The sequence below is a fragment of the Populus nigra genome, chromosome 16 (genome assembly GCF_951802175.1).
Source record: "Populus nigra chromosome 16, ddPopNigr1.1, whole genome shotgun sequence".
NCBI classification, from domain to species: Eukaryota; Viridiplantae; Streptophyta; class Magnoliopsida; order Malpighiales; family Salicaceae; genus Populus; species Populus nigra.
The window spans coordinates 2293002-2365090 of record NC_084867.1 but is presented as its reverse complement, the minus strand read 5'-3'; the positions used below and the strand labels follow the sequence as shown (position 1 = coordinate 2365090).

At 32.7% G+C, this 72089-nt stretch overlaps 4 protein-coding genes across 5 annotated transcripts; 2 read left to right on the top strand and 2 right to left on the bottom strand.

Annotated features, from left to right (window-relative positions):
• The first annotated feature begins 19672 nt into the window (after nucleotides 1–19672).
• Nucleotides 19673–22539, top strand: LOC133675143 (sesquiterpene synthase 2-like). Its single transcript, XM_062096430.1, has 7 exons — nucleotides 19673–19807; nucleotides 19922–20183; nucleotides 20280–20646; nucleotides 20825–21043; nucleotides 21161–21299; nucleotides 21415–21663; nucleotides 21999–22539. Exons 1-7 carry the CDS (start codon nucleotides 19673–19675, stop codon nucleotides 22290–22292), a joined length of 1665 nt encoding a protein of 554 aa, XP_061952414.1. The 3' UTR covers nucleotides 22293–22539.
• A 12169-nt stretch (nucleotides 22540–34708) lies between these two features.
• LOC133675076 (uncharacterized) lies at nucleotides 34709–40293 on the bottom strand. Its single transcript, XM_062096355.1, has 7 exons — nucleotides 39455–40293; nucleotides 38008–38046; nucleotides 37843–37913; nucleotides 36015–36079; nucleotides 35833–35922; nucleotides 35543–35635; nucleotides 34709–35415 (listed from the first exon to the last, which is right to left on the bottom strand). Exons 1-7 carry the CDS (start codon nucleotides 39958–39960, stop codon nucleotides 35014–35016), a joined length of 1266 nt encoding a protein of 421 aa, XP_061952339.1. The 5' UTR covers nucleotides 39961–40293; the 3' UTR covers nucleotides 34709–35013.
• A 4712-nt stretch (nucleotides 40294–45005) lies between these two features.
• Nucleotides 45006–49502, top strand: LOC133675148 (annexin D5-like). Of its 2 annotated transcripts, none has more exons than XM_062096436.1 (6): nucleotides 45006–45353; nucleotides 47496–47617; nucleotides 47744–47962; nucleotides 48441–48656; nucleotides 48735–48824; nucleotides 49088–49502. In XM_062096436.1, exons 1-6 carry the CDS (start codon nucleotides 45278–45280, stop codon nucleotides 49289–49291), a joined length of 927 nt encoding a protein of 308 aa, XP_061952420.1. In that variant the 5' UTR covers nucleotides 45006–45277; the 3' UTR covers nucleotides 49292–49502. The 2 variants fall into 2 exon arrangements, with proteins under 2 accessions (XP_061952420.1, XP_061952419.1); XM_062096435.1 differs by having other exon boundaries at nucleotides 45008–45353; nucleotides 47472–47617.
• Nucleotides 49503–54966: 5464 nt separating this feature from the next.
• On the bottom strand, nucleotides 54967–61769 carry LOC133675595 (transcription repressor KAN1-like). Its single transcript, XM_062097021.1, has 6 exons — nucleotides 60269–61769; nucleotides 60015–60091; nucleotides 59414–59462; nucleotides 58862–59018; nucleotides 55711–55804; nucleotides 54967–55583 (listed from the first exon to the last, which is right to left on the bottom strand). The coding sequence occupies exons 1-6, from the start codon at nucleotides 61113–61115 to the stop codon at nucleotides 55476–55478; spliced, it is 1332 nt and encodes a 443-aa protein (XP_061953005.1). The 5' UTR covers nucleotides 61116–61769; the 3' UTR covers nucleotides 54967–55475.
• Nucleotides 61770–72089: the final 10320 nt, after the last annotated feature.

Sequence of the window (72089 nt, the reverse complement as noted above, 5' to 3'; positions counted from 1 at the left end):
TAACTCATTATAAATTATTAACATGATCATATTAATTATCGTATTTAAGTAACACCATACTTTTAAGGAATTCATGATGCTAACTTATGTTAACAACAAATCAAGTTCCTTTCATAGCACATGTGTAGGTTATACCATACGGTTGGCTATGAAAGTGTCAAGCATTTGTTGTATCAAGTGTTATACAACACAAATTTAGATTAACCATTTAACAAGCATGGTATTAAGAATTAATAAGATAAAAAAAAGATAAGACATGTTAATAGCAAGTTGTTCATGATATAAGCATTGAAGTCCATATTGAGTTTATATTATACTTATCCTAACACCATTAGTGAAACCTTTTCACCTTGACATAATAAACTTAGCTAAACATAATGAAGAAGAGAAACATAGATAAACAAGATAAGAACATAATTATATAAGTATAGTAAAGGAAATGAAAAGCATAAACAAGATATTAAGAAAAATATAACATGGAATAAAACTTGATCTGAAAACTAAGATGCCTAAATGCATGACAAATGTCTCTTTTTATAGGCCAAAATTTGGAACTATTGATTTGATGACTAATTGTTGAGTGGGTGATCACATCTTGATTTGGTAACAATCCTTATCTTCTTGTCTGAACAAAATGTCATTACTAGCGTCAAAATTTGAACAGATTTTTGTCATGAAAGTTTTAGGAAATTGTCTCAACTTTCCAACAAAAAATGAATTGGTGCATTTGGACTTCTTAAACTCGAGATATAAGCTGAACACTGAACAGTGTTTGGGCTGCAAGACAGATTCAGACTTTTTCGTTGTTGCTATAATTTGAAATTGAAAACGGCCTTTTTGAATTTGGACTCTGCATGAAAGTTTTAGGCCTATGTCTTAACTTTCCAACCATATAGAGCAGACTTAAATCCAAGTTCTACAGCTCCAGTTATGACCCAATGAAGCTTAAATCCAAGTTCTACAGCTCCAGTTATGACCCAATGACTGAGCAGTGTTCCAGTTTGGACTAAACCAGCATCTCTTTTCTAAGCTTAGCTCTCTCTTTGTCTTCTCAATTTTAGTAGTTAAACTTATCAATCAATCCTTTCATTTATGTGATAGGCCTTCATTTAAGATGAACATTTACCATAAATTAAATGTATCTTATAGTATTAGACATGATACTTCAAGTGCAAGATGATGATATAAAACCTTGATAAAAATGCACTTTTAAGTACTAATCACCCCCCCACCAGCTTATTACTAGTCTCTAGTAATCAAAGCGTTAAAATAGAAAAATAATTTGCAAGTTCTGTCGCACGTGTGCGGCGTCGTGGCGAATATTCAACTTCAATTTAAATGTATCTATATGGCAAATATGGGGAGACAAGAAAATCTTGTTTTTTATCAGTGGAAAATGAAATGGGAGCCGCCACCTAGTATTTTGGTCACTAGGAACCCCAATTAGTCTTAGAGATCAGGTACGGGGATTGGTTGCGTAAAGGGAAAGTATTAACACCCCAAATACACCTTACTTAAGGTAAATTGCATTGTTTGATTGTCTAATAAAAAGCTAAGGTGTTATTTAATTGTTGGTCCTTTTATGCTTCAAGAAAAGTCATACTCAATAAGAAGGTCCTTATCTTATTGAGTAAAATCTTAACCGTTCTAACGTCCATAAAAAAACTATATTTTTAATATCAAAAATACGTTTTACGTATAAATTCATAATCTCGGACACTAAAAGAAGACAAAAATATATTTTTAGAATTTTTAAAATATTGGCCAAGTTCTCATGGCTCTAACAAACTTGTTATTAAAGCCAAAGTGCATGCTATAATGTTTTTTGAATATTTTTGTTTTATGTGTAAAAAACAATATGATTTTTTTGTTGTATGAAAATACGATGTGATGATATTTCTTCTTATCTTTGAGAGACTTGACCTATGCATGAAAACAAAATATTTTTGTTGTTTTATAATTTTTTGCAATGTTTTGATGAAAACCAGGTATTTTAATACCGGATTTGTATCTTTACGGTATAAAAATACAAATCAATATTACACAAAATAGATAGAAAAATACACGAGAAAATCATAAATTTTTTTGGAAAAGATTTTTTGGAATTAATTTTTTTTAAATGAATAGTGGAGACCACCGAAGAAGAAGAAGAAGAAAAGGAAGGGGTAAGAGGCTGACCTGCGGTGGAAGCTTGGCTTTGACGAGGAGGTTCTGCTGGCGGCTCAGTAGGCTTTGGTGGAGGGAATGGTGGTCGGTGTCAGTTGTCGGTGAAAGTAGAAGAAAAATTACAGAGGAGAGAGGCTTGGCGGCATGCTCACTATATGAGGTGTTCGGGTGGTTGCATGTGAGGGAGATAGAGGTTTTCAAGTCGGTTGTGACGATGTTAGTGGCTGAACGCCGCGGTGGAGAGAGAGAGAGGGAGGTTCTGCTGGCAGCAGAAACTGGGTTAGGGAGGCTGGTTTTTTGGCTGTCTTTAGACCCAAATTTCTTCCTCCTTAAAGCATGAAGATCAAATCTATTTATAGGCGGTGGAAGAGGGACATTTTGTCTCTTCTGGTGCAAAATCTCAGCCCTTGGTTCGACCTGAAAGCATCCTAACCATTGGGTCAAAGTAGCAATGATGAACTGTCAGTTTTGTGCAGGAAATATAGGTGGTCGGGTTGGCCACTTTGAGGCGGTGCCACCACCTCTACAGCCTCGATCAGCCAAAACGGTTTAAATTATAGAGTGTAGTCAGGTGTCAGGGGATCGTTTTCATGCAAGTTTCATCTAATTTGGGTAAGAGACGAGGCGTCAAATGCCTTGAGAAGGAGACCCATTGGGCAGGCTCTCTGAAGAACAAGATAAACAGTAACTTTCTGCCAATTACGCTTTAGTCCTTCAATTTGTGATTTATCTCTAATTACACCCTTGATTGGCTTTAAACTTTCAATTTTGTTCAATTTCCCCCCTGAAGAACTTCAATTCAAGCCCCATAATTCAGCACCTTTTCCCTTTTAGTCCTTGGATTTGGATTTATTCAATTAAGTCCCTAATTGGTCATCAAACTTCAATAATTATGCAATTAAGCCCTAGATTTGACCAAATCAACTCTCAAAAATTTTAATTTAACCCCAGAACTTTAATTTCTTCCCATTAAAGTCCAAATTGACTTAAAAATCAATTTTTCTTGCAATCAAACCTTTCATAAATTCAATTAAACCTCCAATAAAATTTAATCGAGTCTATAAATATTTGTTTTTGGACCTTTCTTCTTCAAATTGAATTTTTTCTGTCAACAAAGCTTTTTATCTGTAAGAGATATACTATCAAATTTTAATATTTGAATTGTTTTGACCCTCCTTAACCAATTTCTAGCTATTTTCTAGGCATTATAACATCCTCTTCTTAGTTTTATTATTTTTTATATATTTCTTTTGTTTTTAGTTCGAATGTTTTTTCATTTTTTAGAAGAGAAAACGTGAATTTGGGGAATAACCCAAAAATGGGTTATGATAAGTTCCACAAAGCAAGGTATTCATCATTCAGCTTCTATTAATCTATGCAAACAAACAAACTCTCATTAAATTTATATATCTGTTTCATACTGTTGAAACAAGATATTAATAAACCTTGTTTTTATGTGATCAATGTATGAAAACATAGATGATGGGGCTTTTATTGGAAAAAAACAATATTTTGTTCTAATGTTTTTCTAAGGTTAAACTTCCCTGGGTTGAGATTTTCTTCTTCTTTTTTTTCTTTTTTTTAATATATATACATATAACTTAAAACACAATGCATCTTTAACCCATGTAACGAGCTTTCGGCTAATGACTCCAGACCAGTTAGTCTTAGGTCATTAGGTGTTGAGACACCCCTACATGCTTAGTAACTCGGGTTGCAGATACTGATATGTAGATAGTGCAATGTTTGATTCCCTTAAGCTTTTCTCCTTAACCCATGTAACAAGCACTGGGCCAATAGCTCCAAAGTCAGTTGAGGGTATTAGGTGTTAAAAAACCTCTTCGGGCTTAATTGCTTAGGTTAGAGAGGCTACAAAACCAAACTTATCTATGTTTTTATTATTATCAATTTTATTTTTTTGCAAATTATATACTATCCCTTTCCCTTAGTTGTTACCTTTAACAAAAGAACATAAATAATGTAATAATCCAATGACAACCCACAATCATATGTTAAAGTATTTGTGTGAAAATAAAGGTTTAAGAATACTTGTTAAATGAGTATATGAGCAGAATCAATTAATAATAATGCGAGAGTTTGTAAACTTGAATATTTCAAGAAGTATTCTAATAGACCTTGTTAAGAATGTTTACTGAGATGCGTCTCAAGAGTCACTTTAACAAAAGAACTTCTTTGCTCTATTATCCTAGTAAAAACAGTTTTGCAAATGGTTTATGAAATAGTAAACACAGTTAGTTAAATTTTTTTTAATATCAACTACTACCCTTTCCTCCCAACCAAAACGAGACATTGTCTTCAATGTCCTAAGGTAGAAAGATAGAGTATAGAAGACATCACTTGAAACAATGATTAGTACTTAAAAGTGCATTTTTATCAAGGTTTTATATCATCATTTTGCACTTAAAATATCAATAACTCCTTAACTAAAGCATGTTTTATAATAACATATCTAATTATATAAGATACCTTTAATTTATGGTAAATGTTCATCTTAAATGCAGGTCTATCACATAAATGAAAGAATTGATTGATGAGTTGAAGTACTGAAATTGAAAGGACAAAGAGATGGCCAAACTTAGAAAAGAGATGCCGGTACAGTCCAAACTGGAACACTATTCGGTAATTGGGTCATATCTGGAGCTGTAGATCTTGGATTTAGGTCCATTTTATATGGATGAAAAGATAAGACATAGGCCTACAACTTTAATGTGGAGCCTAAGATTTAACAAGGCCGTTTTCAAGTCCAAATTGTAGCAACAAAGAAGAAGTCCGAATCTGTCCTGCAATCCAGACACTGTTCAATGTTCAGCCCATATCTCAAGTTCTAGAAGTCCAAATGATCTCAAATTTTACCCTAGAAAGATGAGACAATTTCCTAGAACTTTCATGATTGAAGTCTATTCAAATTATGATGTTATCAATGACGTTTTTGGCAGACAAGAAAATAAAAATTATCACCAAGTCAAGATGTGGCCACCCATTCATCAATTAGTCAACAAATCAATAGTTCTGAATTTTGGCCTATAAAAGGAGGCATTTGCCATGTATTTAGGCATCTTGGTTTTCAGATCAAGATCATGCTCTTGCTCTCTTTTTATATTTTGTAATGCTTAAGTTTTGCTTTTATTAATCTCTTACTTATACTTTTCATTTCCTTTCCTTGTTTATTTATGTTTCTTTCTTTCATTATGTTTAGTTAAGTTAATTATGTCAAGGTGAAAAGGGTACACTAATGGTGTAAGAATAAGTATAATATAAACTTAACATGGACTTTAATGTTGGATACTAACATGCTTTATATTTGCTATCTTGTTCACTTTTAATACTTTGCTTGTTAAATGATTAATCTAGATTTACGTTGTATAACATTTGGTACAACAAATACTTGGCACTTTCATAGCCCATACTTTATGGTATAACCGACACCTGAGCTATGAAAGAAACTTGATTTGTTGTTAACATAAATTATATTAGCATTATTCGAATAAGATAACTAATGTAATCATGTTAACAATTTATAATCTGATTGGAACCTCCTTGTGTGTGGTTTCCAATTGAATAATAAGAATTTATACTATACTTGTTTGAAATACCGTTAGTGGATCCTCTAACCTTGACATTTGTTGTTATCATTGGTTAATCCATACGTTAATCTTTCATCTCAAAGTTCTCATCAACTTCTTCTTCTTCTTCTTCTTCTTCTTTATTATTATCATTATTAATAGTATTATTGGATTTATTATTATTATTACTACTACTATTACTATTACTATTACTATTATTAATATTACTATTATTATTGTTGTTGTTGTTATTGTTGTTGTTGTTGTTACTATTGTTGTTGTATTATTGTTGCTTATAATTTATACAAGTAACCTTCCTGTGGTTCGACCCCGGTCTTGCCGGGTTATTTATTACTTCGACACTCCTGCACTTGGGAGAAGACATCAATCTTTTAATCGTGTCAAGTTTTTGGCGCCGTTGCCGGGGAGGTAAATTCTTGTACAAATTATAGTATTTATTTTATTTTCTCTTTTCATTTTTCTTGTATCTAACTTTGTTTCTTTTGTTTTGTTTCTTTTTCTATTGTTTTTCTTTTCGTACCTTTATTCTCTTCCTACACGTGCATGAGAGTGTGGTCACGTACATTAAGTGGTAGACTTTGTAGGGTATCCTCATCATTTTCAGAAAATATGGCCGAAAAAGATAACCATTCGCTTCATAATGAAAATAATGAGAATATTCGGGTTTGAACACTTAGAGACCACATGAATCCCACAAGAACAAGTGGACCCTCATGCATAGTTTTTCCTCCTGATGCATCTCATTTTAATTTTAAGACAGACATTATTCAACTTTTACCATCTTTTCATGGCTTAGATTTAGAAAATCCATACTTGCATTTAAGGGAATTTGAGGAGGTTTGCAACACGTATAATGACTCAAATTGTAGCATGAACACCATTAGATTGAAGCTTTTTCCTTTTTCATTAAAAGATAAAGCTAAAACATGGCTATAAAATTTGAGACCTGGATCCATTCGTGCTTGGGATGAAATGCAACAACAATTTTTAAAGAAGTTTTTTCCATCTCACAGAACAAACTCTTTCAAAAGACAAATCATTACTTTCTCTCAAAAACCAGGAGAAACATTTTATCAATGTTGGGATAGGTATCGAGACTTGCTTAATACTTGCCCCCATCATGGTTTTGAAACATGGAGATTACTTTCACATTTTTATGAAGGATTAACACCTAGAGATAGGCAAATGGTTGAATTGATGTGCAATGGAACTTTTGAAGATAAAGATCCTAATGAAGCAATGGAGTACTTAGATTTGCTAGTTGAAAATGCATAAAATTGGGACACCACAGGTACTTATGAGGCATCAAGTAAAACCCAACCTCATACATCTAGTGGGGGTATGTACAACCTTAGGGATGATCATGACCTCCAAGCCAAGTTTGCATCTTTAGCTAAAAAATTCAAAGCACTAGAATTGAAAAGGAGTGGTCAATTAAAATCTGTTCAAGACATTGCGTGTCAAATCTGTGAAACCAACGAACATTCAACCAATGACTATCTAACCTTGCCTTCTTTTAAAGAATGTCTCCATGAACAAGCCCATGCATTAAACAGTTTTCAAAGGTCCAACCATAACCCATATTGACAAACATATAACCCTGGTTGGAGAAATCATCCAAATTTCAGTTGGAAAAGTGAGAACAATAATGCTCAAACTTCACAGCCATCGTTTCAAGCACACCATATTTTCTAAAATTCTCATGGATATGCACCTCCTTATGCTCCCCCTACTAGAAGAAATCTTGAGGAAACATTGCATGCATTTATGGAAAAGCAAGAGGCAATTAACACTCAACTTGCTCAAAGCATGACAGATTTTAAAGATACTCTTGCAAAATTGACATCTGCTCTCAGTTTTCAAGAGAAAGGTAAGTTTCCATCTCAACCATAACAAAATCCCAAGGGGCAATACAATACGAATGCAAGTAGTTCTGGAAGCCAACACATGGATCACGTAAAATCAGTCATCACTCTTCGCAATGGTAAGGTTATTGAAAAACTCATTCTTGAACCTTGTGAGAATGATGATGAGTCAATCTCTGAGGGTAAGGAAGGGGTTGAATCTGATCATTACAAAGAAAAGACTGATTCCCTGCCAGCACTCCATTTCCTCATGCCATGGCAAAACAAAGGAAAATCAATCACAACTCTGAAATCTTTGAAACTTTCAAACAGGTAAGGATCAATATACCTTTGCTGGATGTTATTAAACAGGTTTCTTCTTATGCTAATTTTTTTTAAAGATTTATGCACTGTGAAGAGAAAACTGAATGTGAAAAAGAAAGCCTTCTTAGCCGAACAAGTAAGTGTCATTCTTCAGAACAATAATGCTTTGAAATATAAAGACCCTGGTTGTCATACAATTTCTTGCTTTATTGGAGAACATAAAATTGAAAGAGCTTTACTTGATCTTGGAGCTAGTGTGAATTTACTTCCATATTCAATTTTTCAAAGTCTCAATCTAGGTGAGTTAAAAGCAACTTCTGTAACTCTTTTACTTGCCGATAGATTTGTAAAAGTGCCTAGAGGAATAGTTGAAGATGTGTTAGTACAAGTTGATAAATTCATTTATCCTGTGGATTTTATTGTCTTGGACACATAACCTGTTGAAGCATGTAATTCATTTCTTGTTATTTTAGGGCGCCCATTTCTTGCAACTTTTAATGCATTGATTAATTGTAGGAATGGACTGATGAAGCTATCTTTTGGAAACATGACATTGGAGATGAATATTTTCAACATTTGCAAGCAACCTGGAGATGATAATGATTTTATTGAAGAATTGGTTTATGATTAATTTGAATCTACTTTGAGTAATACTGAGTTTGATGAATTTGAAGATTTGCAAATGACTTATTCTCAGGAAGAAATCACGGATGAAAAAGGCATTGAAAATGTTGATGTGAATCTTTTATCAAGAGAGACAACAGATTCGATATCTGACATCACACCAACCGATTATTACTTTCCTAACAAATCCTTACTTTCTCTTAGTTCAATGCCTTGGTTTGCTAAAAATATCAATTTCCTTGCCTCAGGAGATTTGCCAACTCATTGGAGTACCGAAGACAAAGGTAAGTTTTTGAACGAAGTGAAGAAATTTTATTGGGATGACTCTTACTTATTCGAACATTGTCCTGATCAAATATTTCGAAGATGCATTCCTGACAATATGGTAAGTAATGTCATTACACTTTGTCATTCTGAAGCATGTGGGAGTCATTTCTCGTCAAAAAAGACAGTTGCGAAAATCTTACAAAATGGATTTTATTGGCCCACCATGTTTGAGGACACACATGTATTCTGCAAAACTTGTGAAAATTGTCAAAAAGTTGATACTGGTCAAAAAGTTTTGCTTTGTAATTCTCGACAACGTTTATTTCCTGGAAAGCTAAGATCAAGATGGAGCTGTCCATTTATTGAGAAACATGTGTATCTTTTCTTTGCAATGTTCAGATTCAACCTCTTCCTTACCTTTAGAGATTAACTCATCATCTTTCTCACAAGGTTCAAGTGTAGGTTTTTCAATAACCTTACCATTGCGAAGAGTGATGACTGATTTGACTTGATCCATGTGTTGGCTTCTGGAACTACTTGTATTTGCATTATATTGTCCCTTGGGATTTTGCTGTGGTTGAGATGAAAACTTACCTTTCTCTTGAAAACGGAGAGCAGATGTTAATTTTGCAAGAGCATTTTGAGTGTTGATTGTCTCCTGCTTTTCAATGAATGCATACACTGTTTCCTCAATATTTTTTTAAGGAGGTGGAGTATAAGCAGGTGCATATACATAAGAATTTTGGAAATTATGGTGTGCTTGAAACGGTGGCTGTGAAGTTTGTGCATTATTGTTATCACTCTTCCAACTAAAATTTGGGTGATTTCTCCAACCATGATTGTATGTTTGCGAGTATGGGTTATGATTGGGCCTTTGAAAACTATTTAAAACATGAGCTTGTTTATGGAGGTATTCCTTGAAAGAAGACAAAATAGGACAGTCATTGGTTGCATGTTCATTTGTTTCACAGATTTGACACACAATGTCTTGAACATATTTTAATTTACCATTCTTTTTAAATTCAAATGCCTCGACTTTTCTAGCTAAAAATGAAAATTTGACTTAGAGGTCATGATCTTTCCTAAGGTTATACATATCTCCACTAGATGTATGAGGTTTAGTTTTACGCGGTGCCTCATAAGTGCCCGTAGTGTCCTAATTTTGAGCATTTTCAGCTAGCAAGTCTAGGTATTCTATTGCTTCATTAGGGTCTTTATTTTCAAAAGTTCCATTGCACATCAATTCCATCATTTGTCTATCTTTAGGTGTTAACCCTTCATAAAAATATGAAACCAATCTTCATGTTTCAAAACCATGATGAGGGCAAGTATTAAGCAAGTCTCGATACTTATCCCAACATTGGTAAAATGTTTCACCTGTTTTTGAGTGAAAGTGGTGATTTGTCTTTTGAAAGAGTTTGTTCTGTGAGATGAAAAAACTTCTTTAAAAATTGTTGTTGCATTTCATCCCAAGCACGAATGGATCCTGACCTAAGATTTTGTAGCCATGTTTTAGCTTTATCTTTTAATTAAAAAGAAAAAGCTTTAATCTAATGGTATTCATGCTACAATTTAAGTCATTATAGGTGTTACAGGCTTCTTCAAATTCTCTCAAATGCAAGTATGGATTTTCTAGATCTAAGCCATAAAAAGAAGGTAAAAGTTGAATAATGTCTGGCTTAAAATTAAAGTAAGATGCACCAGTAGGGAAAACTATACATGAGAGTGCACTTGTTCTTGTAGGATTCATGTGGTCTCTAAGTGTTCTAATTCGGTTATTCTTATTATTCTCATTATGAAGCGACTAGTTATCTTCTTCGGCCATATTTTCTGAAAATGATGAGGATACCCTACTAAATCTACCACTTAATGTACATGACCAAACACTCATGCACGTGTAGAAAGAGAATAAAAGGAAGAAGAAAACAAAACAAAACGAAACAAAATAAAAGAAGCAAAAGTTAGATACAAGAAAAGTGAAAAGAGAAAATAAAATAAATATTATAATTTATACAAGAATTTACCTCCCGGCAACGACGCTAAAAACTTGGCACGACTAAAAGATTGATGTCTTATCTCAAGTGCAGGAGTGTCGAAATAATAAATAACCCAGCAAGACCGAGGTTGAACCATAGGGAGGCTAACTATATAAATTATAAATAACAACAACAACGACGACGACGACGGTGGTGGTGGTGGTGGTGGTGGTGGTGGTGAGTTAAAGAGGATTTTGAGATGTAAGATTAATGTAAAGATTAAACAATGATAAAAATAGTTGTCAAGGTTAGAGGATCCACTAATGGTATTTCAAATAAGTATAATATAAATTCTTTTTATTACTCAATTGGAAACTATACACAGAGGAGGTTCCAATCGGATGATTTGTCATTAATAACTCATTATAAATTATTAACATAATCATAGTAATTATCTTATTTAAATAACACCAAACTTTTAAATATTGTCAGGAATTCATGATGCTAACTTATGTTAACAACAAATCAAGTTCCTTTTATAGCACATGTATAGGTTATACCATATGGTTGGCTATGAAAGTGCCAAGCATTTGTTGTACCAAATGTTATACAACACAAATCTAAATTAATCATTTAATAAGCAAGGTATTAAGAATTAATAAGATAAAAATGATAAGACATGGTAATAGCAAATTGTTTAGGATATAAGCATTGAAGTCCATATTGAGTTTATATTTTATATGTATCCTAACACCATTTGTGAAACCTTTTCACCTTTGTCATAACCTAATTTTTGAACAAATAATAAAAATTGAATATAGTTGCAATGGGGTTAAGACAACACAAAATTTAAAGTTTGAAGATGTAATTATTAAATTTGAGAGTCAATTGATCAATAATTGAAGAATTAAGTTAATTAAGGACCAAATTGAACAATCCGGGAATTAAGGACTGTTTTGTAAACAGTGCTATAATTTAGAGATTTAGGTGAAATTAATTCAATGGCAAAATTAAAAGAATTTTTTTATTATTTGGGATCCAATGGTTAAATTTCAAGAAGCAGGGGTCAAAGTGAAAATTTTCATTTCTATCGAAACGGCACCGTTGCTAGGGAACAGTCATGCGTCTTCTTCATCCTAATTCAACAGGGAAGCTGGAAAATCGGCAGCAAAGCTGACCCAATCGTGACCACGTCCTCTGCCCACAATCCCGTTCATGGAGGGATAACAGTCCTGCAAAGGCAGGATTGGTTTAGGGGCAAGCTCTCTAGGCCTTATAAAAGGCAGAGCAGAGCAGAGGTTGGCGGATGAGAAACAAACCCAGAACAAGAGGTTTAACAGAGAACAAAACAGAGAAAAAAACAGGGGGAAGAAGAGCGAAGGAGAAGACGAAGAGAAGGCCGTGAAAACGAAGGGAAACAGGAGACAAACACAGGAGGATGAAGAGAAAAAAACAGACGTAAAGGAGAATAAGAGAAGCACAAAAGAAAGGAGAAGGAAGAATAGAGAAGGAACAGAAAAGACGAATAGCACCGACCGCCCTCAACTTCGTCTTCATCTTCAGGAGCAGCGTCTTTATCTTCAGGAGCAGCAGACCACAGGTAAGTCTTTTCTTCTCTCCGTTGCATTATAATTCACACCTACACACAGCTACAGTAGCAAGTGAATTATAATTCACTTCATTCTTGTTTCTGTAGCAGGCATGAGTGGTGCACGCCTGCTACCCAACCAGGTCACTGGTTTAGGCTAATGACCACACTGAATCGACTGGGTCTAGTGCAATTTAAAAAAACAAAATAAAACAATAAAAAATAAAAAATAAAAAATATGTGTACGCATGAATAAAAATAACATAAATTTATCTTATTAGTTTATTCATTGACGTCAGAATCAAGAATAAAAATACTAATTTAAATTTATTTTTATTGTATCTTATTTCATTTAGCTAAAAAAAATAAAAAAATATATGCATGCATAAAAATAAATTTATCTTATTTGTTTATTCACTGACGCTAGAGTTAGGAATAAAAATATTGATCTAAATTTATTTTATAGCTACGTAATATTTACCAACGCCAGAGTTGAAAGTATCCGTAGTTGAATATTCACTGGTGCCAAAGTCAGGAATATTATAAGCAAATTATCATAACATAAACTAAAAAATGTTTAGCAATTTAAGGCAAACCAGCAATGCAGTTTGCCTCAGGCAGGACATTTAAAGGGTGATAATATCTTTTCTTTTATGTAACCAGTCCCGAATCATAGAATCTTTGTTGACCAATTAGGGTTCCTAGTAACCATAATACTAGGTGGCGACTCTTTAAACAATACCGTTCCCCATCAAAGAATAGGATGCCAGAAATCCATTCTTTCCAAAGATAAATTTTTAAGGCCGCCGTGATGTCGAGTGCGACAACCTTGACATAATAAACTTAGCTAAACATAATGAAGAAGAGAAACATAGATAAACAAGATAAGAACATAATTATATAAGTCTAGTAAAGGAAATGAAAACCATAAACAAGAGATTAAGGAAAATATAACATGGAATAAAACTTGAAATAAAGAGCATGATCTTGATCTGAAAATCAATATGTCTAAATGCATGGCAAATGCCTCCTTTTATAGGCTAAAATTTAGAAGTATTGATTTGATGACTAATTATTGAGTGGGTGGCCACATCTTGACTTGGTGACAATCCTTATCTTCTTGTCTGAATAAAACATCATTACTAACGTCAGAATTTGAATAGATTTTTGTCATGAAAGTTCTAGGAAATTGTCTTAGCTTTCCAACAAAAAATGAATCGATGCATTTGGACTTCTTGAACTCGAGATATAAGCTGAACACTGGATAGTATCTGGGTTGCAGGTCAGATTCAGACTTTTCCGTTGTTGCTACAATTTGAACTTGAAAACAGCCTTTTTGAATCTTGTACTTCAAATGAAAGTTTTAGGCCTATATCTTAGCTTTCCATCTATATAGAGCAGACCTAAATCCAAGTTCTACAGCTCCAGTTATGACCCAATAACTGAGCAGTGTTCCAGTTTGGACTGAACCAGCATCTCTTTTCTAAACTTAACCCTCTGTTTGTCTTCTCAATTTTAGTAGTTAAATTCATTAATCAATCCTTTTATTTATGTAAAAGGCCTGTATTTAAGATGAACATTTACCATAAATTAAATGTATCTTATAGTATTAGACATGATATTATAAAACATGCTCTAGTTAAGGAGTTATTGATACTTCGAGTGCGAAATAATGATATAAAACCTTGAAAAAAATGCACTTTTAAGTACTAATCAGTTTATTTTTAAATATAAAAAATATTTATTTTTAATTAATATTGCTAATGTGTTTAGCCTTGCATAATATTTTTTTAGGCATGAGTTTATTTGTCAATTTTATTTGTGTTTATCTTTTAAGTCATGAGTTTTTTACGTTGTGAATTTATCTTTTAATGATTTTAATAAACAAGTTAAGTAAACACAATCAGATGAAAGTCTTATTTTGTATGATTGAATATCTTGATTTATATTTTTTAATTTTATCAATTTCTATTTTGATTATTGTTAACAATTTTTTTTATGGTTTGTTTACATTGCTAATGAAATATTCTTTTCATTGCCCAAATAATTGAAAACCATGATTAGATATATGGCATTGAAAAATATCACAGCATGCATTCCACATAATTGACAAGCAAATTTTCGACAACAGTACTATTCTATTGGCATTGGAAAATATCAACAAATTATGTGGTCTTTATAATTTGATACAGTGTCAACATGACTTATTGGCGAATATTTTTGTAGAGGAGGTATCTAGTCATGGCATTGACATGGTGAGATGTTTATTTCCTCTCGACAACTTTAAGTTGTTAATTTTTTTTTATAAAAGAAAAAAACTATACAAAGTATGAACCATACTTCTAAGAAATTCAAATGATTATTACCCTGTGACCAAAATAACAAGGAAAGGAAATAAAAGTCAAAAAGAAATGAAAAGGGATTGAAGCAAATTGTGAAGCAAATTGTGAAGATAAACAGCAAATGAGTTGATGGACTGATTGATTACATATAAAACTATGCTAAACAGAATTTCAAAATCAGTAAGAGTAGTGGTATCTCATAACTCTCAAGGACACCAAATAGACCTGAAAGTAGCTGGGATGTGAAACCCTAGTTCGATTTCAACAAAACGAGACTGGACCAAATAAAAAATGTCCTTGCAAACATCATGATGAGATCGATAAATTTGATGAAAGACTTAGTTATTTCTCTCATACTAGATAAAGTAAACCGAGACTAAGAGGGCTAATAAAGCAAGTAGATGCGTAAATTTCTTTTTTCTTTTTCAAGTGCGTATATGCCCACTGAAATAGTTGATGCCATGTCAAAGAAATTCAACCCATAAGGGTCATTTTTATGATAGCATCCTAAATTGTAGTAGAGAAAGGGCACTGAAAGAATAAATGTTCATGTGTTTCAACCTGCAACCCACAAATAATACATGTCAAAGAGGGAATGATCTTAAAAGCATTAGATTATCTATGATGTAGAGACAATCCATAGAGACAAGCCATGAGATAAAAGAGTGTCTCAGGATTAAACCTGAGAACTAGAAAAGATGTTATATAGAGTATGTGAGTTTTGAATTTCTAAGAACCGCTCATGCCAAGTAATAGAGAACCTCTTTGATGAGTGACCATTCCAGACATAATGGTTCGATAAAGCACTCCCGAGGTTAATAGTAATTGAGTTTCAAATAGGTTAATATTAATTTTCTAATAGTGAGTATTATGTTGGCATTGGAAAATATCAACAAAATATGTGGTCTATGATTAGTACTTAAAAGTTTATTTTTATCAAGGTTTTATATCATTATTTTGCACTTGAAGTATCAATAACTCCTTAACTAAAACATGCTTTATAATCATATATCTAATAATATAAGATATCTTTAATTTATAGTAAATGTTCATCTTAAATGCAGCTGACTTATCACATAAATGAAAGGATTGATTGATGAGTTTAAATACTGAAATTGAAAGGACAAAGAGAGGGTCAAACTTAGAAAAGAGATATTGGTGCAATCCAAAGTGGAACAATGTTCAGTAATTGGGTCATATCTGAAGTTGTAGATCTCGGATTTAGGTCTGCTTTTTATTAATGGAAATGTAAGATATAGACCTACAACTTTCATGGGAGTCCAAGATTTAAAAAGGTCATTTTCAAGTCCAAATTATAGCAACAACGGAGAAGTTTGAATCTGTCCTGCAGCCCAAACACTGTTCAGTGTTCAGCCCATATCTCGAGTTCTAAAAGTCTAAATGACTTCAATTTTTTTTCTGGAAAGATAAGACAATTTCCTACAACTTTAATATGTACAATTGGTTCCAATTCTGATGTTAGCAATGATGTTTTGTTCAGACAAGAAGATAAGGATTTTCACCAAGTCAAGAGTTGGCCACCCACTCAACAATTAGTCATCAAATCAATAGTTTCAAATTTTAGCCTATAAAAGGAGGCATTTACTATGCATTTAAGAGCTTGGATGTTCAGATCAAGAACTTGCTCTTGCTCTCTCTCTTTATATTTTTGTAATACTTAAGTTTTGCTTTCATTAATATCTTGTTTATACTTAATTAACTTGTATCTTATTTATGTTCTTCTCTTGTTTATTTATGTTTCTCTTCTTCATTATGTTTAGCTAAGTTTATTATGTCAAGGTGAAAAGGTTACACTAATAGTGTAAGAATAAGTATAGTTTAAACTCAACATGGACCTTAATGTTTAATATTAACATATCTTATCTTTTTATCTTACTAATTCGTAATACCTTGTTTGTTAAATGGTTAATCTAGATTTGTATTGTATAACACTTGGTACAACAAATGCTTGGCACTCTCATAGCCCAACCGTATGGTATAACCTACACTTGTGCTATGAAATGAACTTGATTTGTTGTTAACATAAGTTAACATCATGAATTCCTGACAACATTTAAAAGTTTGGTGTTACATAAATAAGATAATTAATATGATTATATTAACAATTTATAATGAGCTATTAATGACAAATCATCCGATTGAAACCTCCTTTATATGTGGTTTCCAGTTGAATAATAAGAGTTTATACTATATGTTGCTACTCAATTTTTGACCCATGTTTTAATAAATTTTCAGAAAAAATCCAAAAATAGCGAAAAGCATTGAAAACCCAAAAAATACATTTTTAATACATTTGCATCATTTTTAGCATTTTCAGCGTCGTCTAAAAAGAATTTAAATTTTCAAAGGCCTTTCGAACGCGTTCAACTTTTAACGCGTTAATTTTAAAATCATTGATTTTTCTCATTGAGTCGACGTTGATTTGCTCGTTTTCAAAAATACAAAAAAATTAAGAAAAATCAAATTTACAAAAAAAAAAAGTTGAGGAATCAATTTTGAGGCTCAAACAATATTTTGCCTATGCATAGGGAATTTTGAATATCGGAGGGAGAGACAACACAGAAAAAAAGAAAACCTAAAATTTTTTTCTTCACCCGAAACCAGCCGCTCCCCCTCGCCCAAGACCATTTGATCCCTCTCTTTCGGCTGAAAATCAGGAACTCAGCCCCCCACTTCTTTTCCTTTTTTTTCCAGCTGACAAGAGAGGCCCCTCCTGACAAGAGAGAACCCCTATTTCTTCTCATCCCCAGCTACACCAGTAGGGGGATTTTCCATTTGCTGTTCCCCACAGCAGTGGGCAGGGACCCACGGTCCCCAGTCCCTCTTGGCCCTCCCGCTGGCCACTTCTTCCCCTGAGAGGAGCTAAACCTTCGGCCCCAGTGACTCTCCCCTGATCTCACCAGGGCTGTTCCTTCACAGCCGGTTTTCCCTCAGCCACTGTGAACGCCATCTCCAGCCGCTGCCCCATTTCAACAGATCTTCCCTCTCAGCCTCTCCTCTCCCAGCCGGTTCCACGGTCTCCTCCCACTCCATCTCTGAAGTCGACCGCCACCTCCCCCAGCCTTTCCCCTTTGGCTGCTCTTTCTCCCTCAAAACAGCCACCCGGAGACTCCCCACCGCCTGACCTTCCCTTCTCCTCCGGCCGTTGCTCTCCCTGCCAGCCAAGGCAGACCCAGCGACCCCTTCCATCTCCATTTTCCCTGCAGAACCAAGGACCCTCACGCTCTCCTTCCACCTCCAACAGAGCCGTTCCCCGTCTTCTCAGACCCACGGTCTCACTCACCACACAGCAGCAGCAGCAGTCCCCTTCACAGCCTCCTCCCACCGAAGAACCCAGCGGCAGCCGACAGCAGCAGCACCCACAGACGCCGTCCCTTTCCTCGTCTCCAGCTCCTCCCCACTGACCGGACAGCCACCCCCATCTCCACCGCAGCTTCAACAGCCACGGACGACAGTAGCCGTCAGGTATTCCATCGGCAGAAGAGAACCAAACAGAGAAGGGAGAAGGGAGAAGGCAGAGAAACGGGACTGATCTAAGAAGGAAAACTAAAGCAGATCCGAAAAAACAAAGGAAAGAATAATTAAAATCAACTGGTTGTTGGGATTTTGCTGTTAGTGCAGGTCATCGCCGGCGAGGAAGAAGGGAAGAAGACGTTTCCGATCTCCCCTGCTGTCTGGTTCTTTCGCGGTGGCGCGTGACCCACGCGCCGCCACTGTTCATGTACCCCGAAAACTTCCTTGGCACTGTTCCGGTGGTGCAGAAGGTGTTCCCTATAAATTCCAGATCGTTTTGGGGTTATTATTGTAATTTTTGTTTTAGTTTGTTTTGGAATTGTATTTTGTATTGTGGATGAAAAAAGAAAAAGAAAAGAAAAGAAAAGAAAAGAAAGAGAAAATAATAATAGAAAAAGAGATGTGTGTATTTGTGTATTTTTTTATGTATGTTGTTGAATAAAAAGAAAAAAAATGAATTTAATATTTTAATGCACAAATATCTGAAGGACAGATAAAATCATGTTGTATTTTCTATGAAAATATAGAACATGTATCTATATATATTTTGAGAACTAATAACTGATTTATCAAAGCCTTAGAATTGAGCTAAAATTTTATTTTTTAAAAAAATACATCAAGTCCGTGAAGCAGCTTACCTCAGGTAGGGTGCGTTAGGGGTGCTAATACCTTCCCTAACCACAACCAGTTCCTTACCCGTGAATTTCTGACAAGACCAGTACATCCGGTTTCCTTGTAGCCTTCAATTAAATACTAGGTGGCGACTTCCAACGAACCAATCAAAACAAATGAGAAATGGAAAATCACCAGTCGATGCCGCGCCGATTTTGACGTGCGACACTATACTTGTTTGAAATACCATTAGTGGATTCTCTAACCTTGACATTTATTTTTATCATTGTTTAATTCTTACATTAATCTTCCATCTCAAAGTTCACATCAACTTCTTTATTATTATTATTATTATCATTATTACTAGTATTATTACTGTTGTTGTTGTTGTTGTTGTTGTTGTTGTATTATTATTGTCTATAATTTATATAATTAACTTCCCTGTAGTTCGACTCCGGTCTTGCCGAGTTATTTATTACTTCGATACCCTTACACTTGGAAGAAGTTATCAATCTTTTAGCCGTTTCAGTCTATATTTTGCAATTCAAAATGTTTTCCATGCAATAACATCAGCAACCATGTTTAACACAAGGTTTTCGTTTATCAAATCAAAAGTAATTAAAACAGAAGGTGTTGAAAATTGAGGTAAAATAATGTATATATTCTTACGTGATTCCCCCCAAAGCTGCCTATAAATACACCTGATCTCTGCAGATGTTGTTCACTGCTCTATTTCCTTAACCGATCGATAAAATATTTGCCATCTAGTGAACATCCTTTCCGAAGCAACATGTCTACCCAAGTCTCGCAAGAAGTTGTACCCAAGACTCCTCAAGCTCGTGATAATGAGATTATTCGCCGGACAGCCAATTATCATCCAAGCATTTGGGGTGATCAATTCATTTCCCATCTCCCCAAAGACAAGGTCATTGCATGCAAAAAGGACAATACTCTGTGTGTGTGTGTGTGTGTGATTCTTTGTTATTTTCTTCTCCCTTTGAGAAATCTAATGATGCGTTTAATATGGTAACTAAAGCAGGTGCATGAAGCCATTGAATTGCAAGAAATTGAAAAGCTGAGGGAACAATTTAAGAGGGAACTCGTGGCTAGTAATTCATCACAAAAGCTGGATCTTATAGATGCAATCCAGCGCCTAGGTGTGGCTTACCACTTTGAAACAGAGATAGAAGAAGAACTACAGCATATCTACAATAACCGTATTGATATGGAAGATGATGACCTTTACAACACTGCTCTTGGTTTTCGACTACTAAGACAACATGGCTACAACGTTTCATGTGGTAATTTGTATATGTATGGCCATTTGTTTTAAGAAATGTGCATGACATAAGCTTCATACAAATTTTCAAGCCCATTTCTTTGGTGATTTAATTCAGATATATTCAACAAGTTCAAAGATGACAAAGGTTATTTCAAGCAATCCAATGATGTTCGAGGCATCCTAGGTCTCTATGAAGCAGCACATCTAGCGGTGCATGGAGAAGATATTCTTGATGAGGCCCTAGCTTTCACAACCATCCACCTCAAGTCCATGGCAACCAGTCCAAACTGTCCACTAACAGCAAAAGTTTCTCATGCCCTAAAGCAGCCCATCAGAAGGGGCGTTCCAAGACTGGAGAGCAGGCGCTACATTTCTATCTATCAGGACGAGCCGTCATGTAACAAAACTTTACTAAGGCTTGCAAAGTTGAATTTCAATCTCGTGCAAGAATTACATAAAGAAGAGCTTTCAGAAATTACAAGGTGATACTTGTATCCAAATTTAGAATGAAAGCACGTTGACATGTTAAAATGAATATTAACGCAGAGAGCAAGTTATAATGCGTGCATCAGCGCCTTTTTCTTCTTTTTCTTTTTTTTGAGGATTACTTGTGAAGCTATTTACTTCTTCAGATAGTTCTCAATATTTTATTTGTTTCAGGTGGTGGAAGGGTTTGGACTTTGCTAGAAGGCTTCCTTTTGCAAGGGACAGGGTGGTCGAGTGTTTCTTTTGGATAGTAGGTGTATATTTTGAGCCTCAGTACTCCCTCGCGAGGAAAATACTTACCAAAGTAATAGCCATGACATCGATTATTGATGACATCTATGATGTTTATGGCACCCTTGAAGAGCTGGAACTTTTCGCAGAAGCAATTGACAGGTTTGTTGCATTGAAACGGCTCCTTTATTTTACTTTTTAAAAAAGGAGAGCTTAATTAAGAGACAAATAACGGTTACAATGCGATCGATTACAAAAACCTGGACACTTAATTTTCAGGTGGGACACTAAAAGCATGCACCAGCTTCCAGATTACATGAAAATATGTTATGAGGCACTATTAAATGTTTATAGTGAAATTGAGGAAAAAGTGGCGAAGGAGGGATGGTCCTACAGAGTCCACTTTGGAAAAGAAGCAGTATGCACCACACTCTTGACTCTCTCCTTAAATCAAATACTAATATACTATGTTGTAGAAATTACTCTGTTCTGTTTAACTTAGTAATGATTTTTATATGCACGATGTATAACAGATGAAAGTTCTAGTCCGGGCCTACTTTAACGAAGCCAAATGGTTCCATGAAAATCATGTCCCAACGATGGAAGAATATATGAAGGTGGCTCTAGTAACGACTGGTTATTCCATGCTCACAACCGTGTCCTTCATTGGCATGGACGACATGGTGACCGAGCAAGCATTTGACTGGTTGTTCAATCGCCCTAAAATTGTTAGAGCCTCAGAAACAATTTGCAGACTCGTAGATGATGTAAGATCACACAAGGTATGAACTTATTTTAGTTTGTTAAAAAACATGTAAGTGAAGATTGTTTGAAATTCATTGAAAGTAATAGCTGTTGGAGTTAGGATAACTTGATAGTTTGGAAATGGATGAACTGCTTGGATTGTTGAGGAGGAAATAAACAACTAATTACATTGATGCCATAAATATGGTACAAGTTTGATACATTTATTTTTACGTCAATTTATGGATTTTTTTACTGAAAGTATGGATTAATTCCCAAACCTTTTCCCTTTATTTCCAACCAATACAAAAACTCCACCCTACATGTCATAAAGGTCTGAGCTTCTTTTAATCTTATTATGTATACTTTTCAGTTTGAACAAGAGAGAGGACATGCTGCCTCTGGAGTTGAATGTTACATAAAGCAATATGGTCTCTCGGAACAAGAAGTGTATAAAGAGTTTCACATGCAAGTCGTCGATGCTTGGAAGGATATAAATGAAGATTGTCTCAAACCTACCGCTGTGCCGATGCCTCTGATTGAACGCATTCTCAATCTTACGAGAGTCATCGATGTCATTTACAAGGTGGAAGATGAGTACACCCATGTTGGAGAAGAAATGAAAAACAATATTGCGTCATTGGTTATAGATTCAGTGCCTATATAACTGCTAGGTTGCCGATTTCCGCTTGCTTGCGATTACAATGGAAACAAATGCCGGCCCATTATAGCCCCCATGCTACTGAGGAGCAAAGGAGACTTTCTAATAGAATAAGGAGGCTTATTTTTTTTATTTTGTATTTTTTTCTATTTTACTTTGATATACAGCTGGTGTGTTGTCGCATGTAATCAAAAATAAAACCTATACTGTTTAATAAAAATATAATAATGCGAGTATTTATTATTTCCATAAAGATTACTATCTAGCCTAATATTGTGCTATGCAAACAAAGATGGGGTTTTAAGTGTATATAAAAAAACAGTTTAAAAAAGAATAACTAAGAAAGAACTCAAATTAAAATATCAAAATCATTCAAAAGAACAAATCTTAGTCTAAATCAACATCCATCATCAGGTCTTTTATAACTGATCATCCATGCATATTTATTAATTTGCACTTTGAATATTCATCATTATAACTATTTTCCTATCTCTCCTCAGTTGTTAGTCAATTAGAAAACAAGAAATCTAATTAATCCTAGTAGAGAGCCTTAAAAAATAGAGAGATTGATGAAGCTAAAAAACATAAGCACGAGCAATTGCATTTAATTTAGTTGAAAGTTTTTTCTAAGATCTACTAATTTCTAACATAGCAAATCATTAAATCTTAGTTTCTATGCAGATTAGAGAGATCATACAATTACGGATTTGATATCTAACTTAGCAGTAGATTGCAACAAATAATAAACTAAAGGCTTCCTAATAATTAAACGAGACAATCATGAAAAAAGGATAACTTGATAGTTTGGAAATGGATGAACTGCTTGGATTGTTGATGAGTGTTAGAGAATAATATAAATCATATCTTGACACCTCACCTAACAACTTAAGCTATTAGGTTGAATTGGTTCTTTGACATGGTATCAAAACTCTGATGACCAAATGGTCACGAGATCAAATCTCACCATCCTCATTTATTTGATAAAAAATAAGCATAAGATAGTGTAAGCTTGTGCAAGTTTCATATGTTGGAATCTCACCTAACAGTTTAAGCTATTGAATTAAACCAACAACTAATTACATTGATGCCATAAATATGGTAGAAGTTTGATACATTTATTTTTATGTCAATTTATTATAAACCAAATATAATTGTGCTCCATGATTGCTTTACTAATTATAGCTTCTAGATTTTTTTTACTAAAAGTATGGATTAATTCGCAACCCTTTGCCCTTTATTTCCAACCAATACAAAAAATCCACCTTACATCTCATAAAGGTCCGAGCTTCTTTTAATCTTATTATGTATACTTTTCAGTTTTAACAAAAAATATATTAGTGTGAGTATGTATCATTTTCACAAAAAGTATCTAGCCTAATATTGTGTTACACAAACAAAGATGAGGTGTTTGAGTGTAAAAAGACAAATTAAAGAAAAATAACTAAGAAACAACTTAAATTAAAATATCAAAATCATTCAAAAGAACAAACCTTGATCGAAGTCAGCATCCACCATCAGGTTTTTTATAACCGATCATCAATACATAAATATCAATTCACACTTTGAATATTCATCATTATAACTATTTTCCTATCTCACCTCAACTATAGTCAATTAGAAAACAAGAAATCTAATTCTGACCAATTTAGACCTTGATGCAGTGAGTAACTCTTAAAAATCAAAACATAAAAGTCCTATATTTGTTCCTTAGGGTTCCATAGTGTAAGATCCCACATCGGCGGGTGAGGGATGTGTTGCTGGCCTTATTAGTAGTGCTGATGCTAACATGTTGTACGTGTTTTGGGGCGTTAGGCTCAGAAGTGAGCTCGCGTCACCAGGAACAAAACCGTGAGGGCGGTAAGGCCCAAAGCGGACAATATACAGCATGTTGGGCCGGGCTGTTATATTTGGTATCAGAGCCGACCTCACAGCTGTCCGGTGGTGCCAACGGGGTCGTCGGGCTCCTTAAGGGGGGTGGATTGGAAGATCCCATATCGGCGGGTGAAGGATGTGTTGCTGGCCTTATTAGTAGTGTTGGTGCTAACATGTTGTACGTGTTTTGGGGCGTTAGGCTCAGAAGTGAGCTCGCATCACCAGGAACAAAACCGTGAGGGCGGTAAGGCCCAAAGCGGATAAGATACAGCATGTTGGGTCGGGCTGTTACACATAGCATTTTAGATCACCTCAAGAAAAGCTCTGGTAAACGAGTTATGTAAACCCTGGTTGAAAATTAGGCAGAAAAGCAATCTAAATGCTTATTGAATAGATTTATTAGAAATACCAAATAAGCATTAGAACAAACCAAGTGCAAAAAAAACTCTTTCGTGACCTCTTTCATTTTGCATTCTAGGTCGTCCCCTATTAGAATTGACTCCTGACTGAGTCAATTTTCCTGATCTGTTTGCCGTGATGACTGCTGGTGACTCTAACTTAACTACCTTTGATTCTAAGGTTGTTCAGTATTTAATCAGGGGCATTCTCTTTTAAAGTGACCCTTTTTACCACAATGATGGCATCCTTTTTTCAAGTACTGGCAGGCTCTCCACCTATGACCTTCTCCTTGGCATATATAGCATCAGCTAGGAAAAACCAAGCAATTCCAAGGGTGTATTTGTTTGCACTGTGCATAAAAGGGGTAGATAATGTCTTTCTGATAATTACCCCCCAAAGCAATAGTCCTAGAGTGGGCCTGACCACCTTCTGACTTCCCACTGATATTCTGTCGAGAACTAGCTGATGTCCTCGCTCTTTTCTTGAATTGAAAGAACTGTCCGCCTTTACCCTTCTTTGAAAGTGGTGGCTTGCCTGAAAATTCCATATCCTTTCATTTTCCTACACCCTCATGCTTTTATTGGCCTTCTTCCATACAAACCTCCAAGGCCAGTGCTGCTTCAATTAGTTCCCTTACTGTCTTGGATTGTAAAGCAATCAAGCCTTGCTTCAATTCTTGTCTGAAGCCATCCCTTAACTTTTCTATCATGTGTTGTTCTGATGGGACATAATGTGGTATGAATAGTGAGAGGTCATGAAATCACCGTTCGTACTCGAGTACTGACATCCCCTCCTGTCTCAAGGCTAGGAATTCATGTTCCTTCATCTTTCGATGATGTTTGGAGTAATATTGATTCTCAAACTCTGTCTTGAAATTATCCTAGGATAGGGTTTCTATAGCCCTCCTCAACTGAATCTTCTCTTGTAACATCCCTCATTTCTGGGATAAAACCACAATCTCATGTCAATAGAAAAACATAGTTAAATTTTATTTTTTATATATATACATATTCATGGTCTTCGTGTTAACATCTACAGGAAATTCGACGGAGTCCCCCCTATACCGGAAGGTCCCAAATTACTGACATGTAACATGTTTACACTTCTAACAGTTCGCATCTCATAACTTAATTCTCGACCCAATCAACTTGGGTTTCAATTCCACAATTATACTCACACCTATCAACCATAATATTTATGATATGTATGATATAACAAAAATATCATTATGGATGGATAATTTAAATAAATATAAATACATAGACATGAAATATGGTTATATAAACTACAACGTTAAATTCATCCAATCAAGTTTAAACATTTATTATACAAATTAAGTTATACAATCATTTTCATGTTTACAAAATACAAGGGTATACTCCCTAGAACCTAGACTTCAAAAAGGGAACATAAGCTAGGATCTACTCCTGTCGTACATGCGATGATCGTGAAACAAAATACATATTATTGCAAAGTGAATATCACCATAAATATAACAATATGAATATCTAATAATTTCAACAGGGTAACATGCATTCATATTTCATTTACTTCTCCCTTCTAGTTTTTTTTTAAAAAAATCTCTTCCTTATTCAAACTATTAATAACCGTTTCCTCTGCCACTATCAACCTTCATTCTAGACCTTATAAGATCAATGTGATTACTTTTGCTTATCACATTACCGATACCAATTTTACTGGTATCGTCATCACCACCCCATAGGAGTCGATATAAGGCGATCCCTTTATCCGGAATCCTAACATACACTATATGTATGCTGGCCATTACATGGTGATCCCCTTACCCGAGATCCTAACATACACTAAATGTATGTTAGCCAACACGTGGAGATCCCCTTACCCGGGATCCTAACATACACTAAATGTATGTTAGTCCATTCGTGACGATCCCCTTACCCGGGATCCTAACATACACTAAATGTATGCTAGCCAATACAGGGTGATCCCCTTACTCGGGATCCTAACATACACTCAATGTATGCTAGATAATACATGGTGATCCCCTTACCCGGGATCCTAACATACACTAAATGTATGCTAGTTTATGCCTCAAATCACACTTCTCATATTTTCTTTGTCAGTGATAATTTCATCACTTGGCAATTCACATAACAACTTTTCACCTTGAAGACACATACATTCAGTAATTCACATTTCACATCAAAATATATTAAATCATGGAATTTAACTAGAAAGCATAGGTGTGAATCACCTACCTGCAATAGAAGCTCTACTCGTGCTCCCCTGCTGCTGCTGTTGCACCACGTCTGTGGTCCCTCCTGCAAATCACAGGTTTATCTCATAAATTTTCCTCACTCAAGGATATGTTTTATAATAACCATATCAACAACCAATAAGTCTTTCTTTCAGTCATTTCTTAGTACTTTATGTTTTTCTCATTTCACTCATTATTACTGTCGTTTTTTGTTCAATCCTAGTTATCATTCCTTTCTTTATATTTGGACTATCACTGTCCAACTGTTACTGCCTCATTTTTGAACTGTTACTGTCTAACATCTCCTCATATTTTTAACTATATCTGGAGTTATAGAACTCCGATTTAAGCGAAATTTATGGCGTTGGAAAGGTAAGACATGAGGCTACAAGTTCTATGTTTTGAGAAGAACCCAGTTCTGCCTCTAAGATAGTCAAAATCGCTCATTAACAAACATTTGGACTGTTACTGTCCAACTGTTACTGTCCATTTTTGAACTGTTATTGTTTGACCTCTCCTCAGATTTTTAACTATATCTGGAGTTATAGAACTCTGATTCAAGCGAAATTTATGGCGTTTGAAAGGTAAGACATGAGGCTACAAGTTCTATGTTTTGGGAAGAACCCAATTCTGCCTCTAAGGTAGTCAAAATCGCTCATTAACAAACATTTGGACTGTTACTGTCCAACTGTTACTGTCCATTTTTGAACTGTTACTGTCTGACCTCTCCTCGGATTTTTAACTATATCTGGAGTTATAGAACTCCGATTCAAGCAAAATTTATGGTGTTGGAAAGGTAAGACTTGAGGCTACAAGTTCTTTGTTTAGGAAGAACCTAGTTCTGCCTCTAAGGTAGTCAAAATCGCTCATTAACAAACACTTGGATTGTTACTATCCAACTGTTACTGTCCATTTTTGAACTGTTACTGTCTGACCTCTCCTCAGATTTTTTAACTATATCTGGAGTTATAGAACTCCAATTCAAGTGAAATTTATGGCGTTGGAAAGGTAAAACATGAGGCTACAAGTTCTATGTTTCGGGAAGAACCCAGTTCTGCCTCTAAGATAGTCAAAATCGCTCATTAACAAACATCCAAAACTATAATTTCTATGAAGAAACTTGATCCTAATTCCTTCATTCTCCTACCCAAAATTTCTTTGAAGGTCAAGAGACAAAACTGTCCAGATTCATCAACCTTTTCATTTACACACAACACATGAAGTTCTTTACTTTAACAACTCTTACTTTTTCCTCAATTCAAGTCTAAGAACTCAATATATAAATTAACATTCAGGCATCAATTCATAATCGACTTGAAATGACTCATAAGACCAGGTTTAGAATATCTTACCTGATGCGAATCAAGGCTTCGATCCCTCCTTTTCTTTCTAATGACAGCCGACCCTCCCCTCTTCTCTTCTCGTTCAATTTTTCTTGTTAATCCCTTTCCCACCAGGGTTTATTTTACATATAACCCTCAATCTGGGATGGTTTTTTTTTTTGAAATTTTGATGTTTCTCTCTTGATTTGTAAAAATAGATATAAAACTCCCTTTTTTCTTTCTTTACGTAGCTGCAGATCTGTTTTTGGTGAGAAGAGGAGTATTTATGCTCTATAATTATTCTTATTTGCATTTAGGCCCCATTTTCTTTAAGTGTATTCGTTCTTGCCCCCACTTCTTTTTATTTTAGTTTATTTTCTTTAATTTAATCCAGCCTTGGTTTTTTTTTTTCGGGATTTACATCTCTCACCAAGTCATAACACTGTCTGATAGTAATTGTGTAGCACAATCTACCCGCAAATCATTGGTATCTTAATTTGAATCATCATTTTCTCTACCTTTCTAATCCACCTTCCCGTCACTTCAGCATCCTGTTCACCTGAGTAGGGTTCATAACTCATTTCTCTCATACTTTTTACCGATCGAACTAGATGTATCACATTATTAGTAGTTGTAGCTGCTTCTGAAATGGTCGGTATGATGGGTACAGGTAGGGGTGCTGGCATAGGAGTGGCAGCATTAGCCATACCTTCCATTATTGCTTTGACTAGCGGGCCAAAAGCATCGGATCAACATAAGAAACAAATGCCCCTACATGTGTAGTTTGAGGGGGCTCCTCTGCTTGTTCTTGTGGGGCTGACACAGTCGGCTGGACATCCCCAGTTTGCCTTGGTACTTGTCTGACTTGAGGCCCCGTCGATTCTTCATGCCTTGCTTGAGTGGATACTACTGGTGCATATGAAGCAATATCTTCCAAATAGCTCTTTTCTTGCCCTTTGTAAAAGTCTATATCTCTGTTCCCCCTCTCTGCAAATGATAGATTTGTTCTAATCTCTTGGTGGGTAAGTACCATCCTGCAATAAATTAACAAACATCGACAACTTCTTTGGAATTCTTTTCAGAATCCATACCAGGGCTCTGACTTCAACTGTAACAAACCCAACTGTATAATTTAATTGACACTAAAAATCCCAACTATATAATTTAATAGACACTAAAAATCCCAACATATAGTCTTTAAGTTAAGGGTAAATTTTGTCAATTTCTGTACTTTTCAGATTATTACTTTTGATAATTATGGGGTTTCTGGCCAATGTAATCATCGTGATGTTCATTATGGAGTACGGTAAGTTAATTATGCTTTGAGCTTCAGTAAACTGGATATGCTTAAAGACTTCTCTTTTCCCAATTTTGGTTCTGATACGTCTGTCATTTTGTTTTAATGTGAACTCCTGCTATTAAAACAGTTTAACATTAATTACTCCAATTAATTACAAGAATTTGGAATGTACGTCCATCATTCAAGTCCCTTTTAAACCAGATACTTGCTTTGAATCTTATCTTTCCCGAAAATGGGAAATTTCTGCACGACCATTCCTTGCTATTGTTATTTCTGATCAAATTGCTATTTCTTCTTGGAATTATTTATTTTAACTTTACCCTTTTTGATGCATATGCAGCAAGCTCCTGTAAAATGTTTCACAAAGAAGTATTGAAGCCTGGGAAATTGTAGGTATACATGTTCATTAGCCTTCTTTTAATTACCCGCAGTGTTTCATTTTATGCCATTTCTGTGATTCGACTATTTGTTTGACTGGATCCATCAACGATGTAAAAACATGCATGATCAGGACAGCCTGATGTTTTTATGTTATTTGTAGTTTCTGATTAGTCTGATCTGCTACTGTTCACCAAAAGTGCCATTTTCCCTTCTCCCCAAAGTTCCATATGACAGTCTGGTCATGGTAATGAATGCTTTCATTTGCCGTCTAAAATGTGGGTCTCTAGAGAATATTAGTTGCAGACAAGTTCAATTAACGTTTTTCCTTTCCCTCAAAATGATTGATCATATCATGCCATTTGTATTTTTCTCTTTCAAGGAGAATCATCATTGTCTTCTCATTTTGTTCTCAGGTCAGCACCAGCATTTTGCGGTGGACCTATTGATATTTGGTTGTCCATGTTAATACCCATGAAATACACTGATGGGATGATGCATTGCCTGCTAAATGAGCACCCCCAGAAGAGCTTCCATGCGATGGCAGAACATTCAAGCCAGTGGGTTTGGTATGCGTGCTGTCACAAATTATTGAAATGGAATTGAGAGGATCGTGATCATGTTGTGACTCTCCCTTATTCCCCAATCTGCTTCCCTTTTGTTTTTATGCTTTGTCTTTGGAATAGATAAGATTTCGTATTTCATTTTGTGTGACTTTATTCTGCAGGTTCCGCAAGCTTTTTGTATCATTTTCAGTTATACTTACGTGAACACACTTAGAAAGATCACGAACGAGGTAAAGCAGAGTTGAACGAATATGTTGAAAAACATCTCACAGGTGAAAGTGATTCCTGACATGTTTTCATGTTGATCTTTTGTGTTCTTAGAATGATATATCATCCATTGAATTTCAGTACACTTTCTTTCGCCACTTCTTTAATGTCTATCAGGCTATCAGCTGAATTTTTGACATAGTTTGTACCCTAACCAATATGTACTTGAAATCACAAATGACTGATTAATCATTGGATCGCATGATCACTACTCTACTCGTCTGTGTCTGTTTATAGATTTGAATCCTTAACATGTCGTCCTTAGGACAAAGGAGCCTTTGGAACAGAACTTGCTTGACTGGTGGAATAATTTGAAAATTTGTATCTGTTGAAAGAAAAAAGGAAAAGAAGACTAAGAATGCCGATTCATGGCTGAAATGTCTGTCTGCATGGTTAGACCATGCGTTGACTACACTGCTAACATGCTTGATCCTACAGGTTTTTGGTTACACCGGGTACTTGACTTCATATAGCCTTTACTATATAAATACTCTGTGATTCGACATGAGCCGGGTCAAATTTTTTATAGCTTAAAAAAATAATGCTCAAGTGATATCATTGTATTTAAAAAAAAAAATTCATGACTCGAAATCATAGAAAGAGAACTTAAAAAAATAATGAATGTCAATCCCCATGAATTAAAATGTAGAATGATGAAATCAAAAAAAAAATCAATGAAAAAAATTATTAAAAAACAAAGCACTAACAAAACCAAATGAAATTGTTAAAACTCGCGAGTAGGATCACGTGGACAAGATAATATAATAGAAGGCAAAATAGAAAAACAAAATAAAGTTTAATTTTAATTTTAAAAAAAATTGAACTTCGAAGGACAAAATAAAAAATGATAAAAAAAAACGACTTCAAAAAAAATTGGGTGAGAATTGATCCAGTGTAAGATGATTAAAAACCCGATTGACCCATGTTTCGGTTAACTCAGGGAAAATCCATCCAAAACCTGATGACTATTTTTTTCCCAAAATGGTATTATTTTGACTTTCTTATAAAATAAAAAGATTTTGTTACCTTGGGTTAACTCGAATCAACCCACTCAACCCGTAACTCGATAATTGTCCTAGATTAACTCTTGGGTAGGGCCTAGAAAAAATGAGAAAAACCGAGACCAAATCCAAATAAATAAAATGTCAAATGATAAATAAAAAAATTAAAGAATAAAAAAATAACAATTAAGAGAATAAGGATCTCATTCAAAAAAAATTGAGAGGATAAACTAAAATTTTGAATTGTAAGAAAAAACTGGAAAAAAAATTCAAATTAACAAATGAATCCCAAATAAAAAAAAATCAAAAGAATGAGGACTAATTTTTTTAAAAAAAAATCAAGATTATAAATCTAAGGATGAAATCAGAAACAAATTAAAATCTAATAAAAAAGCTAAGAATCAAAATCATAAATTAAAACATTGAAGGTCAAACTTTAAATATCATCAAATAATGAACTGAAAGGTAAAATTGAAAAGAAAAATCAAATTCATAAAAGAATCCAAAACTAAAAAAAATAAACAAAGAATACCAATTTATAATGAACTCGATGATGATGGATAAAGTTTTAAAAAATAATCAAAAACAACTAGAGCCAACTCGGTCCAACATTCAGAACATATGACACGGGTCATAAGACTAGACCAAAACATAAAAGGTAAACCCGAAAAAAATAATAATGTAAAATTCTCAACCAACCAAAATAATTAGGGATAAACTTGAAAAAATAAATTTAAAAAACAAAAGTGATTTAAAAAATATAGATTTGAAAAAAAAGAGTACCAAATTTGACATAAAAAAAACTAAATCATAAGGGATGCAATTAAAAAACAATTTCAATTAAGAAAAGAATAAGAACAACTAAAAATAACAATCAAAAGAATGAGGAACATATTTGATATAAAAATAAAATGTTAAGGGATAAAATTCAAAGACATATTAATTCAATAAAGGATTCAAAACCAAATGCATTACAATCAAAAGAATGAGGATCAAATTCAATATAAAAATCAAGTGTAAAGGGATGAAATTGAAAAACAAATTAACCTAATAAATAATTCAAGACCAAATACATTGCAATTAAAAGAATGAAGATCATATCTGATATAAAAATTATGTGTTAATGGATGAAATTGAAAAAAAAAATCAACTCAATAAATGATTCAATACCAAATATATTGCAATAAAAAAAATGAGGATCTAATTTAACTTAACAAACAAATAGCCATACTTTTTTGTATTTTTTATAATGGCCTGCATGATTTTTTAGGAGAGAGGAAAGAGGGGAGGGAAAACCCGTTGCCGGAACTCCACCGTGCCTCTTAACCATTTACGTACCAAACCATCATGATGGGGTGGCGTGGCACATCTAACTCAGCCCCAAAAAAGGGTGTTAGACGGTGTCGAGGTACTACATGCGCCACTTGAAAGATGCATGTGCCCCTCAAAAGATGCGAGTAGTGCATATTAATTTATATTTATAAAATTATCCAATCACCCTTGAATCCACATAAAAATTACAAAAAAAAAAACTACGAGGAAAAACCAAAAGTGCCCCTACCTTCATTGTTAATAAAGATTATTTTTAAAAGCATTCAAGTAATTGACCAATTCAAAAAAATACATAAAATCCGAAAAGCCGCTGAACCCAAGGGGATTTGTTTTTTTTTTTTTTTTTCTTCAAGGTCATTTAGTAATTACATCGTAGCTAAAAAATGTGAAATTACCTACTAACCCCTATGCTCATGCTTGCCTACCAAGGGTAAGATCAGCTTTTCATTATGAATAAGTACAATAAAAGGTTGATACTATTTAGCATGTAGTGTAATTTTTCTTTGGTTATGTATTTATTCTTTATATATACCTAAAACAAAATCAGGCAGGCTCTGTTCAAATCAGTATTATATGGAAGGGACAACCTGTTAAGAATTGGAATCCCAAATGTAGTGGAACATTACATTCTAGGTGGTCCAAATCCAATTGTTAGAACATCTTCTGGGAATTTTACAAACTTTTTCCTAGAAAACACAAGAAATCTCTAGTGATACAATAAAAGCATATCATGATTCAAATGATAAGACAGATGGATAGAATATTGCGAATAAGAAAAAGAATCTGTTCATTTGAACTTTCTGCTTGTCTAGCTTAAGGCAGCTGCTGACTTTGTGAGTAAAGTATGACCAAATGCCCGAATCGGTTTACAATTGCGTAATACATTCGATACTATCAGTAGCCATGCATATACACTCAACATATGTGCCGCATTTGGCTTTGAATTTTCTGTTTCTTTGTGGAAAAATTCAAAGATGTTGATCTTAAAAGAAAAATGGTAGATTGAAAATTAAAATGTGTTGTATGATACAAGATAGAAGAAGTTTCCCTTTTAATTCAACATATTACACCGGTGTTTAAAATTTATGATTCAATGCCATGTTTAAAAATTTTTTCATAATTGTTAAATTTAATTTGGCTTCAACCTAACCGATGGGTTAATTTAAAAAATCTATAACTCAGAACTTGATCTAGACCGAGTTATTTTAAGTTAAACTAAGAGTTATTTTAAATTGAATTGAAAAATATATTACCATAGTAAAACCTGATTAATCTTATTAAGTTTTTAATAATTTGGTTAACTTGATTTTTATCGGTTTTTAATGATTTTAATGATTTGATTAACCTGACTTGATTGACCCAATAAATTTAAAAAAATATATATATAACAAAATAACATCATTGATTGACTGACTAGGCAAACCAGTAAGTTTGTTTTTTCTTGCGGTACATCTAAACGCAAGCCATGCAAAAATTGCCTGGATGAGAAAATACACCAAAGCTGTTGGGTGATAGACCTTTTGTAAACTAGTTGTTTGAAATCTGCAGCTAGCTATTGCTTAAGCTCTATAACAAGCAAACTACTCGTCAACCTATGCGTGCTGCTTCCAGTCAATCATGAAGGAAAACTACTCGTCAAGCTATGGCTTCCAGTCAACCTTGGGTGGTGGCCAATGGGTATGCCTACAACTATAAGATGGGAAAATGCTCATGAGCAGCAAGCAATTCTCATTTTTCAAAGACATCATCGCAGGCAACAAGTACGATTTATATTTGGATTCTATATGAATCCTTAATACTCCACATGATATTACAGTCGGATGAAATAAGGACTTAAACAACATTGTCCAGTTTCAACATCATAAAAAATGCTGAATCTTATTCACCAAAAAAAAAAGAAAAAGAAACCTGTCTCGTATGATTAAATGGAAGGCTTCAAGCAGCAATGCATAAAAATGATGCTGACAAAGTGAAGTCTTCTACACCGTTCTGATTCCGTAGTCTTATGGTTAGTGAAGACCTCAATGATTTCTGTCATTGCACTACCTAACCCTTTATACTCTACAATTCAACCAATCAATAATGTCCTTCATGATTTCATCCCGTTCTGGTTCAAATAGGAGATCATGCAAGAACCCTTCTAATAGTTTGATGGTTTTGTCTGTTGAGGAGGCTTCTTCATACAGTTTGCGAGAAGCATCCGGGTCGGTTACAGTGTCAGCAGCACCATGAAGAACGAGAAATGGAATTCTCAGTCTTTTCAGATTCTGCTGTAAATAAGCTGTAATTTGGAGAATTTCATAGCCAGTCTTTACCCTGAGAAATCCAGTGTAGACTAGTGGGTCCGAATACTTGGCCACTAGTGCCTCTGGGTCCCGAGAAACTGGCATGCCCTTCTTATTTGAAGTACTAAGTTGGAACGTTGGCAACAAAAATGAGATAACTGGGGCTAGTAGCTGCCATGACCACAAAATGAGAGAATCCCACTTAATGATTTGATTTCCTTTATCACATCAACAAAATACCATCCCATGTTCTTCTATAGTTTATGAACTAGAAGTCAGGTATAATAGAAATTCTTACCACAACAAAAGGATGGGATGGCTGAATTCCTACTGCAGGTGAAGTAAATACCACACCAGAAACACGGGCTTCAACTTTTGGATCCATCACAGCCTGCAAATTTACTCATGCAACAAAGTGAAAATTGTTAGAGAAAGTATTAGATAAACCTAGATTCCACAAATTGTTATTGGATCCTGCCATGCAATAATGAATGAGTGCATAAACCTGTGCATGTACATTAACAAGAAGCTTCAATTCAATGATTCATTCAAAGAAATGCAAGAAAATATCATTGCATACCAACATACCTTGAGAACAATGGCTGCACCAGTTGAGTGCCCAAAGCAAAAACATGGAAGCCCAGGATTTTCTGACAAAACCTTGTCGAGAAAAGATTTCTGTAAAATGTTGGAAAAAATAGAGTGCACTTAGATTCATCGGATGCAAAATAAACCCCATCAGCGCCTTGTAAATACAAATCAAAACATACCAGATCATCAACAGCATAATCAAGAGAATGAACATATCCATGTAGCCCATCACTTCCACCATGTCCTGGTTTGAAGAGAAGGATCAAATAGGTTACAAAAAATATATACAAGCCAACATAATTTCATGAGCTAATTATCAGAAGATAAAGCACCATGTAAATCTAATTAGCAAAGCAACAAGTTTCTGATGAAAACTACACAGCCAAAGCCCTTCAATACAAGTAAGGATCAACAGCCCTCGCACCCATAGCAGACAGAGAGAGGAAATTGGAAGCAAAAAGGTAGGGTAACTTAAGAAAATGTCATTTTAATAAAAACCAATTGTTGGTGTGAATTGGACTGCACACCAAAAATCAACAACACATAAAATAAAGAACCTGGTTGTCTTTAGGCGTAAGCCAAAAAAATAAAAACAGAATAATGGGACATTCAGCTTCATACTATAATTTGAATTGCAATAGAATCCCAGGTCTTAATTCAGGTTTCAATGTTGTCACTCAACTATCATGACATGAGCACAATTATGCACCTTCAAAATGGAGGCTTGTTCTGCAATGTGATTGCAAAGGTTAAGAGCACACAGTAACTTTTTCTGTTGCCTCTATAGCTCATAAAACTGGAAAACATATTACGGGACCCTGACTTAAAAGCGCTCATCTTCCCTTGTTAGATTTTTGGAAAATGGAGGTCAGACACAAGCATGCAAATAACAAGCTTACTTATCAAGAGGAGCTTCATATGTTACTTTTTGCACCAACAGACAGACAGACCAATTCCTGCAACACTCAAATATGGATGCATTGTTGAAGAATAGAGATTGCTAGGCCATGAAACACTAAAAGAGAAACAAAGTATCAAAGCAAGGGTCGTGAATGCTTTTTTTCCCATCAATTATCAGTGTTAATATTATTTCCAACTTGGAGTTGGATTCCACTTCGGCCATTCAGGGAGAAGTGAGAACTTTTAACAGAGGAAACTAGAAAAAATAAGTGACTGCAGGATGTTTCCTTTCTTTTTTTATTTAATACCATCTTCTGGTTCACAGTCCTTGCATGAAATTTTCAGAAAATAGCAGCCCAGAGAATATCCATGATCCCCTTAAGCAGTAGCAGGAGGAAAATGAGTGGCTCTGCAACATCCTGAGCAGATAAAGAACATGACCATCGTTGTAAAGGTTTAATTATCCAAGCTTGTAGAACAGCCTAAGGTTATAAACTCCTCTTAACAAGAAAGACTTTTTTTTTTTTGTCTGTACATCTTCATATGTCACTGCATAAGCACAAGGGAATCCTATAGTCAACAATTCAACTCTCTTTTGAGATCACGTCTGTATGGAATATGATTCCAGTACCTTGAAATGAATCAGAAACCAAACCACAAATTATGGCCTCTAGAGGAACTTGTCAATGATTGAGATCATAGTCATACCAGGGGAACAAAATCAAATGGAATGACAAGTCTAGTAGGGAAAACCAGACATCAATCAACATGTTCTAGAATCGTTTTTCCTCTGTGCCCATAATAACATTAAGTCTTTATTATAAAACTTTTGTGCTAAATTATCAAGACATTTGTCAAGGCAATGAGTTCATAGTATCGTATATGTTTCACTGCTATACCCACAATGAAACCTAGAAGGTTAAGTCCAAAGGAAATTGTCATGAAAAGTAAAAAAAAAAACACTTCTAGTATGAGATAAATACAAATTCCACTGCAACAACTATCATCAACATCGCAAGATAGCAATTTCAAGCAAGCAAGAAGAGATTATTGTCTTATCAAGAATGATAAATCCAAAAAAGCAGGTAAAATCACTTTCAAACTTACCAATCCAATCCATTCCATAAACCTTAAACCCTTTAGCATTCAGTTTTTTCGCAAAGTCACTATATCTGCCACTGTTTGTAAAGAATGGAATTGTGAGATAATAATTAAACAATAGAATCAGCAGAACATGACTTCCAAATAGAGCATGAGGCACAGATCACAAACCTGTGCTCATTCAGACCATGCATAAGAACAACCAGCCCCCTACAAGAGATATGTATTATAATGTTACAACTTAGCATCGGGAAAGCATGAGTCAATAAACACCTCCAGAAAAAGGTAAAAGAGCGAACTTATAACAAATAAAAACCACCTTGATTAAATCCATAAAAGTAGAAATTTCAAGTCTGACAAATTGAAATTAGGAACATCTTATATCCGGACACTAGTTATTCATAGTCACATCAGGGGAAAAGAAGGAGAAAACAATATCACTTCCTTCAAACTATCATATAGTACTTGAACAATAATATATGCTTAATCACCTGCATATGGTTATTAGTAAGCTACAGAATATGGACAGGATGTACTATTTTCTGTAAAGATACGAGGATATATGGATTTAAGAAGAGTGTCGAAAGCCAACATTTAAATAAACTATTTGAATACAGTCCTGTATTATTAACGGTTTTGCTTTTCAATTTTACTATTTTCTTAATATTCCAAAAGCTAGCTATTTAGAGCCAAAATATTCCCAAAGCAGCATGGTAGTGTCCTTAGAGTTTACCAAATGCAGCCATTTATGTGAAATTCCATCAACAGACAGAGTGAAAACAATGCATCAAGATATTTTAAACATGAAACTTGTCTGAGTTGTAGCATTCAAAAATTTAAGAGGCGACATGAACAAGAAGAACAGGCATAAAATCTGTCTGCACATTCCAAACAGTGTCATAACTCAGCTAAAAGAAACCAGAAAACAGGTTCGAATTTAGTTGGCGATTGAAGCAAGAAGAATAAGTAGGTAATCTATCTGCAGATTCCTTATGCCAAACTGAAAAAATAAAAAAGTTGTCTACTATAAGAGATGGAATACTCAAATCACTCAAATTAATACACACAAGAAAACAGAATCTAGTAAAAAATTCAAACAATAAATAAATGGAAATATGATATTTAGGGTATTGTTGAATTCATTCGCAAAAACCATAAAATTATCTTTTGGGAAATTCATTGAAATGTTCTTAAATTTTCTCCAAAATTAGTGCAAAAAAGGAAACATAAAAAACATGCTTTGTTGCAGAAACATTTTTATCACTAATTGTTTTCCTCAAATGTGTTGCAAAACAAGGAAGAAAAACAAAAGGGAGCCTATCCCCCACTTCCCATTTAGCAAGCAATTTGGTTTTCATGTTCTCAACCTTGAATTTTCTGCTAACAACAATAGGAAACTGATTTTTTCATCAACCATTAAAACATGAACAAGAATTACCAAAAATAATGAGGAAATGGCCTTGTTTCAAATCACAATAAAACACAATCTCCATCAAATTAATTAATTTAACACCAATAAATACAACCAACTAATCAAAATTCAAACCCCTTAAAATTAATTAATTAATTAAGACAGAATCATAATAATAAATCATAAAAAAAAATTCAATAAATATACCTGATTTTAACTGAAACTGAGATCCACGACTGGGTAAAAATGGTATCACTCCGAGCAGAAACAAACAGTGAAAACTCTCTAACCGTATTGGGGTCATCTTCCTGTAACGCCCTCTTTATTGCAATGGCCCTCCTGCCCCCAACTTCCGAATCCACCACCGCCGTCACCCCACTACCGCCACTACTCTTCCATGGCACTACTGTTGCCGGGACCCGCAACTTGGTCCGGTGGACCCCACTTTCCTGCAACAACCTATCATCCTTGGATTTTTGATCACCGAACGAAGATGATGATGACCCCCTCGCAGACACCCCTGCCGATACCACCGTCCGTCTCCGACCACGGAAAGGGATTAAAAGCAGCAAAAAGAATGCATTTATCAGCATTAACAAGCTTTTTAAGGCTTGAACGGAAAATAATGCACGAATTCTCCCACTAGCACCGGACGTTAGAATTAACGACGGCGATGATGATGTTGCCGCCTTTGGAGATTGCACCATTGCCATAGATTACAAATTTCTTGACAACAACCAATGCCCTATGAAATCTTAAAGTTTGCGCTCGCTTTCGTCTTGTGATTCTCTCTCTGAACGTAAAAAAGATTGGAATGTTGAGGTTTTTGATAATCTTAAGAAAACATTCGTTACTGTTTCGAGAACATAAACAGAGAAAAGGAAATGGTAGTTAGCGACAAATAGACTCACAACTCTTTTTCCCTGATAATACAACCAAAAGAGAAACCGCTATGGTTTTTGCTATATTTAGAGTATAGTGAGTGCAGCTCTGCCAATTTTAGAAAACAGAAAGAAAAATGAAATGCTATACTGTTTCTTCTTATTATTAATATTATAAAAAGAAGTAAGCTTTAGAGTTCAAGTTTGAGTTTTGCTCTTGCCAACGTAAAATTCTAAAAAGCTAGCAAAGACAGTGATGACCACCAATGATGCAATCCTGCGAAGAGTTTTCAGGGCATGGATTTATACCATTTTTGTGTTTTTAACCCATTAATTAACTGCATGGTTGAAGAATCAAGAGATTGATTCTTCGAAAGATGGATCTTACAAAATAAGGAGTTAATTGTAGATCAGTAGCTAACTTCTCTCAAACCTTTCTCTAGCTTGATACAGGTGTCCTCCCTACCTTTGCCACCAGAAAGTGGTCGCCGCCACACGTCAAGCTGCCAAGAATTGATAGGAAAATAAAAATCAATATTTTTAGAAGCCGAAGTAATAATCACACCAGTTCTCTTGGAAGTGTGCCCTTTCGTGATCTTGATATGAAAAAACTTTATTAATGGACAGTTTACAACAAAACTAGAAAACAAATATTGAGGACATCTAGTGATTAACTATATCATTTTCTCACGTCACGTTGCGCTATTAATCGGATTACAACTCTTTAAAACATGCAAGCGCTTTTAGCAGGAAATAATTTAAATTATATAAGGTTGATATGGCATGATTGGTTGATTTGGTGAGTTCAAAAATAATTTAAATTATCAGTAAAATATATAGTTGGACTTTAATTTATTTTTGCTTAAGTTATTATTATTTTTTAAAATTTGCTAACTTGTTTTTTGAAGAAAGATATAACATCCAATTACACGAGAGACACAAGGACGATACTTCGACCCATTCAAAACTCAATTCAAATGTGTGGTTGAAGGTTAGATTATCCAGTGTATCGAATAGAAATTAAGTTTACAGTATCTCCAACACTATGTTTAAGGATTTATGGATGAACCGCAATGTGTCGACTATTGGTTCCTCACAATTAGGATTAAGCCGGCAATCTCTGGTTGTTCAGGTGATTGTACGATAATAAGTTCAAACTTAGATGACCCAACTTAGATCTAGAGTCGATTGACTTAGGGATAAAGTAAATGTCCTCGAGTAATTGTTGGCAACTCATACTAGTACATATGGTCAATCTTGTTACTTTCTTGGTTCCGATAAAGATTCACTTCCTCCTCTTTCTCCAACTTCTATCCACCAGATAAATTGTTTTCAATAATATTTTTTAAAATTAATAATAAAAATTTGGTTTCATTTAGTTTAATTTTTTTAATTCTTTTTCTTGTATTTTTTTAAATATTAAATACAATATTGACGGAATTACCGATGAAATTTACATCACCAACAAAATAATCAACAAACTAAGTCCCTCAGAGAGTTCTAGAGAGTTGGGAAAACATTACAAGACATGTCACTGTTAAATGTAAATCTATGACAGTTTAATTCCATCAGTAATATACATATGATCATCGATGAATTTACCAACGATTTATTTTATCAGTAATATGCCATAATCATAAATGAATTTACTTACGAAATGAATGTCAGCAAAGTTTTTCATTTGACTTGTGATTTTTATATGTAAATTTATTAATGATTATATTACTAATAAAATAATTGATAAAATATAAATCACTACCATATATTTTTTTGATAACACTTTTCCATCCATGATACCATAAGTAAAAAAATTTCCAATAGAATCAATGTTTAAACACTGACTCAATATTCATCTGATGTTATGCAATATTCTAGTTGTGAAAGCAACGCCTTGAACCAATAGACTTAAAATTAGATTTCAGGCAATTACTATATTGAAACAGGTCTTAGCTCATTTATTTTATATTTTAAAAACAAGTCTCACACACAAAGGCATAATTATAAAAACTAGTCGGGTTTATGTCTTGTGTCAAAAGTTACAGATGGATTATGGTTACTTTTAAATAATATTATTTTAAGATTTTTTTAATTTTAAAAAATATTATTTTGAAAAAGTTAAACTATAACTCGTTTATTTACAGGAAAATAATTTTTTTTAAAAAAGTAATTTTTTTGAAAAATAAATTTCAAGAAAGTAAATTATTTTTTGATATTTAGTAGTATCATGGAAAGTAAGTTCAAAAACATTTTCCAGTATTTAATTATGTTATGGAAAATGAGCTGGAAAATAACTTATTAATATCTTTTTCAAGTTTATTAAAATAATAAGGAACAAATCTTATAAATTAAAAAGGTTGAACGGGAATGGAATTAAAAAAAATCTAATTTCATAAATTATCTCAAATAAAATAATTAATAATCAAAATAATAAAGATCAAATCTAACAGATAAAAAAATTGAAAGATGATGAAATTAAAATAATAATAATAATAATTTCATAAATTATTTTAAATAAAATAAGTAACAATTAAAAGAATGATGACCAAATTTGATAGATAAAAAATTTCAATTAAAAAATTGATAAGGGAAAAGCAAATAGCAATTATAAAAATGAGGACCAAAATTCATATAAAAATTAAATTCTAAGGGATAAAATTGAAAAATAAATATTCAAAACAAAATATATATAACAATCAAAAGTTTGAGGGCCAAATTTGATATAATCAACAAATAATATGACATTTCTAAATTTTCACAACTTTCAGAAAGTGTTTTCCACCCAAAATAAAAGAAAATCACTTTCCTGAAAACCAAATCAAATTTTTCTTTAACTGGAAAGTGTTTTTCGTTGACCGAAAAAATTTTTTCGTTAATTAATTTTTCCAATGGCAAACAAACACAAAAAAATTTAAAAAATAATTTTTCAAAGATCACTTTCTAGAAAACAAATATAACCTATATCTCAATCAAATTTTGATTAGATTACGGATATACTGATTGGATCAACTAAATTTAGCTACATCAACAATCACTCGCAGTTTGACATGAAATATAAATGAAAAGCATTAAAAATAAATAGGTCTTTAATCAAGAATTTTTGAAAATTTGAATATTAAATTTATATAAAAAAATATTTGAAACCAAAATTAAAACTAATCATATAATTGAAGGATATTTTGAAAGGTTTGCTTAAAATATATGAAATGGATAAATGAGGCCATCAATTAGAAAATGCACGTCTCTTTTTGATGGTTTCGTGTGAGGAAGTTTCTCTTTAATAAATTATGAAAAGAACGTGCACTGGAAGCTTTTTTTTTTAAATGATTATGATTAAGACACCATATAGGCACAATATTTTTAAAAAATTTAATTTTTTTTTATTAAAACTTAATTTTTATTGTGTATTTTGAATCGTTTTAATGCGCTGATCTCAAAAATAATTTTTAAAAAATAAAAAAATATATTATTTTGATATATTTCAGCATGAAAAACACTTAAAAAACAACCACAACTACACTTTCAAATAGACTCTCAGACCAACTCTAGGATATGCTAAACAAAAAATTAAAATTTTAAAAAATATTATTTTAATTTTTCTTTGCATGCTTTGAAAGAGTTCTAAATAAAATATTAAAATGTCTTTTTCTCCCACAAATATTATTTTTATATATCTTTTAAAAAACCCAAAACTAATAAGGTAGGACCTACATAAAAATAAATCAATTAAATTCAGTTAGGTGAAAAAAAAAACAAACATCAAATTTATTTTAAAAAATAAAACATTTATTTTTTACACTCCAACATAATTTGCCCTTTAATTAGCTTTTTCTTATTAGAATATATATAATAAAAAAATATATTTATACTATTTAAAATATTATTTTATGAATTCAGCTCTTCAATAGCTATATTTAGCTCTTTTAAATTTATCAATTTAGCATTTTCCGATTGCAGATGCTCTAAGGACACTTTAATAGGTTACCGCCTTTTTCCCTATAATTAAATAACCCATCAACATTTAAATTACTGTTTGAAAATACAGGGTAAATCATATTCTATAAAAATTAAAAAAAAATTTTGTTAAAAATTATTTTTATTTTTTTTTAATTTTTTTTTGATGCGCTGATCTTAAAAATAATTTTTTAATTTTTTTTTTGAATTGTTTTAATGCGTTGATCTTAAAAATAATTTTTTAAAAAATAAAAAATATCATTTTAATGTATTTTAATATAAAATATATCTTAAAAAATAACTATAATCACACTCCCAATCAACCAGGTTAAAAAATATATATCCCCAGTATTTTTTATATATATATTCCTATCATTATTAATTTATAATCTACCGCTATTAAACAATAGAAAGCGTGAGGCTTGCAAGTTTTGGCCGACCACAAGTTACCATGCAGTCAAATGTTGGCTATAATTTAAAAAAATTCATTAGTCCTCATTGTTTTTAAAAACTATATATTTAATCCATATATTTTTAAATCTATTTATAACTTAGCTTTGTAGCATAAGGAAGCTAATTAATTAGTGCTCACGATTTTATAAACTATATATTTACTCTCTATATTCTCAAGTTTGTTTATAACTTAATCCCTCCATCAATTTCACGCTCTCTTTGATTTTTTTTTTAAGCGTTGAATAAATAAAGGAGAAGTGGGCAAGACAAGAGATTTTAATTGGGAAATAAGACATTTTTTTAATTAAAAATATTACTAAATCAACTCTAATCAAAAGACCTCTATGTATTTATAATACTATGGGAATTAATTAATTATTTTTTATAAACTATAGTTAACTCCATCTCTTTTAAGTCCTCCTTATAAATTTATTATAGTCTAGTTCAAATCTTATGAATTATTTCACATGTGAGCATGCGTGTTTGGCTTGTAGAGGAGCCAAACCCTTCAAGACATATTCCACTGTCAAAAAAACATTATGGATAGAGTTGTAGCTCAGCGAAAAGGAGGGAGGAGAGAGATTTTTCAAACACAACATAACTGGTCAGTTGCAATTAATAACCTAATCCCACTTCAACTACATCACAACTGCTCAGTCTATTTTCGATTTCAACCCCTGAGGAGAAAGGGGGAGGAGATACAGAGAAGAGAAATAAGGATTGTGATCCTTTTTTAAGGAAAAAGATGGCAACTTTAAGTGTTCCTCCTGTGCTTTCATCCCCTAGAGATGATGCTATGCAACTCTTCCGAGCCTTTAAAGGTACTAATCTCCTTATCTGTGTCAATAATCTCTTCTTTTGGTTGTTTTGTTGATGGGTTTTGGTGGGTTTATGCTCCTTTTATTGTTTCTTTCATTATTTGATCTTGACATCAGTTAAAGTTTGAAAATTTTAGAGAAATTTGGCATCTTTATTTAACCCTTTACATATATATACAGAAAAAAAAAAATTTAGTTGGGTCATGTTGGAAGAGCAATAATTGATACTTGTTACGTAAATAGTTAACCTTTATGATGCTTGGTGGGCTTTCCCACTTCATGACAAATCTTACATGTTAAAACAAAGAACTTCTCTATTTGACCTGAGCTGTTCCTTTATTTTCCTTTGAATCTTACTTGCCTGATATGCCACCAACTAATACAAGAGGATAGGGTTTTTGTCTTTTTTTCTTTTTCGCACATGAAGTAAACATTCCAACAGGGAAGCCTGGAAAGACTATATGCTAAATTGCTTATACTTACCTTAATTCAAGTGTAGGTGATGTGGAACAATGAATAAAAATAATTAAAGTAAGAAAGAAATAGGCTTTAAAGAAAGAAATTAAGAATTACAAGCAAAGAACGGGAAAAGCCAGGAAGAAAAAGTGAATTCAGGAAGGGAAAAGTTTGTCATTTTTATTTCATCATCAAAAACTGTCTCAAAAACTGTCTCAAAAACTGAAAGAGAAACATATAAATAATATAACCCTAAAACATCCAACTATTAGGCTTAACCCATCAGTTAAAATTGTCTACCATAAATAACTCAAAAATAAAACAATGAAATAGGTCCAAATGAGCCCAGTCTCCCAACAAAATAGTGACAGGCCGGGTCATCCTACGTCGTCTTTGTCCATTAACTTTTGTAATCTGCGGTGTGGGTCTGGTGTCCTCACAAGTAGGTGATACGTTTTACAAGTATATCCATATAGAATGATGAAACAGATAGGAAAAGAATAGTATGACAATATTATCTTTCTCATCATTTTGAGGACAAGGCATTTGATTTTGTGTGTGTGTGTGTGTGTGTGTGTGTGTGTGTGTAAAGGGCTTTTCCCTTACTAATCAAGTGGTGGTAGGGCGCTCTTCAATGAATAAAACACAGAATTTAGGAAAGTGGTACATGTCGCTCAGCAGGTTAGAATATAACCATGAATGTTAGAAATGAAGGGCTATAGGCATATAAGGTTTCCTTAACTAAATCTTGTTAAATCATCTCATGTTCTATGCTTTTATTGTTGTTTATAGTTAAATTGCCATGTATTGTTCTTTCCTATTTTGAACTTCCATTATGTGTCATTGAAAAACCACATCATTTTTGGGAAATAATAATGATGCAGGAGCTTGCTAATATTACGTTACATTTATTTTGCTTAATGACTAAAGAGATGAAGCGTTGGTTTAGATTATTTTATGTTTGTTTTTGCTTGATAACTAGGTAGTCACCTTTGCTTAATAGCTAAATTGTCTTAGTGACAAAGGAGCTCTCTTGTATAATAGGTTGTGAACATGAGCTAAAGGGAACTTTTGGTGAAATTCTGCAATGTGTATCGAAACTTAAGGTTTCCTCTCCATACTACGTCAAACAGTGGCGGAGGCGGGGGGAGGCTGGCAGGGGCCCGAGCCCTGCAAGGAAATTTTTCCCAGCCTCTCCTTTTATAAAATAATTAAAATTTTACTCTTTTTAAAATATTTCTTTTAATTTGGCCCCCCCTACTTTTTTCTTCTTGCTCCGCCTCTGACGTCAAATAACCTACTTTTACCTATCTTTCAAACAGCGATTGATTTTGCTTTTGCCCCTTGTTTTAACTTTCATAATTCAGGCAATGTCTTGTTGTCACAGACACCAGTTAACCTTCATGAATAACGAGTTTGTAAAAATTGTGGCTAGTCTTAGCATATGGACTCTAGGAAAATTAGATATTCACCTTGCTAAAAGATCTTCAGTTAGTCGAGGCAACATCTGTTTTGCTCATAGAAGTTGACTATCACAGATAAACCAAATTTGCTGAAGCGTTATGAAAAAAATGCGAAACATGATTGTCATTTGATTGGACAATAAAAAAAAAATTCAAATGTATGATCTCCTGTTTTGAATTTGTTGTGTTCTGTTTATAATAGGACTGGGAACTGATACATCTGCAGTAATCAATATTCTGGCTCATCGAGATGCAGCACAGCGTTCCCTCATCCAACACGAGTACAGAACATTGTACTCTGAGGATCTTTTTAAGCGCTTGTCTTCAGAGCTTACAGGCAATTTAGAGGTATAGTATTATATCTACTCACCCATGGTTTGCAAAGCTTTAAATACTTTTGGATCTTCATAATTCAAATAAGAACTTTCTGTTCCTGCATATTTTGATCTAATATTTGTTCCTTTTGCATTTCAGAGAGCAGTTTTGTCTTGGATGCATGATCTACCTGGACGTGATGCTATAATTGTCAGGCAGGCACTGATGATGAACACAATGAATCTGGAAGCTGCAACTGAAGTGATCTGCTCTCGCACGCCATCCCAGATACAAGTTTTTAAACAACATTACCATGCCAAGTTTGGAATTCACCTTGAGCGCGACATTGAATCATGCCCATCTGGAGATCATAAAAAGGTAAACTATCTCATTTTCTCTTTAATTGCGGTCTCATTCTGTTCACCAATTTAGCATTTGTCTATTGTCATGATGTAAGATTTTGTTAGATGACTATATATATATAAAAAAACACCAGCATGGAATTTCAAAAACAGATGTTTGTTGCTGAACAATCTGTTGCTGCTCGCCTTTATAAGATTTGGAATAGCGTGGCTGCTGCCTAAAAGTTTAGTTGGACCGACCCACCATTAGATTTCATTCTGCTGTCACAGTAGGAGGTTAATTGCAATAATTGGGATTTTTGTTGAAGCAACATTAGCCCTTATTTTAGAATTCTGTTCACTCTATTTTTATGCTATTAATTTTCCTATCATGACCTTCCCTGTTCACCACCTTTTCTTTTTCTTCATCCAAGTTCATTTGTCAGCATTTTCATTTAATATTTATTAAAGGAAGCACAAGTTCCTGATGTATTATTATAATATACTTGATTTAGCTCCTGCTAGCATATGTAAGTATGCCTCGGTACGAAGGTCGGGAAGTTGATAGAGAGATGGTTGTGAAGGATGCAAAGGCTCTTTATAAAGCAGGTGAGAAAAAATGGGGAACTGATGAGAAGACTTTCATCCACATATTCAGTGAACGAAGTGCAGCACATTTGGCTGCAGTTGATTCTGCCTACCATGACATGTATGGAAACTCTTTGAAAAAGGTAAATTTATTAAAGTTCTCTTTTCTCTCTCTTGTCTGTGGTTATTCTGTGAGGCAAATTTATTTGTAACAATTCCAGGTTATAAAGAAGGAAACATCAGGACATTTTGAGCATGCTTTGAAGACAATTTTACTATGCTCAGAGAATCCAGCAAAGTACTTTGCCAAGGTATTCTTCTACATTCTTAACATCTTCGACTTGGCTCTCTCTGCTTCATCTGGTTACAGTGAAAACATTTTCTTATGAAATGAAGTCAGGGATCCAGGCAAATCATGTTTTGAAGGCATATTAAGTAGCATGGTGTCACTGAATGTGTTTGTATGATGTGGTGAACTAATAACTAAGTGTAGATTATAGGAATCTAGTTTGTTACATAAACGTGGTACACTCCTTATGTTGATAAATCCTATCATTTCACAAAAACTTTACAGGTGCTGCACAAGGCGATGAAAGGCATGGGAACCAATGACACTGCACTTATAAGGGTAATTGTGACAAGGACAGAGATTGACATGCATTATATAAAAGCTGAATATCTGAAGAAGTACAAGAAGACATTGAATGACGCAGTTCACTCAGAAACTTCAGGCCATTATCGGGCTTTCCTTCTAGCTCTTTTGGGGCCCAGCCATTAACTGAAGATGACTGGTGCATGTACAAAGGCAAAATCATGTAAATGCATTTTCTATGGACATGATTGGTGGGTGTTCAAAGGATCGAGATATTGCATGCAACTCTAAGCACTTTGCTGACTTCTTAGAATTGAGTAAATATTAAGTTGAAACACTATTTGTGAAGAAGTATTATTGGATATATATGTTTGAATGGATTAATTAGCGTATCTAATCAGGCTTCTTACTTTGCAATGTTGAGTTTGGCGGGTGATAATCTACTTTGATAATTGTCCCAAGAATTTAATGTGAGGATGGACTTGGCCACCGAACTAGGCCAGCTATGTGCCCTTATCTGTAACATACAAGCATGGATGAGGTGCCTGGGACAACCCTGGACAATGCTCAGAACAATTTGGTTTCAATCATTCTAATTTTCTTAAATTTTGTGCCCCGTTCGCATCTTGAATTCTTTCAACATCTAGTAGACTTTAGGCTCTTACTGTTTTGGCTTCTGGCAAATTCAAGTAATGCGAAGCAAAACCTTGAATCTTACAGATACAAGCAAGGACCTATCAAATAACCGAGACACAATCATACAAGTCAGGAAGGAACATAAAGCTGAGCTAATTTACATGTGAGAATATCAAGCTTATCCGTCAACTGTCCCTTCAGCCTTCTTACTAGCACCATCAAAGTTAGCAAGCATCATGGCCAAGGCACCTTAGTTGGGTGAAGAAGAAGTGGAGGACATGATCTTCTTGATGAGTTGGAGAATGGATTGAGCTATGTGAATGGGAGGACCTGCATTTGCAGTCTCCCTGAATGTGGCATGAATCCTCAAAGCAACTTCTACTCCTACTCCTAACCTTGCTTGCTCATCCTTGATTGCTTCCTCACAAAGACTACACACCCACACCCCACCAAACCTCTCCTGCACCCAACCTTTGTATCCCATTGTGCACTCTTCCAACATACCACAGCACCCACACTCAGCTCTCTCCACCACCTCTCCGTCAGCCATCCCCCTCCCCTCTCTTCTAGCCTCTATGAACTTCTTATTATAACTCTACTTTCTTTATATATGGATAGAAGTGCCTTCCAGAGTGAGAGGAGAAACAGAAATATAAAAAAAAACATGGAGGAGAAAATACGAAATATCTCGTGGGCTGTATAATTTCTTTATTTGGAGGTAACCTCCAAAAATGTTGTGGACTGGAAACTTACCCAACAAGAAGAAAAGGGAAGTAAGGACGTATGGATCAGAAGAGGATGGAAGTGAGTGGAATAACCAGTCTCTTACAAGACCATTATTCATTTTTGTATGTTTGTTTATAGCATAGTAACATGTACACGTGACCAATAAGGGTATTGGTTTTGACGGGTTATTCTGGATTGAACTTTATTATTATTTTTAAATAAAATAATATTATTTTTGTTAAAAAATAAATAGTTAATAGGTGATAATTGAATTTTTAATGGGATATTGTCGGATCAACCAAGTCATTAAATCAACTTGGATTTTTTATTAGATCATTCTATTTTTTCTTAAACTCAAATTTAGTTCTAATTTTAAACTTACCGAATTCTGAGTTAACTTATTAAACTGAGCAAAATTATACTAAAGAGACCAAAAATGTTAATTATATTAATAAGCAATACAACTAATAATAATTTGATATATTATTAATACACTGTATAAAAGAACTAAGATTGTTATCTTGAATTATTTATTTCATTATAATCTAATTATATTGAAATATGTAACATAGAAGAAATTGAATATTTTTATTATTTTATATAAAATTTCATAAGTCACGTTTTTAAAGTTATTTTTTAATAAATAATCTTAATTAATAGATAATAGATAAACTGATCAAAAGATATATATTATTGTCGAGAGGTTTTATAACTTAAAAAGGAAAAAGAAAATCAATCTCATGTATATAACAAGACAAGATAGCTGAAGAATGATTGGAGATCGGAGGGCATAATTGAAGGTGGCCCACCGTTTATTGATAGGATGATGCATTTGTTGACACCTGTGATCCATTGGAATGGAACCTCATTGAAACTTCTTTTGTTTCTGCTTCCTCACTTCTTCAAGACTTTGTTTATCAATAAGAAGAAAAAAAGAGAAAAATGAAAATAGAGAAAAAAAAATGGGGACTAGAAAGTTTTATATTTTTTTCTATTAACATGGATGTCCGGGCTAGCTTGCGTATTTCTCGACTAATTCCACAGACTCTAAAATTAATAACCATATAAGTTTTCAGTAGCTTCAAGAAGACTCAAACTTGTAATTATTGAGAAGCAAACTCAAAGTCTGATTAGTTGCTCTATACTTTCTTAGTTCCCTCCTGGCATATGCAGAGACGTAGGCGGATTTAGATAGTGTTTGTTTTTGTTGTCTAATAGTGTGTTTTTTTAAAAAAATTATATTATTTTTTTATATGTTTTTAAATTGTTTTGATATACTGATATCAAAAATAAATTTTAAAAAATAAAAATATATTATTTTAATATATTTTAAAATAATAATTATTTTAAAAAATAATAATTAAAAAAAAAACACTACCTTAATTTGAAACTCTTGGCAAGACAGGGCCGCGGGATTCTTGGTTTATAGGACAGGTGCTGAAAGGGATTTGTTTCCCTAATGGAACAATGTTACGTGAAGGGCCTAGCAAATCAGAGGTCTCACGAAATAACCATCTCAAATTTAGATAGAGAAACTGTGGAACATGTGTTGTTCTTTTGCTATCATGCAAAAGCTGTTGGAGATTTTATTTTAAAAGTGGGTCCAATATTAAGATTTTATTGGAATTTATTAGTCAACAAAAGCTTTTAATATTAAAAATTAACATGTTTAAAACAAATTTAAAACAAATTAAAAGTGTGAATGCGAAAATTAATATAAAAAAATTCTCAATTAACATGTTTCTGTGAAACCCAAAAACTTTATCTTATAAGAAAAAAAAACAAGGTTTTTGTGTTGTTTATATGATGGGAAGATTGATTTTTCTGGTTAAAAAAAATATTAGATTTAAAGCCAAAATTATCAATTTTAATACTATTTTATAGTGGATGATTAAGGTTGATAATGAATAAAATTTATTCTGACAATTATCAAAATTAATTTTATATTAATTTTGGTTTCAAAATACATAAAAAGGATTTGAAGAAAGAGTTTTTAGGATTGGCCTCTTCAGATTTTTAGACTCTTCTTCACCTTTATTTTTCATATATTTCTCCTCAATAGACACTGGACTTAAGTCAAATGTATGTGTGGCTCATGCTTGGAGTTTGGCCTGGGCTTGGTGTGGACTATTTTTTGTTGGCCTATTAATTTGTTCATCCCATGAATAAAAATGTAATAAGATTCCAATTAGTTTGTTCATCCCATGAATAAAAATTAATAAGTTAATCTTTTTCTTTGTGAACCTCAAAAAAAAAATCAATTAAAGAAAAGTCTGATTTAAAGCAAAAACGTTTGGCTTTAATTCTATTTTTATAGCCAATAATTAAGGTTGATAATAAAGGGATTTCATCGTGGTAATTATTAGAATTAATTCTATATTGATTTTAGTTTCAAAATCCACTATAAAAAGAACATGGAAAAAGAGTTTTTAGGACATATTTTTCTAAATTCATAGGTTCTTCCTCACCTTAGTTTTTCATATTTTTCTGCTTGATTTTAAGCTCTCTTTTTTAATCTTCATCTTTCCTTTCAATCTAGAGCTTAAGCACACCTAGGTTGACAACCATGTCAGACCCATGCTTGGGGTTATCAACCATGGCAAACCCGTGTGTGGGTGCTTGGGCCTGTCAACCATGTCAGACCCAGACGCTAGGACTTGACAAACATGCCAGACCTAGGCGCCAAGGCCTGACAAACATATGTAAACAATGAAAACACCCCTACATGTAATTTTGTTTTTGTTGAAATCTAAGGGTAATTTCATATGGAAGCAACGAAAATACCCCTACATGCAACCTTTTTTTTTGTTGAAATCCAAGGGTAATTTCATATTCGAACTGTTTCAATAAAAAGAAAAGATGGAGAAGCCACTCAACACATGTATATTCCCCTCTAGGAGCATGGTTGTATCTTCACTATTTTTTTTTTGAAAAAACAAAAGAAACCCCAACCCAAAGATTAAAATTATGTCCTATAGAGCAAATTAGTATCTATACTGCAACCAAAAAAACCTAAACGAATCATTTTATCCTCAATCATTCTTTCAATGTCAAATGGATCTCATGAAAAAGACAATCCTACCCCCAACTGTATGCTTAATAAGTTTCTTTGGTAAGGACAATCACATCATTACACTGCTCTAATCTATAAGGATTTGTGCTTGGGTGAACAATAAAAGGATAAATAATGCAACACTGATCATTTTTAGTGTATATATATATAGCCTTATTAAGTTGCTAGATATTTTGTTTAGAGTTTTTTTTTATCTAAAAAATCAAGTTGTCAACTTGTTTTCATATGGAAACAAAAAATAATATTCTAGTAACCCAAGTCAAGCAATTTTTAACTCCAACACACCCTCCAACCAGTAAGAAAATCAAAATTAAATTGAATAAAAAATATTATTAGAATTTGATTTACTTATTTCTATAACTATAAGATAAAAGTTTCAGACTATCTTCATGAAACTCTACTTTGCAAAATAAACTCTTGATATCAATATATAAAATAAACTCTTGATATCAACATTAATATTTTTTTGTGGTCGCATTGTGGCTGATTAACCACTTTTTCTTTTGTTTTCTTGGTGATTCACACCCAAAACAAAAAAAAGATCAATATTAATGACAATGGTAGATATTTTAAAAGAAAATAAAGAAATGGGGGAAGAAGGAGGATTTCAAGAAGCTGAGTTTGTGTAAAGATGCCTGTGTTTTAGAGTAATCACTAATCGAGCAAGCTAAAAGCTAGTTGTAATTCGAGGCATCCGAGTTTGGCCGAATCAATGTAAGAAACGATAGAAAATGAAACCCATTTAGGTTAGGATTCAAATTGTCGTGTCATTGAGCTAACTCACCTAGTTGAACTGGGATAATAACTATGATTTTGCAACACCTAGCTAGGCTATCTTGGTTCATTTGCCAAATGACACAATCCAATAAATTTCTGATGGATCTATACTAGTCCAATCCAACATGTCCTTTTTAGTGCTCCATGTCAAGGGGAAGAAACTTTTTTTTTTTTCATTTTTTCTGTTGTTAATAGCTGTTTTTCAAGATTTTCACTACTATTCTAAATTTTATCATTTTTCTAATGTCCCAAATTGTTAGCATATATATACATATTAAACTTTTATTTTATGTTTTCTAAAATTGAATTAAACATAAAATAAAAAAGCAATACCGAAATTGAATTTAAAAAAAAAAAACATAATAATAGTATGATTACTTGATGATGACATTTCATCAAATCTATTAACTAGATTTGAAGCATTTAGAATTGACTAAAGTAAGATCAACTAGTGGGACACAATGCAACCCACAATCCCAACACCCCATTTTATATAATGGTGAAAAAATAAGGACAAATTAAATGTGGAATCATACATGCAAGAAGTAATTATGTGTTAGTAAAGCGCAATTAGAGCCAATATCTAAATTTTATTCGCTCTTAATATTCCTGAAAAAAGTAAAAACAAAAAAATCCAACCTTTTCTCCATGACTTTACAACAATTAGTGCCTTATTGCTTTATATATCAACTTTTCTTGACAAGCACATCTAACTTCAATCAAAGCTAAACTAAGAGATGGTAATGAAAGTCATGCTTTCACACTCTAATTCTGTAATGACCCCACTAAAGAGACAATAGAAAAGGGTGTTGTAAGAAAAGGAGTAAAAAAGAGAGAATATTTATCATGCACCATTAAAAACCGATTCCTTCTTTTCTTCTACTTTTTGCTTCATTGATTGCACCATGTAACGACTAACATCACCTCGTAAACATAGTCCAACAATGGCCCAAAAAAGAATATACAGACACACAGACAGACATGCATTGAACTGACAGAGCCAAGACTTTCTTCTTCTCCCCTTCAAAACCCTGTATTAATTTATATTATCTATGGATTTTTTTTTGTTTTTCTTTTTATTTTTCGGTTGAGAAAAAGGGAAATCTAAATACCATGCATGAAAGTTCCATGGTTATCTAAGCACAACTCTATCTTAAATCAGTCATGTTCTTTGTTTTGCCCGTCTGGTCTTCCCAAGGAAAACTCCAAGATTGGATTCTTGAGTTCTTGGTTGTATCCTGGAAAGCTTCTTGATTCAGCAATTATCTGCAAATTATTAATTATTTGTGGAAAATAATTGCATAAATATGATAGTCAATAGAGTTATAATTATGGAGATGCTTGTTGATTAGTATATTTGTCTAATAATTACTAAGTCTAGTTAGTTACTCACTTCAAATTTGTTTCCTGATGCTTGTTGAGATGGTAGGGTTTCTACCCTAACCCCATCTAGATCTCTTGAACTGCTACGCATCCATCCTCCTTTGCTGTAACAATTAAGAAATACTAATCATTTACTATAAAACCATTGACCTGCTTGTAATTTTCTGATGGAAAAGAAAATGGTAAACAGTAATATACTTTCCTAGGCCAATACTATTGACATTTCATTGATTGAACCATGCATGAAGCTAGTCAAATGAAGAAAAAATTTCCTTGATCAATTTTCTAGGTAATTATAGGTCACCTTGCTCAAACCAACCTTAGAAGAAGCAGTTTTTTTTAGATAATAGTCGAGAGTATGTTAGGATTATGGCTAAAAAGAGAATAGCCTAGGAGACAAAAGTTAGAGCAGAAAAAGAAAGGAGAAAGAACAGAAGAAACGAACAGGCGAAGAGATTGAAAACAGGGGGAGAAGAGAGTCTGGCATAAGAAAAAATACTGGGGACTCAGCTTCTCTTCTCTCTGAAAAAGATGACACCATTGCTGATACCTACATCCACACCAGTGGAGTCTGAAGATGTGCTATCAAGCTAATCAACAGAAATCCCAAAGGAAAGCATTCAGTTGCTAAAGGATGCAATCGACCTAGTAGCTATATCAAGAAAGATGGTCAAATTAATGGTGTCACTGAGACCTTAATTGCCGCCTCGATTCCACAAGCAACCACTAAACAACAAAATAATTAGATTTTTGAACAGTTCAAAACCTGTCCGTGACAGACCTCACCACCATTTCTTTACTCTTCAAACGTTGCTCTCTAATGTTTCAAAATGATTGATGTTTTATGAATAAAAGAACTTAACAAAAAGTCTTTGCCTACACACACGCGCACAAACACTAGTTTCACTTGGTTCCAATAATTTGTGACGGAAACATGGCGGACCATAAGATATTCCTCCCTTTCCAACACATCTTGTGAAGAAATAAAACCTTAATTTAGTTATTAATATGCCCATCTAAGGTGTTAATACTGTTGGCTTATGCATAAAAACTGGATATTATAGCTCTAATAGATGTTCTCCAATACCCTTTTAACATATATAGTACTGCTACGAATCTAAGACTTTTACTACAATACTCACTTTTTTTATTATTGAAAAGGAAAAGTTACTATCTGATGTCGCGATTATTTAATTAGAGAATTCTTTCTTTTCTTTTTTTTCAAACCATGATAATGTGATTTTATATCACATAATCTGCTAGAATTAGTGCTTAATAAAGTAATAAAGTGATGACTCACAAGCCACTATTTAGTTACAAGTAAAATGCTTGTAGGAAGCTCTACCATTATTTCACATAGTACAATGCTAGCTAGGGCATACAGGATTGCCATGATTCCCAGGACTAATCTTTCTATCCAGAGTAAGGTAGGTAGTGGTTGAAGATGTAATCGAGATTGTTATTTAAAATATTTTTTACTTGAATATATATTATAATAATATTTTTTTATTTTTTAAAAATTTATTTTTAACATTAGCATATTAAAACAATTCAAAAATACTAAAAAATTAATTTAAAAAAATTAAATTAAAAAAAACATGATAAGAACACGAAACAATATCTAATAAAGTTAAATTGCGCTCATGGGGACAAATGTTAGTGGAAATGAGCTAGAAAATTAGCTACCCTAGCAAATGAAATGAGGGTGTTTTATGCTACCACAAAGGTATAGAAACTTTTCAGTCCTGAAGTGCACAAAATAAAAAGAAACCCTAGGAAGGCAACTACAACTAGCAAAAATGGCAGAAAATGGGCATCTTGAATGACTGTAAAATTCTCTAAGACAATGGGAATCTTTTATTGACCATCATGTCAAAAAAGGGCTTATCATGCATATGATCATTCTCATTTTTTCACTATGTTTTAATACATTTTGAGATTACAATCACAACTTTTGCTTGATTACATTGGTATATTTTTTGTTGTTGTAGCTTTGGCTTCATTCATTAAAAAAATAATATCATACTATATAATATAGTATGAATTTGCTATGAATTTCATGTACTTGTAAAATTAAGCCATTTCTTAAAGGAATATAATTATCATGTTCATTAAATATAAATAATTGAATTCAAATTAAATGATCATGATTTAATGTATGATAAAAATGAAAGAAAATTAACTCCTGAATATTTTATTTTTCTCACTTATTCTAGATCATTAAATTCAAAACCAATGGTAAAATTTCGAACATAGACCGATCATGTTCACATAAGAGGGTCTAAATCTAAAAACTATATTTACAAAATGTGGTTTTTCACTGAGAGGTGTGTAGGCGCAATTTATGTATTTTTTTTATATAGAAAAATTAATTTAATTTTTAAAGGTGTTCAAAATAATAATCTCCACACACACATATGTGTGTGTGTGTGAAGGAGATGATCTCCTTTAATTAACTCCTAAAACAGTAATTAAAGTACCTATACATTCACTTATGACTTCACACAAAATTGGGTTAACAAAAGGGTTTAGTTAAATTAAGGCCTCCTAATCAAAAAGCTAACTAAAAACGGAAGGTAACTGAAAACCTTAATGTTACTGTAAATGTCACCATGGTTTTCATTAATTAATCATGTTAATTTATATCAAATAAATTTAAGGAAATATGAAAAAGTTAAAAGTTATTTCCTCATGCCTTGCTTAATTTATCTAGTTTATCATCACTTGTTTTCAGTTTTTAATTACTATGCTTTTTTCATGACCCGTGAGAAGGTGCATACATGCATTCATGCATACATACATACATGCACACACACAGAAAAAGAAAAACAAAAAAGAAGAAGAAGAAAATGCTAGTAAATGAAAAGCAAAAGCTGTAAGAAAGATGGCAGCTCCTTTTAGATTGAGGGAAAAGTTAGAAGTAGGACGACGTGGGTTTGGATTGCCTATATAAGCTAAAATCACCCATGCATGAAAAGGTAAAAAAAAAAACCAGCTTTAAAGTTGAAGTCATAAAAGAGAAAAGCACTGCACTCTTTAGTCTTTAGAATACAAACTTCAGAAACATCAATTAATGCAGCCATTATCTAGAAGCGTGAGAGTGAGAGAGGGAGAGGGAGAGGGAGAGAGAGGGAGATAGATTGTGGCTTTATGGGTATTACCTAGAAGAGTTGCTCCATAGAGTAGTCGGAGAATTAGGGCAGCCATTATCATGCTGCAAATTAAGCACCTTTGAACCTCCTTTCTGGTTGAGTAAATAGTTACCATTTTGGGTAATGCAAGCTGTTCCAGAAACGAAATCTTCATCACCAGATCCATCTAGCAGACAATCAATAAGATTTAAGTCAGCAGCCAAGTGTATCAGATCATATGATCTTTGAAAAAAGTTGCCGTGAATCTTTTATGAGTAATTGATTAAGTGAAGGTACAAACACAGTGTAGTATTTGTAACATATGGTTATGCAGGTTCATTAATACAAGGCAAATGGGAATGTGCAGGTAAATTTTAATTTTTTTTTAAATTAATTTATTGTAGTATTTTAAAAGTTTTTAATATACTAATATAAAAATAAAAAATATTATTTTAATATATTTAATTATTACAATCCCCGCTGACCCAACGCTTCCTTTTAAGTAAGATGGGAGACCCTAGAGTAGGGAAATTAATAGATAATTAGTTTATGTTAAAACTGAAGAAAAGCTAGACGAATTACCTGAGGAAGCTGTAGGTCTGCAGTCAGTGCTTTTAACAGTTCTGTACATCTGCATAGGCAAAAGGGGACAAAGAAAATGAATAGAAAACAAGGTAGACCTATCCTCCTATAGCAGTACTATATTACATACAATTAATATAATATTTGAGTAATTAAAAAGAAGAAGAAAAATCCCAGTCAAAAAAATCAAATCAGATGCTTCTCTTTCTAGATTTTACATGGTTTGTTTATTCACCACGAGGTTGTTGTTTGGTAAGGTCAGTAATTGCTTTGTATTATTGAGAAATGATGGCTACTTTTTTTCTCTTCTTTCTCTCTCTCAAAAAGTAGAAGTTGTCCTGTATCAGAAAACAGCAGACTCAGCTGTTCATTCATTCACTCACTCACTGTCCTCATCGGCTCTCGTGCCTGTTAGATAGTCTCAGCCAAAGTCTCCTTCACTACCCAAGGCACAGGTCTCTCACGGGGACAAGGGGAAGGACTCCCGTCTAATAAACAATCAGATATTGAAGAAGTCTTTTGGTTTCCTGTCAAGGATGGAAGAAGAAGGAGGAGGAGGAGGAGGAGAAAGGAAAAGAGTACTGGGTTTTCCATGCCAGACCTGTAAATGACTTTTAACATGAGCAAGCGTTAGATCTTTGACATCCATGAGCTCTAGAACTGACTTTGGAGTTGCCCCTAAAAGAAAGGTTAACGAAACCAATTATTACAGAGATTAGAGCAAAACAAAGTCCATGATATTAACCAGTTATTCAGCTCAAGTAGTAGTGTGTAGACTATTATATTCTTGTTCTTGCACCAAAAACAATTATGTAGTGAGAGATTAGGTAATTAAGAAGGAGAAAAGACTCATACTTTCATGGCCACCAAGGAGCTCAACAGCATGAACAAAACGAGAATGGAGTGAGCTAGTCCAACGCATTCTTGGAGCTCTCATGTTCCTCTTGCTATGTAACTTTGGCATAAATCTTGATCGAATCATGCCACTACTACCATATAGCTCCGCACCACCACCCCCTACTCCTGCAGCAGCTCCATATTGATGGTATTGATGGTATTGTGGAACTCTCAGTGACTCCATTGACATTCCATTGAATCTTGGTGCAGAAGTACCCATTCTGTAAGCTTGCAAAGTGGAGTTATGGTGATCAGCTGAAGAATTTGAAGAAGAGTACGGGGTGCAAGATGGTGAATAAGGTATTTGGTTAAAGCTAAATCTAGGATCAATATTATGATCTCCTGAACTATTCCAGCTATTGTAAACTGGAATCCCCTTTATAGGCTTCGATCCTGTGACATCAAGAACTGAGATCCCATGGTTTAAATGACTCATTTGGCCATTACTAGAACGTTGAAGAAGAAGATTTCTTTGCCTTGCTTGATCATGGTGATGATCCTCAAGACTGCCAGTCCCTCTTCCACCGTAGTTTATTCTCCAAGGACTCTCTACCTCCAAAGCAGCAGTGCTTGTTGGATTTGCAAGAGAAAGTTCAGTGTCTGATATTTGAGACCCAACTCTTATAGAACTATCACTATGTGATTTTGTTAGTCCACCATCTTTGCGCCAAATATCAAAAGCCGAATCACCATCGTTTGTGCCAGTGCAAATTGAAGAAGGAGCACTGTTTGGAAGGCTTATGTGCAGTGAAAGGTCTGGAATCAGATTCAGAGACTGTTTATCAAAAATTCCTTTCTGGGACATTTTCAATATTCCCTTAGAAATTAATGGTTGCAGGCTAGCTAGCTGTTGTTCTTGTTCTTCAATAATTAAAAAAGAGAACGCAAAATTCAAGAACACAAAGAATAGAGTAGATTTTTGAAGTGGGATCTTTTCCAAACTTACTAAAAAAGCAATCTTTAGTAGGTTAGAAGTGTAGATGGCTAGGAAAAAGAAAGAAGAACCCTTTTATTAACTTCACATAACCAAAGTATGGCAAGCAAGAAAGAAAGAAAGAAAGAAAAAGTTTGGTATGTAGAGGGTGCCTAAAGGCAAAAAAGAAAATAGAAAATCCTTTTGTCCTCTTCAAGAAACAGACATGCTTCCCAGAGAGAGATGTGTGGTGATGCAAGAAGCGTAGATAGGGAAGAAAAAAATTGTGAGAAAGGATATTGAGAGAAGGAGAGGGATTTGGGGGTTTTGTTTCCTATTTCCTCGAGAGTATATATAAGAAGATGACACTTCAACAAATCATGTCTCTCTCTTTCTCTATATCTAGAAGCTAATTACCTCTCATTTTCCCCATAGTCAAAATATACACGCAAAACTGTAAAGGTTTTGCCCATTTTTTTCCCTATTATATTATAAATGAAAATTCCCCGTAGACAACGGTCTAAGATATACACCATATGAAAGAGATAGAGAGGAAAGAAGGAAGGGGGGATGGAGTACTAAAAATTCTTCAATTCTTTTTTCCCCCACCCTATTGGGCCTCTGATCTCTCTCTATCTATTATTAATTACATGAGAGAAAAGTAAAAAAGGGAAAATGAAGAAGACAATAATGTAATGACCAACTAGTCTTAGGAGTTAAACAAGACATCATGTGTCTTTTGTCTTGGTTCAATGATAATCTTAGTCAAAAAGCAAGAAGATATATGATTGTAGAGTCTAGCATTTTATTTTTTTTCCATAGTGTAAAGGGAATAAAGGGATAGAGAGATATCATCTATAGGTGTCTTTGTCCAATTACTAAATAAAGATAGATATTAAACTTCAAGGTTAATTAATTCAAAAATTCAATATCTAATTAAAGTCGGATTTAAACTAGGTTTTTAAATAAATTGAATAAAAAATTAACTTAGCAAAACACATTTAATAATTGATTGATCAAATTCATTCCAAACCCGATCTTGTTGATACCAAATTAACAAAATTAAGGTATACAGGCTGTTTAATAGTTTGTACAAAATATAGAGTACGATCCATATCATAGATTTCCAAGCCTTCCAATCCAGATATTCTTCAAACCTGTTCAACGAATTAATAAGGAAATATCTTTTGAAAAGGTGGTTCATCAACCTTGAAATTTAATTTTTCTAGAACATAACTGCAAGGCTTAGCTAGGCTAAGTAACTATTTTATTATTGGTGTCTAAGTTGTACTACTAGATCATATATACTAACTCTTGAAAAGCTTTGAGCATTGGGATGTGAATCTCAAAATTTATAAACAGAATAATTAACTGTAATTCATCACTTAATTATGATTATACTCATCTCTCACACTTGTTTGAATGGAGTTTTAACATAATTTTTTTCTTTTATAAAATTTCCCCATTGCATTATCTATGGAAACCAAAATCAATTACTCGTTATAGTTGCAATATATAACCGGTGGTCAATAATTAAAATAAAAGATTCGAGAAAATTATATTAGTTCACATAGATCCAGTCCATAGAAGAAGTTTCCCTTGCAAGCATTAAAAGATAGGGAAATGGTTTTCCATAAGAAAAGGAAGAGGAAGAGGAAGAAGAAGAGAACACCAACCAAATTACACATAGATGATAGATGCAAGGAAGTACGTTGTTATTTATACCTTTATACTACTGAAATAATATAAAAAAGTGATGAGGTCAATATTATATTCAAACTCAATAATATAATAGGCATTTACAAATGACAATGCCAAAGACTAGATAGTTAGAACTATGCAAATAGAAGGATGGATGTGAGATAAAATTAAGGGAGAAAGGGTTTAGAAAAAATATATATATTTTGGAAGGGCCGAATACATGTTTAGAGTGACAAATTAAATCCTCAAGTATAAGGACAAAAATGAAGAATTTTCAAAGTTTGGGGTGCTATGGCCCCATCAAACTTATATGATAAATTATCTTTGGCCACGTAACAAAAAAGTTAAAATGAAAGGGAAAGCATTGTGCTCATGGACTCAATTTACTATTTCCGGTATAACTGTATTTTTATCCTTCCCAAAAGAAATCAATGAACTTTTTGTTTTTAGAGGTAATTTGATCTTTGCATATGATCTATTAATCATTATAACATTGTCCAGAAGCAACTCAATCCTGTTATATTTTTTTCACAACAAAATTATTGAATTACCTTTAGCAAGAAAAAAATAATAAGTTGACAAACTGAGTTATTTTTATTGTTTTCTTTTCATTTGAAAATAAAATAGTGATTATGCCCTCAAAAAACAAAAATAGATAAAATGTTGCTTAGGGGCTATTTGTCTTTTTACTTAGATTTTTTGTTATATTTATGCTAACAAGTGTGGAAAATTCTAGCGATCAACGTAGGGTTTCTTTAGAGTAGTTGCATTCGTCTCCACGGCAATGCACAAGGCATTTCAACCTCTAGTTTGACACTGATTGACTCTTTTTTTTTCTTTTCTTTTCTCTATCCACCTTGCCTGTTATGCATGGCACCTCAGAATTTCAAACAAACTCTTTAATTTGTTTTTCATTCAGATTTGATTCATGATCTTTTGATTATATTTTTTTTATTTAAAATGATTTATAAATTTAGAATTATTTTTCAATTTCATCCTTCTTTTTTGTGTTAGATTTAATTCATATTCTTTTTTATTTTGTTTTAGATAATATTTGAAATTGAGGTTTTTTTTATGATTTCACCCCCCCTTTAATTGTTTTTTTCTTATATGATTTGATCCCTATTTTTTTTTATTGTAACTTTTTTTTTGTTTTGGAAATTTTTTTAATTTTTTTTATAATTTCATCTTTCAATATTAAATTGGTTAGAAATTAAACTTCTTGATTATACCCGGATCTAGAATTTCATTGGTTGTGAGTTTGAGGGATTAACCTAAATTTAAAAGATTCACACAGGTTTGCTTAATTGTTTTTTTCTTTTTTATGCTAATGTTTGTTTAGTTTCATCATTCAATATTTATTTATTTATTAGCTTCATCCTCTAATTTTGTAATTGTCATATTTGAACTCCATTATTTTAATTGTTATTTATTTTGTTTTAGATGATTTTTAGAATTTAAGCTTTTTTACAATTTCATTCTCTATTAATTTTTTTCCAATGTTATTTGTTCCTTATTTTTTTAAAAAAAATTCTTTTTTATTTGACAACATTTTTAATTTGGATTTTTTTGTTACGATTTCATCTTCCAACATTAAGTTGGCTAGGAATTTAGCTTTGGAATTGAACCAAGGTTTAAGATTTCACGAGTTATTATGGGTTTGAATGGCTAACCCATGTCTAGGAGATTTGCATAGACTTGCTTGGTTTTAAAAAAAAAACTAATAATTTTTTAATTTTATTCTTTAGCATTTATTTATTTATAAAATATAATCTCCATTTTTTAATCAAACATAAGGTCAGTTGAGAACTGGTCAAGACCCGTTCAGGAGGAGAATAAGAGAAGAAAAAAGAAAGAGATAGATTGTTCAATTGGATTAACTCATTTTTATCGTGTTCATTACCCAGGTCATCTATTTTACGAGTTAGCTTTCGTGGTTAGCATGGGTCAATACAGTGTGTCTCCACCTTTCCATTTTACTTCCTAGATTTTTTCACCATTTAATTATTTGACAAGTCCATTGTTTCACATTCACATTTGTTCATTGTTTCACGATGATAGTATTCTTTTTTTAACCAAATCATCATTTGAAAATAGTAATCAATTTGCTCTTTGCTTGTTAGGTCAAACAAGATATACCAATATTTTTTTTTATTTATTAACGTATATGATGGTCTATTAATTTTATATGAAAATACCAATATTGGTCGAGTTTTTTATTACCATTTTAGATATTTTATCGCATGCAAAAAAAAAATAGCAATGCTCACAATTTTTTTTATTACAGTAAACGAATTTTGATCTGACCCACAGCCAAACACAACCCGAACCCAGTTAAAAACAAAAAGAAATTAAAAAGAAATTAAAGGATCCAAGATGAATATTAGGCTAAGCTTGTGACACGTCTGTACTAAGGATGGAAGTCATGAAAGGAAAACCATAAATCCTAGGGTGGTGATAATGTTCCCTGTAGATGAATGAAATGGGCTCATGAAGTTTTGGGTGAAATTGTCAAAATATATTGATTAGCATGATGGTCCCATTGACCTGAAATGCGTGTAGAGAATTGAGACCCTTAAAGGCTTGTTTGTTTGCTTTCATATAGTGATCATCGTAAACCCTAAGTCGCAAACTCCACAAAAACCTTTGTAAAGTTTCTGATTCCTTTTCATTCTCCCAAATATTCCCTTCAAATCCTCCAACAACTTTGTCTATCATTATGTCATCCCCACATGAGCCCCATTGACTATTTAACCTGACTGAATTTTTCCAAACCCTAGGCTAAATCTAAATCAAAGAAATATTTATTGCAGCATATAATTAAATCTTCTCTTCCATCAAGAGGTAACCCTCCATTTTCTTTAATGTATTCAATGAAAGTAGAATTGTAGGTTAAATAATATTCTAACACAAGTGTTCTTTTTCGTACTTGGGAGTAGGAAATGCACATTTTTTTAGTAACATCGAGCTCAAACCTTTCAACTAGGTAAAACCGAATATTGCTGCATTTTAAAAATGATAAAAGCTTGAGGAAATTGCTGCATAAACTACGATAAAATTTAGTATCTAATGGCATCGAGCTCATATAGTTTTGACTATTTTAACTATCGCGATACACTGCTATTCAATCAAAGAAAATTTTGAATGTAATAAAAAATATAAGTTACGAAGGATTATTTGATGTGTTATTAAACTCTGTTTAATAAATTAATTTTCAAACATTTTAATTTGACTTTTTTACTAGTCCGTGTTTAAAATTAAATTATATAAAAATTATCTCAATATGACCCATTTGATTAGATTTATCCAACGACAACTCGGTCAACCGATAAAAAAATTGAGGATAAAATTTCTTGAAATTAAATCATTTGTTTAATCAATCTCTTGACTCGACTCCTTACCTAATCAGGTTTAAAATTAAATCATTTAATAATTGTTCTAAAGTGATTCATTTGACTTGATTGATCCAAATCAGGTTTAAAATTAAATCATTTAATAATTGTTCTAAAGTGATTCATTTGACTTGATTGATCCAAAGACAACTTGGACAATTCTTAAAAAAGATATAAGAAAGAAATGGAGAGGAAAAAAATGAAATTGAAAGAAAAAATAGAGGGAAATGAAAAGGAAAGGAAAAAAGGAGCTTGTTGTTTAATTGAATAGTGAAGCTCCATGATGTTTTCTAATTCTTTTAGTTGTATTAGTTAATTTTGTAGTTTATAGGATAAGTGAGTTTTCTCACCATTTTATTCTATTATTTGAATTGAAAAAAATATTAAAATATATTTTAAAAAAAACAAAACAATAGATTAAGTCTAGATATTATGGTAATTATTTTTTTTTAATTCCACTCAAAAATTTAACAGTTAATTTAAAATAAAACAAAAAGGCTTAAGTTTTGATTTTGGCTTTTTTTTGTGTGTGAAGTTAGCCAATTCTGATAACTTGGCGAGTTAGAAACAGAAAGAATAGGGCATATTATCCCTTAGAATATCATTAGCCATTTAACTCGTGCTTTATTGCGACTTAAAAAAGAAAATTTAAAAAATATCAGGTATGCAATTTGCTTCAATATGTTTTTTTACATAAAAAAATTAAAAGTATAAATTGAAAAGACTATGCAAGCAAGATCAAAATATTTCATAACATAAAATAAAACATGCATCCGATTGTGTTTATTGAACTTATTTATTGAAATAAATAAATAAAATATAAATCCATACCTTGAAAACTCATGACGTAAAAGATAAACACAAATGAAATTGACTGAATAAACCTACGCCATAAAAAAAGTTACGCAAGGCCTAACACATCAGCAATATAATTTAAATTTTGATATTTTTTATTTTAAAAAAATAAACTTCATTTGTATAAAAGAAGTTATAGATAAATTAGAATAATACCTTGAAAAATGAAATAGAAACAAAACAAGTAAGAAAAACTTATATTAAAAAAATGCATGCAAAAATTGTGACCTAAATTATGAGACCGGGATAAATTTATAGAAAAAACTTGAAGAAAATCACAAAACCAATATTAAGAAAAAAAACTGATGCAGAACAATAATATCGTACGAAGCCGAATTCCCAAGAAATTAAATGTCAAAAGATTAAACTAGGAAAAAAATTAATTGCATAAAAGGATCAGAAAAAATATGGGTGAGAAAAAAATTTCCAATTGGAGGGTTTAATTGAATTGAAAAAATAATAGAAAAAAAAATCAAAAGAATGAGGAAACTGAAAAATAAAACAACAGAAATTTTGATTGAATGATGAAATTGCAAGAAAAAAAATTCAACAAAAGTGCTAAGGACTACATTAGAAATTTTAAAAAATAAGGACCAAAATGAAAAACCAAACATATAAGAAATTGCAATTGAAAGACTACATTGAAAAGAGTAAAAACTTTTATAAATGAAAAGGGAACCAAACAAAAAATTAATAGAATGATGACTGAAATTGAAAAGTAAGAAACAAAGAGAACAATGGTGTACATAACATGTCAAGAGAGAGAAAAGAAGGAAAAAAAATCAAACAACCCCCGGTTACAATCTGACTACCATAAACAGTTATGTGCCACTCCAAATGAAAAAGGACATGATGACACATCTAGGAAGATAACGAAAAACCAATTACATCCACTAGGTGGCGTCACACGCGGTGCCTATATGGCGCAGACGCCACCCACGCACTAGGAAGTGCCGAGCACACAACAACAGTTTTAAGCATTAAAAAACCTAAAAATATAAAAATACCAAAATGTCCCCCGCAACCTTAGTAATTACACTAATACCCATATGAAAATACAAAAATACCTCAAATGCTAAGCTTATGTTTTGTTTATTTCAAATTTAAAGATGTAATTGCACTGTATATTAAAATTTAAAAACCTCAAAACACCATTATCTAGTAACACAATAATTTTTTAATTCTGAGAGCAAATATATACTTTTATTATGAAGAAGCTTATTTTTTGGACCAAAAGATACAAAGGTAATTTTATTATATTATAACTCAATTTACAGTAAAATATGTCATGGCTACAGTAAAACATTTATGATATTGAAATAAAACACTCATGACATTTAATTTTTTAGGTAAGGATGTTGAAATTTGGAAAACCTTCATTAATTATATAAATAAATGATTGCCAAGACTTAAAGCAAGGCCATAATTTCCAACCCGATCAGCATAACAATTGTCTTCTCTTTAGGTGTGAAGAATCAGCACTCCCAAATCCCAATTTCTTTGAGATGAAGATCTCCAGCGACAACTAACAAGCAGTCACTAGAAACACCAAAAATTAAAATAAACATACTTAGGAAAGATTGAAAGAAGTAATTAAAATCCCATTTGAAAGTGTAAAATCCCAAATATTTACCTTTCAAACCACCCAGAAGGATGTAAAGTGCATGAAAATCCTCAAAATCATAAAATGTTTTTTTTAGCTTTTTGAAGTTAGCAAGCAATTTATTAAATTACTCCCAATTAAAAAACAATTCCTTAATTGCTCAAGTGCTCATTGAGCCCTCAATATTCCTCACTTGGTCTCTTCTTACTCTCCCCAAATTTCGTCTTTTGTCACAGCAATCATCAAAGGGGCCATCATCACGTCAGTCCACGTTATTGTCTTTTGTAATTATTATTTTTAATTTGTTAATTCAATCTTTTTATATAATTGACAAAAAGCTTTATTTTGATCGTTTCTTAGCTTCGTATCTTTGTTATTTCGACATTTTATTTTAATTACCATTGACGAAATAGTTTGAAAGAATGAGAACACAAGGACATTTCTCCATAATTTGTTAAATCCTCATTTCAATAATTAAATTCAAAAAGGTTAGATTCCAACTAATTTAATTAATTAATAGCATTTTTATTAAGAATCTATTATGTAGATCTTTCTTCTCTGGACATAAATGAATATACAAAAAAATATTTTAACACTCCATAGAAAATACTAGTTATGTGACTCGTGCTCCGTCATGGGTTAGATATTTTTATTTTCTATAAAAATAATTGTATATACAAGTTTGTTTTAGTTTAGAAATTTAAGTTCAAATAAAAAACTTTATGCATACATGTAACCAAATAAATCGAGAACTATGTGTGCAAATAAATAAATAAAAAGTCATTAACGATACCTAAAAATAAAACTTGAAAAATCAAAAGACAGATATAAATTAAGATAATTAATCTAGAAAAACGAGACATTTACCTGGTTGTATTTGCTAAATTAATTTATTAAAATAATTTTTTATTTAAGCAAATGATAATAAAAATAAAGACACAAATTAAATTGATCAAATAAAATAAAAAGAAAAAAACACATCATGCAAGGCTGCATATATTATAAATATTATTTGAAATAATTTTTTATTTTATAAATAAAGTTTGTTTGTACAAAAAATTAAAAAAATGTTATAGATGAATTATAGAAACTCTTCAAATTTAAATGCATAACAAAAAAATATAATCATCATTTAAAATGGTCTATCCAAACAAAATAAAAGAGAGAAAGGGTAATAATTTAAATATAAATTTAAAAAATTTAGAAAAAAAACCATAAAAAATCATTAATTTAAAAACAAATAGAAAAAAAGACAAGCACTGTTGGGCCTAGCAATCCTGGCCCATTTATCAGGGCCCGTGTGATTGGGCCTTTATTTTCATTTTTTTACAACTAGAGCGAACAACCCCCAAATATTTTTGAAACAAGAAATCAAATGATGCATCATTTGAAACATTAGAAATATTATTTGAAATAATGTTTTTTATTTTTTAAAATAAATTTCATCCATACAAAAGATAAAAACAAATATAGATGAATTATAGACTCTTCAAATTTAAATACATAACAAAAAAAAAAAATCATCATCATTTAAAATAGCCTATCCAAAACAAAATAAAAAAGAGAAGGGGTACTAATTTAATATAAATTTAAAAAATTTAGAGAAAACCCAATAAAAATCATTAATTTAAAAATAATAGAAAAAACTACAGAAAAAAAGGTTAGACACTATTGGGTCTAGCAAGCCTAGCCCATTTATCAGGGCCCGTGTGATTGGGCCTTTATTTTTATTTTTTTCAACTAGAGCGAACGACCCCCGAATTCTTTTGAAATAAGAAATCAGATGACGCATCGTTTGATCTACTCAGATTTCAGCCACTTTGATAACCAAAAAATTAGGGCTTAAGTTGTTTTTACCAAAAGCCTATTTTTCAAACAATGTTTTACCCAAAAATACCTATAACACATCATAAGAATCATGATAAACCTATCAATAGCCTTAAAAACCACCCTCAAAACCAAAATCAACCTAATCTAAAAATCAACCCGAGCTTAGATCTATTTTTTCATAAACTTCAAATGTAAACAAAAATATATAATATGAACTCTTCTCATCAAATTGAACTATTTGATCCAAATATCATCCATTTTTGTGGCCTAAATAAGTGTCAATGACACTTTTCTCTCTTTACTGCTGGAATCAAGCGACCTCTCTCCCTCTCTTCTCTCAACTAGGAACTAAAAATAACAAAAAAAAATTTGTACCAAAATTGAAATTGTAAAAATATTAAGGAATTGAAATTGTATAATTTGCGTGATTTTTAAAGTTCAACGATCAAAATAGATCTTTTGCAAAACTTATAGCATGCCACTTATGTTTGACGCCTTTTTCATTTTGATCCCCTCTAATTTCAATCTAACCTTTTCATAAGAAATAAAAATCAATTGATCTTCAATTAGGATTAAATCGCCAAAAAAAAATTTTGAGGACCAAATTGAAAAAATATAAAATTTTGAACAGCGCATCCACAATAATGTGTGAGATGATGAACAATGAAACCTTTCAAAGTGAAAAAGCCACGCCTTTTAAGAGTAATATTTAACTAGCTATTTGGCTCGCTCTTTATTGCTTGTAAAATATTTTTTTTCAGTAAAAAATAACAATAAAAGCCTTTTCTAATCATAAAAAAAATTACATGTGAAGGGAAAGTGAAAAAAAAATAACATGAAGATTAATTCTCAAAAAACATATTGAAGAATAAAATAAAAATTAATTTAAAAGAAACACTAAAAAAGAACAAAGTCAACTCGTGTTAAACTCTGAAACTCTTTACCATGGTCATAAGACAGGTACTGACCGTATAGAAAGCAAACCTAAAAAAATCTGCATTACAAAAATATTGAGTGATGAAATTGAAAAAAAAAAAAAACCTGAGTGAACCTGGGTTACCTTGCTAACCCCGTGACCATCGATATAGGATTGAGATAACCCCACAGAATGAAAAGTGAAAAAAAAAGGCTCGAAGATCAATTCTAAAAAAAATCAAATGTTGAAGGTACAAACTAAAAAAATCAATTTTATAGAAGGACCTAAAAAGGATCAAAATCAACCTGAGTCAACCTACGAAACCCATTATTCTAGTCATGAAGCTGAAACTAACCCCATGGAAGGTGAAGAAAATCAAAAGCAAAATCTTCTATAAAAACATATCAACGATGAAAGTGGAAAAAAAATATGCAATAAAAAAAGGATCCTAAATAAAATAAATATCTATAAAAAGAATAGGGATCAAATTCGATATAAAAACAAATTGAAATCAAATTCTAGGGATGAAAATGAAAAGAAAAAAACCTCAAATAGTAAAAGGATAAAAA

Excerpts from the sequence above, each read along its gene's own strand:
- LOC133675148 (XM_062096435.1), top strand. The coding sequence starts at position 45,278 with ATGGCAACTTTAAGTGTTCCTCCTGTGCTTTCATCCCCTAGAGATGAT. Across the intron at positions 47,618-47,743 it reads AGCTTACAGGCAATTTAGAG|AGAGCAGTTTTGTCTTGGAT; the intron begins GTATAGTATTAT and ends TTTGCATTTCAG. Across the intron at positions 48,657-48,734 it reads ATGGAAACTCTTTGAAAAAG|GTTATAAAGAAGGAAACATC; the intron begins GTAAATTTATTA and ends TAACAATTCCAG.
- LOC133675076 (XM_062096355.1), bottom strand. The coding sequence starts at position 39,960 with ATGGCAATGGTGCAATCTCCAAAGGCGGCAACATCATCATCGCCGTCG. Across the intron at positions 35,636-35,832 it reads GTGCAGCCATTGTTCTCAAG|GCTGTGATGGATCCAAAAGT; the intron begins GTATGTTGGTAT and ends GTAAATTTGCAG. Across the intron at positions 35,416-35,542 it reads CATCCCATCCTTTTGTTGTG|CTACTAGCCCCAGTTATCTC; the intron begins GTAAGAATTTCT and ends TGGTCATGGCAG.
- LOC133675595 (XM_062097021.1), bottom strand. The coding sequence starts at position 61,115 with ATGTCCCAGAAAGGAATTTTTGATAAACAGTCTCTGAATCTGATTCCA. Across the intron at positions 60,092-60,268 it reads GCTCCTTGGTGGCCATGAAA|GGGCAACTCCAAAGTCAGTT; the intron begins GTATGAGTCTTT and ends CCTTTCTTTTAG. Across the intron at positions 55,805-58,861 it reads CTATGGAGCAACTCTTCTAG|CAAAGGAGGATGGATGCGTA; the intron begins GTAATACCCATA and ends TAATTGTTACAG.
- LOC133675143 (XM_062096430.1), top strand. The coding sequence starts at position 19,673 with ATGTCTACCCAAGTCTCGCAAGAAGTTGTACCCAAGACTCCTCAAGCT. Across the intron at positions 20,184-20,279 it reads TGGCTACAACGTTTCATGTG|ATATATTCAACAAGTTCAAA; the intron begins GTAATTTGTATA and ends GATTTAATTCAG. Across the intron at positions 21,664-21,998 it reads ATGATGTAAGATCACACAAG|TTTGAACAAGAGAGAGGACA; the intron begins GTATGAACTTAT and ends TATACTTTTCAG.